General features: G+C 44.2%; 2 protein-coding genes across 7 annotated transcripts; both read right to left on the minus strand.

The window, feature by feature from the left end:
- Positions 1–36323: 36323 nt before the first annotated feature.
- On the minus strand, positions 36324–48731 carry LOC135254656 (cytochrome P450 4V2). Its single transcript, XM_064335010.1, has 11 exons — positions 48176–48731; positions 46807–46919; positions 45710–45795; positions 44847–45037; positions 44361–44430; positions 43130–43256; positions 42445–42618; positions 40085–40187; positions 39508–39642; positions 39018–39197; positions 36324–37865 (listed from the first exon to the last, which is right to left on the minus strand). Exons 1-11 carry the CDS (start codon positions 48366–48368, stop codon positions 37702–37704), a joined length of 1536 nt encoding a protein of 511 aa, XP_064191080.1. The 5' UTR covers positions 48369–48731; the 3' UTR covers positions 36324–37701.
- Positions 48732–50957: 2226 nt separating this feature from the next.
- Positions 50958–60066, minus strand: tlr3 (toll-like receptor 3). Of its 6 annotated transcripts, none has more exons than XM_064335009.1 (5): positions 59878–60066; positions 56300–56770; positions 54579–54770; positions 52328–54171; positions 50958–51677 (listed from the first exon to the last, which is right to left on the minus strand). In XM_064335009.1, exons 2-5 carry the CDS (start codon positions 56741–56743, stop codon positions 51449–51451), a joined length of 2709 nt encoding a protein of 902 aa, XP_064191079.1. In that variant the 5' UTR covers positions 56744–56770; positions 59878–60066; the 3' UTR covers positions 50958–51448. The 6 variants fall into 6 exon arrangements, with proteins under 6 accessions (XP_064191079.1, XP_064191078.1, XP_064191077.1 ...); XM_064335008.1 differs by lacking the exon at positions 59878–60066 and adding an exon at positions 59025–59164; XM_064335007.1 differs by lacking the exon at positions 59878–60066 and adding an exon at positions 58071–58208.
- Positions 60067–60948: the final 882 nt, after the last annotated feature.

Here is a 60948-nt window from a genome sequence, read left to right on the forward strand (position 1 = left end):
ACACACTGAGAACAGCAGGAATAGAAAAATCGACGTATCGATCAATTGGTAGAACAACTGTTTGTTCAGTGACGCAAACGTTACTGTGACAGTTTGAGAATATTATTCAAAAAAAAGTCTTCTGTCTTCGCACATTTTTGCAAAAGTATGGCTCATATTGCTGGAGAATTGTTGTGTGTTTGTACGGTGTGCCAGACATGCTCTTCTGACGTTAGTGTTCAGCCAAACACCCTAACGTTCAGTCATGTTAACTTGTGTCCAAGTGGGGAAAGCTGGAAACATGCAGATTAATTTCAAGAGTAGCTTTAATTTAACTTCACAATTCAAGTTAATTAAGAATTCTCCCTGGATAATGAGAGCTCTACTGTATGTAGGCCTACATTTTAAATAGCCTGTAGCAACTGTTGAATGTGTAACAATGGTAAGGTTTGTGGTCATTGTGCATACTCACAGAAACCACTACAATGATAAAGTTCACTTTTGCAAAACAATGTAGCAGATCATTCAGAACATTTTGTCCTAGTCCTGCTCACTTCATTGATCAATGTCAAATAATAACTCCTGAGAAGAACTCCTGCTGGGGATGTAAGGTATTTTACCGACCTTACAGTTAGAAACAGGGTGAGCTTTTTCTGTTTTTGCTGTTGTCATTGTTTTTTTTTGTGTTTTAAAAAAAAGGAAGGCTGGCAATCAGGGGTAAGGCTTTTTTGCAGAATGCACAGTGCTCGTGGAATTATAGAGGATGTCATTCGAGGAGACGAGACGGTGCCTGAGAACTTGCGAGCGGGCAATCCTGGAGCCACCCCTTCCCCACGTCGCTACGACCGAGACGCTAGCCATGGCTAATGAGTCCCTAATGATGGCTGGGAGAGAGGGAGATCTGTATCGATATGGACAGCATGCAATGGGGGTCTTATTAGATTGGCAGGTCTCCAAGACACTCAAGGGTGTGCTCCCCCCCCCCCCCCCCCCCCCAAAAAAAAATAAAATAGAACTGCCCATTCCTCACAGAAGCCAGCATTCTGCAGCAGGATCAAGGTGTCCATCTTTGTGGGGATGTACCTGGAAGCTGGTTGATTGGACAGACTGGTATGAAGATACCCACCCCCCCACCCCCCCCACACACACATACCCACATCCCCCCTTGTGAGACAACTGTGATCATCAATTTGAGATTTTTTCAAGCACCACTTCAGCACTTCAGTTAGTGGCACATCTGAACAGAGGATTACCAAGGGTCATGTGACAATTTCAAAGAAAGAAGAGCAGTTCTACACCCCACCCCTACCCAACCCCCTTGAATTCCCTTCATCCCTACCACCACCCCTTAAAACAGCTTGAGAACTGAATGTTTGTGAACCCTGAGATGGACGAACCCCCTCCCCCCCCCGGGTTTAATGGGCACTCCTCCTCTGTGTGTTTGACAGCGGGCGGAACTAGACCGTGACAAGGCCTCAAGGAGCCCCACTAATAATTGCTTTAATCGTTGAGCTCCAGCTGCACCTTCTGAGCAGTCATCTGACAGGTATTTCCTCCTCACTTTCCAGCTGCATACCTTGTGTGAATGCAGTGGAATGTTATTGGGAGTGCAGGACCAGGGGTGGCAGTTATGTTTTATGAACCCGAGCTCAGTGGCGTTATGTTGTGGTGCAGTAATTAGGCAATGACTCGAGCCTGCTCCAAAACTCCAACAACCCCCCACCTCTCCTCAAGCCCCTGGTCCCTCACTCAAACCACCCCCCCCCCTCCCCACTCCCGCCTGCTCCAACACTCCTGCCTTGCAGGGTGCAGTGACTTCTTTTGGTTCAAAGGTCATAGAGAAAAGGGGGCGGAGTCAGAGATACCATAAGAGGCTCACGTAAAGGATCGGAACAGGAACAAGGCATGCCTGGTGCCTTTGGCTGAACTCCCATCCCAGGGCATTTAGTTCAGGGCATATGACACCTCCACGCTTCAGCCAAAGAACTGAAAAAAGGGACAGGGTTTGCACTTTCGGTAATTAGAGCTCCATATTCCTCTGTTGTGAAAGGAGGTGATTGTTTAATCTCTATACTCCTGGGATACTGTTCTGTTCAATGAAAATCGTTTTTTGTAAGACCTTCATGGCTTCAGTTAGGTGCTGCAGTACAGCTTGCTCATGAAATCTGCCCAAGAGGAAGGTCTTTCTCCACCACAACAGAAAATACAGAAGATGACAATGATGCCGTTCACAGATAATGACAGATGTTGATGACAGATAATGATTGAATAACTGAAAATGAATTATGGCGATGATGATAGATGATAAGGAAGGATGACTGGGAGAGATAATTGATGGTAATATGGGATACTAATGATTTTAACCAACATTGATAATAGAAGGTGATGAATGGTGATGAGTCATAATTATGGATTAGGATTGATGATGGATGATAGTGGATAGCATATGGAAAATAATCATAGTTATAAAATGAGCACTAAAGAAGCAAATGTTTACATTTTAAAATATGACAGCAAACAATTCCGCATGTCCTATGGCAAAACAATAATTATTTGAAGTTTCTTAATTGACATGGAAAAGGGTAGTCTGTTCTGTAAGACTTCAGCCTCAAATCAGATTCCCTATCTAAAACAACATTAATCTGCATTCACTGATTATGTACCATCCACATTAAAATATTTGGCAGGCATCACAATAAAGTGGAAGGAATTAGCAACATTCGTTTTGAAAATATTAGAAAAGGGGTTTTGGTACTTCTGCAACAGGAGGGATTCGTCATGGCAACAGTCGCACTGGCAACAGCATCATCCTGAAGGGGCCTCAGTGACACTCCTGTCCCAGGGGTTGTCATGCCACCCGGCGTAGTGATGACATCACGCACGGCTTGCTCTGATGCCCCCTCAGCGCGTGCCCTTCGACGGGGCACGTGCCAGCCTTCTCCCTTCCTTGTCGGTCCTTTGAACCAAGAAATCGTTTTTCGTGACAGCCCCCCAAGGTCCCCATTCCTAACGCCGGAAGGGACAAGCGCTGTGCGCTCGAGCACTGTCGCCGACGGCTTTGCGCTGTTCTGTAAGGCAACACGTCTAGGGCAGTGGAGGGCGGGAACACGCCAGGGCTCTGAACCCACTTTGCAAGTACCCGTCACACATGACAGCTCCCACGCAAGGTGCGCCATTCTGGATGGCACGTTCAGTTCGGCTGCAAATGCAGGAGAGAAAATCCATTTTATTTCTGATTCGTCCCTCATTGTTCTCCAGTGGAAACATCGCACAATAGCACTGCGCACTGACAACACAGGTTCCGCTTTTGAGATTCCGGTACGTCCTTGTTTTCGCGAAACAATTCTAAAGTGGCGCAGTACAGTATCTCAGTTCATTTTAGCATTCAGAGGATCTGGTCCACTGCATGTGAAAAGAGTTAAAGGAGGAATGCTTGAGGAAGTACCTTTATTCAAGTCAGAGTAGATGAAGCTGAACTCTCCCTGCAGGTTTGGATATGTATACATCTGAAGGTCTCTGTGAACAGTTGAATAAATCAACAAATGCGTTTCTTGCCCAGGGGGAACTTATTAGTTATTAATCTGCTGTCCTTGGAGCCAATTCTTTGCGTTGGTGAGCTTAACTGAAGCTTAAGACCACAGAAACAGGAAATAATCAGCAATAATGAGGAAAAAGTAAAAAATAGAGGAAATGAAAAATTTAAAAACTGCTGAAGAAGACACACATTAATGATGAATCTGATGTTCTTGTCCCGAGCAACTTAGCTGAAGATTAGCATAAGTGACTGACAGTGACTGAACAGCAAGCACAGACACAGGAATTATTGAACAAAAACAACAATATCAAATATAAAAAAATCAGTATGAACGTATGTGAAAACAGTGCTATGATGGACATGTGGTCAAGTGCACAGATACAGCAGCAGCAGTAGCAGAATGTAAATGGCAGACGGAAGGGTATACAAGAAACCAAGAAGCCGAGGCGGGGGAGCAGGGGGGTGGGCTGGCCTCATTTCAATCAATGGCATCGCTTGTCGGTGGGTAGAAGGCCAGAGACAGTCCTATTGAAACAAACCATGGAAATAGACATAGAAAAAGAAAATTAATAAAAACTAAATTTGCTAGGCATAAATATGTGGCCTGAATAGACTGCCGCTATCCGACCTATCCCAAATTTTTGTTGTAAGTTTAGCCGCTGTGCACAAGAAAACATTCACTCTCATACACGTCATATAATTAAAGAACACTGATGATTGACATGAGAGCAAGACAGAGATAGAGAGAGAGAGAGCGAGAGCGAGCGAGGGAGAGAGAGCGAGCGAGGGAGAGACTTTTTTTCGCCAAGCTTGTCATGCAGTACTTACAGCAATTTGAAAAATGGTCTTAAAATGTTTATGAAACAATAATGTTGTTTCTTCATGCAACCTCATATCTGTGAGGCTTAGTGAGGAACCCGTACACCGTTTGTTTTTTGTGCATGTGCGTGCGTGTGTGTGTGTGTGTGTGTGTGTACTTGCACACATGCACATGTTTGCTAAAAAAAAAAAGAATTCCCATCCTCAGAATTCTGGAAGCAGACACCGTACGTGGACATTTATTTTACCTTTCTCAAATAAGGGCAGGGGCATTTATAGCTGAGCGCGTAACTGAAGAACATGGAGAGGGGTGCCAGGTATCCTTGTGAGGCAGATGATCCCAGTGTAGTCTTCATGAGAGCTTATCTGGCGGAGAGAGGGAGCCACGTGGGCTGCAATGCTGGGGAACATTGTGCTCTGCAGAGAAAGCAGAGGTGTTGCATGACCACTGTAAACAGGAAGACAATGTTCACAGGCCAACTTGGCAGACTGTGTCTTTAAAAAATGCTACACTTGGATTTAATGTGGGTGCAACCATGCAAGGTTATTGATATATTCAGGGTTCCAATACTTAAAAAAAAAAAAATGTCAATAGGTTTTTTCCCCACTCAACTCGGTCTTCAATGTGCTGATGTAATGGACCTTTCAAAATCCTATCAATTTCAATGTGAGCTATACAAATATTGGTTACGGACCCTGTCTGTAAGCATTTTCTTTGGAATATTACTCCACCGTATGAGAAATTGCATTGGATCTGAGGTTTTCAATTTCATAACAACTTAAAAGTGCGGTGTGCAAGTTTGGAGAAACAAGCAGAAGAGAAAAAAAATATTCCATCACCTCCCCTTAGCTCTCCCCACAAATCCCTGCCCTCCAAACACATGCATGTGCGCTGCCTGTCGTCTGAGTACTGTAGAGAGGACAAGAGCGTTGAAAAGTAAAAAGTAGGGAGAGTTAAGCACATCGTTCCTAGCTATGTTGGCTGCACAGTCCGCTAAAACCCAAAGCACACCTGGATTAATTAGCATCTGACTAGCAGGAGCACTTAATGTGACAACAAAGTGCCGGCTAATGGCACAACAGTAGCGCTAAGCAGCGCTAACTGCCAGTCCTGGGTTTTATCACCAGGGTTCTAAACTGGCTGATCCGTCACAGGGCATTGCTTGGCAGAGCAGGAAATGGCGAATGGCCACACTCCTGCGCAAGGGGTCATATTTGCGTTTTCTAAAATGACCAATTTGTTGCAAGCAGCCAGGTGGTAGTTTGCCTTTTTTTTTTTTCCTTTGCCTCTTTTTCAAAAACAGGTGTTGTTGTGGCAACAGAAGTGAGGTCACGTTGCCGTGTGTTGTCCAGCTCGTTAGCCCGTCCGAGCCGTTGCTTTCACAGCAGTCGTTTTACTTGGGTACCCCAACACTTTTCCTGAAGGTGGATTTACTCTGCAGGTATCCAAAGGCGACAATTACAGATTAAAGATTCAAAATGTACATCAAACGAACACTTGGTCGCTCATGATAATAGGGTAAGCATTTAAAAAGCACCTATCAATGACAAGCATGCCGAGTGAGGCCATTCCAACAGTCTTTTGTCATTTCTTTCTGTGGTCTGTGTAAATCTTGGTCATCATCATATTTACACAATGATTTGAATTTAGAAATTTAGGTGAATGGTAGATTTGATCTTCAGGAATTCATTTCTGGTATTGATTCTGTTTTGAACGACTTTTGCATTTTTCTCCTCTCCGGCGAAATGGTCGAGTGCGAGATCTGTACCTCACTTTCCCAAAAGGAGAAATGATGTGTCCTGGAGGCTAATAACAATGCTATCAATGCTAATATAATTTCATATTGTGCTTTTCTTTTTTTAACAGGATGCCAGTAATAATGGCATTTGTAATGATGGATGGTTGCCTGAAGGTCTCTCTCTCTCTCTTTTCTCTCTCTCTCTCTTTCTCACTGACTATCTCAGACTGTCAAACTCTAACACTACCCAGAAAGTTTTCATCCATCACGTCCTTGCTGCTGTTGTTATCATTCTTGATGTTGGATGCAGTTATGATCGGGTTCAAGATAAGCACCCAAAATGCTGTGGCTCACGCCTTTTCAAGGCCTTGCCCGACCCAAAGGGGTATCCTTCACCCTTAATTTTTTAGAAAGCTACATTCAGTTATACTTGTCATTCTCAGCCCTTTCCCCAGAAGTGCGTCAAAGACCACGCGACGAAGAATCGACCGGCCCAAGTTGCGCGGTATGACCGCGCGATTTTAATTTCACACGCAGGAACTGTGGCTCTCGGTTGCGCCGTTTCCGCGGCCTGTGTGAAAATGCCATCATCGCCTCTGTTTCGCTCGCGCAGGTCAGGGACGACGCATTACAGCCCGAAGGCGTGGCGGTTACACTCACGTTTTAGACTCACGCCAGTGACCTTGCAGTCACAATGACCCGTCGTTTCCATGGCTAATTGACATCAATTAGCCACACTAATATGTCTGACGGCGGTAGAGAACGGGCCCTCAGGGAGGCAATCAGTGATCTTTAGGAGTCACTCCCCCCCTCACTCCCCTGTGGAGGTGGTCCCCCTTTGTGGTCCCCAATCACTTCTGACCCCCAGAAATATAATTACAACACACAGGATAATTCCATCAGGGAGGGATTAAGGAAGAGCAGGTATGGAAGTTGAAAATGTCAGGCTCTGCAGACTTTTGGGAATTTAACCCCTTCAGGGATAAGTCTATGGAAAGGGTTGAGGGATTGTTTCAGAATGAAATGGGGGAGAGCTTGCAAAGGCTTTGAGTTTTTTTTTTTTTTTTGTCCAAATAAGCTAATACACATAGCTCCAGGCAACCTGGGGGCTTGTCCCACCTCCCCCCCCCCCCCCCCGGCCCCCCAGGATTCCCAAGCCACAGAGAACCTCATAAACACGCCGCGCTGTCACCACAGCAACGCTCCAAAACACCGCACCGCCAGGAAGAAATTGGTCTGCATTGGGCGTCCCTTCTCTTTTGTTTATTTTGTTAAAAAAACTGATTTCATTTGTTTTTAGCAGGTTGTTCCATTCCCTAGTGTGCACTGCCGCTACAAAAAATAATAATCTAATCCTTTTGGTGGGAGAACGTCATGTTTTTTTTAGGAGCTGATATTCTTTTGGGATGAAATGGATAAAGGTGGGGTCACTGTAGGTCTTTAGCCAAATTGAACCCCTTTGCTCTACAGCCTTACAAAAGGACCACATGTTTTTGTGGTGTAATATTGTGGTAATCTATCCCTAATATTACACATGTGTGAAGTTAGGGATAGATTACTCCGAGGTAACGGACTGTTAACGGAGTTAATAAATTATGATGCACTTAAAAAAAAAAGGTTTAATCATAATTTTGAAAAGAACTGCTGATTTGTTTATTTTAAAAAAGGTATATGAAGACCCCAAGGCCAGTTAGAATGATCAATTCCAAATATTTACTTCAGATTTCTAACAGAACATAAGTTATGGTAATGAATGTAACTACGCATATATTAATTAAGCTCAAGAGTTTGTGGGAAAGGTATGTGTGTGCATCACTAATTAGTCTCTGGGACTCAATTTGGAGACTTGAAAAGGCTGTGTGTGCATGCATGCGTGCGTGCGTGCGTGTGTGTGTGCGCGTGTGTGTGTGCTCTTAGCAAAATCGTATAATTTTTGATGGAATGTCAACTGATATCTATACATTTTAGCCTATATAATGTTTGAGTTTTGAATTTCAGATCTGGCCTGAATCACAGATGAGTGTTTTGGGTTCAAAGCTGGGTCAAAACACAAATGACACATATTGGTCACTGTTATGTAATCTGAAAAGAATCTCTTCCCAGCCTGTAGGCAGTTCCCAGACATCTATTAGCTATCTCTCGGACCACTTTAGGCAGTGTTCAGAGCTGGTTTTGGCAGTGTGTAGGCAGTTCTGTGGAGGGGCAGGCTATTCTGCACAGATTTTCTCTTAAGTGTTTGTGTGCAGAACAGTTTTTGTGTGCACTGAGAAGCTTGTGTGTGCGTGTAGAGCAGTTTTTGTGTGCGTGGAGAAGTTTGTGTACACATAGGCAGTTTTGAGAGAACGAGGATTGCCCTTCAGGGCCACCATAGTTACCTAATCATATTTTTGCAAGCTAATTAATGTGACATCAAGAATAACCTGTGGTAATTAGAGAATGAAAAGTTTGCTGGAAGAGACATAGAAGCGTATACATGCCAGTGGAAAAATCCAACCCTAATTATGTTGTGTGTTACTGTTTGACTTGTTTGGCAGGAGGCTCCAAAGGCCTGCCAGCAAGCCCGTTTTCATTTTATTTCATTTTATTGTATTTTTTAATTTATCTTATTTTGTTTTGGCGGGGGGAGGGGGGGGTGGCTATGTGTGAAGTGTGTGCTAATTATTTTTGAAATACTGTGCTAAGCTCCCACCTCAGCTTGACGACCTTGCGATGTGACGGTGCAATGTTGCTGTAGATGGTAGAGGTCAGTGTCTTTCATGCATGTGTGAGTTACAACTGGATAATGAAGCAACACCATATGTCATGGCAGTGAAAATAAATTGATCTGGGTGGTGGGGTGCTGGGAGAGGCGGAGGTGGGGGGCATTATTTGTGCCATGTATTGCTTCTTTGGCTGATTCTTTCATTCAGAGCAACTTCTGGCTACCTTAACCTCCTTCATGGTGGCCATTGCAGTGCCTATATAACTGCCATTGGAGGTGCATGACCATTGCATTATTGTTCATAATGCAGTTTGCCCGCTTGTTCAGTCAAAATTGATGTTTATACTCATAAAGAGGGCAAAATATGCAAAGAGAACATAGAAGAATGAGGCTATTGTTTGTATTCCTATCTGGAAAGATGTCTGAACGGCTCTTTTTCTTGCAACAGCCATCACCGACATGGCAATTTCCTGTAGAATGAGGTTGCTCGGTTCGCCTCGAATGAAGGCGTTCGGTTCTCCGTGTGGATTGAGTTCTTTGATGTTTCACGAACAGGGTGAGTAAGGGGTTTCTTAAGCTTAATTGCTTTCTACTTTCAATCAGGGTGTATGTAAGCAAATTAGATTTGATTTGTGCTTTTTAATCCCCCCACCGATACGTATATATCTTTATATATCATACATATCTTTATATATCATACATATCATATCATACCCGGTGTGGGTAAGGGTTGGTTATGTGTATGTTCATTGTGCATCCACAAAGTACAACAGTGATTGGCTGTGAGATTTCTGAGCACAAAAACAACAGACACATCACTTTTTACAGCTAATTAAATGAAGTAAATGAAGTGTACAGCATTATTAACTTAATTGTGCACCAGTGCTTTAGGCATGTGAAAAGAAACCCACTATAATTACGGATAAGTGCAGGAGATATTTTTTTGGGGAGAAGAGCGAGATGCCTGGAACAATTCCAATTTTAGAGGGATTTGCATGCCACCATCTACAGATATACAGCATTTCTGTATTCATAAGGCTATCATGGGCAGCATAGAGAAGATTTAAAGATCTTGTGTTGACTGCCCCATAAACCTGAATGATGTCTTGCTAGTGTTCATTACACTATAAGGGCCAATCCACTACAAGCCAGTGCTGTGAGGAGCAATGTTACACCGAAAAGCTTGTAAATTCTCCAAACAGCTCATGAACTATGCATGTGCACGTGCACTTTTGCGTGTGTGTGCGTGTGTGTGTTTCTGTATGAAGCATAATACGAAATTGATCAAGCAAACCTCAACTTTTCATGATGCCCTGTGTAGACATATTAGGTATTCTATTTCACATTGGAATACACTTTAAATAATTTCTAAAAACAAAACAAGAAAGATTGGCCAAGTTAATTCTTACACAACACTGTCAAAGTTGGCAATTACTTGCGGTGTTGAGAAGGGATATTACCTTCACCGTCAGTACCTGAGACCCCCAGACACCCGAAGAGCCACACTTATCCATTTCATTTCTTTAGCAGTGTACTTGTGTTGTGTGTATTTTCATTATCAATGAGAGAACATTATAACCATGAGAGCAGCCACAGTGTCAAATAGGAAATTGACCTTGTGGTAGAAAAAGAAAATATTTTGCAGCCGTGAATGAGATGAAGCTCGAGAGCAGACTCAGAGGGTATGCACCCATTTTAACACGTCTCCCCCTCTCAACTGACAAAAAAACACAGGCTCCTCAACGGTCACCCCAAGGTCCTTGACAGAATTTCACATCACTAAAGTTTTTATCTGGGGAGCTAATCTCTATGAACGTAGATATAGAATTATAATTCTATATTTATTTTTGGAAAATATTTTTTTCTGCTGGAATCAGCCACAAAAAAAAAATAATGATACCACGCTGATTCAATCCAGTTTTATCAGCGTCTCCATGCAATTATTGTAATGATGTGACTGTGGAGGCAGCATACTGCCGAGGCTGCTTAATTGTAACTGTGTCTTATCAAGCCTCTATCTGAATAATTTTCACTGATTTTTTTTTTTTTTTTTTCACAGTCGTATGCAATCAAAATGTCCATGAAATTAAACTTTTAATCATCCGTTCCTTTCAAGCAACTTGTGGTTTAATCTACCACCAGTTGTCGGAAAGGTTTAAGAGCCTTTTTGTTTCGTAACAGGACATGTTGAAGCTTTATTAATTCATTGCAAAACTGATGAAAAAAAAGAAAAAAAAAATGTCTGCTCGGTTAACAAAATAAACAGCCTGCCAAGCATAAAATCCCAGTAAGACTAGCACTCCCCAGATTTCAGCCTATATTGCATGTCAGACAGCATTATCATTCTCTCAGCAGGATAACAGCCAATAGCTTACAACTGAACCGAGGAGGGAGGAAGATCTATTAATAGAATTGATTGAAAGATGTATTCCTTAGATAGTATGTGTTATGTGGGCTTACAAGCTAACCTTTCCCATCGCCTCTGTGGAGGAGCTCCAGTTAGCCGTGCACGTGAGTCTGAATCTTAGTGTTGCTCAAGACACTGATGTGTTCCTTCGGCAGTAAAAAAAGAGAAGGTATTTAAACTGGTAGAAATGCCCACATACCAGTGTTGGAGGGCTCATAAAAAGACCTCTTTCTTGAGGGACAGTGCATGTATGCCTGCCTGTGTGCATATGTGTGTGCATGTTTTTTGTTTGTGTAAGTTTGTGTGTGTGTGTGTAAGAGAGAGAGAGAGAGTACCTGTGTGTGTGTGTGTGCGTGTGTGCGTGTGTGTGTGTGCATGCTTTCCTGTGCTGGTTTGTATCAGCCCTGTCCAATACCTTAACTGGAGCTGTGCTACACAGGTGAGTTGTGGGTAGAGTTGGCAAACTTTGACTCCACTGACATTGGCTCTCAACCCTGAAGACTTTTGACACAGGAAGGGGGGAAAGAGCAAGCCATCATCACAGATTATAGCAAATAAGATATGACGATGAAACAGGTCTATCCACAGCAAGTTCTAAGCCATTCTCACTGTGCATAAAATGTGATGCCAGTGTTTGGTATGGTGTTATATGCAACCGCTGTAGTTCCTGGTTATGCTTATTTGGCAGAAAAACAGAGGTCTTGCTGTACAAGGTCAGCAGACGCTGGCAATAGCTCCAGCGCGGCGCTAGAAAAGATGTGGTCGGCTGTTTGCATGATGAATTCGTTGCATGTCCAGGTAGGATCAGTTCCATTTTTATCTGTGTCATAAATGCAGCCCAGGGAGGTGGAGCTTGGTCAGCATCTCTCATCGCTCACCGCCAAGCCCCCTCCCACCCCCCCGCACGATCTGCTTGCTCAGGCTGCACATGAAGCGCTCTCTCCCGGCCCACGCCTGTGAAATTTAAACCTGCGGGGCTGGCTGCAGTGCAGGTAGAGCAGGTGGCAGGTGTCTCCTGTCCCGGAGGAGTGCCCGCGTCTGTCCTTTTCAACAGAGGGTGCCGTGATGTGCATATCTCGTGAAAACAACGGGGTATTCAAAATTTGGAAAAGAAAAAAAGGGGGGGACAACCATAAAAATAAATTCCGTTCAGGAATGGGAAACAGACCAATGACGCACCCTGAAAGGGGTCCTGAGGGGCGAGTGTATTTGCTGAAGTTTGTTCCAAATGCTTAGTTGCATACAAAAGAATGCTGAATATAAAACCACAGTAAGCTCTTTTCACTGAATGTGCGTGCACAGTCTAAAAAAAGTCAATTCGAGTAAACGACCGAGCTAACGAAAATAATGAGAAAAGAAGGTGGCACAAAAACCCCGAAATGGACCCACCCCTCATCGCATGCTCCTGATCTATGGGGAATTTTTCAGTTAGTTTATTGAATTTCAGTTGATTTGCCTAATTTGGTTTTGAATTTAAATGGATTCGATCCTAAAGGCCCTGGTGCCCACAACGGTCGTTCATTACCATGGGAAAGATGCAGCGTCGCAGGGGCCACGTCTTCTGTGTCTCGCTGCCGAACAGAATGCTGTTTTCTACTCTTCACAACACCCATCTTGTTCGCTAAAAAAAAAATCTGGATCTTTTTGTGATGCAGGTGACGAATAGCAAGCCCACGGGAAATAAATCTCACTCATCTCAGCTGTTTTTGAGCTGTCGTAAGCTTTTATTGTTTTTTTTTGTTTTTTTTTTGTGAGCACATTTGTCTTTTCCCTTTTGTATTTTCAAAATGCATACATGTATACTGCAAATGCAGTACACGTATATAATAACAACCATGTAACATTAATTCAAACAGTAACAAACAGAAAATTCATGAATATAGATGAAACATATTCAATGGGAGTAGAGCTCTTAACATTGTGGTTATAGGGCTGGTAGATAATAATAATAATAATAATAATAATAATACCAACAACAGCAAATAAAATATAATAAATAAAAAACCCTTCGGCTCTCTGGGGAAGGGCAAGGCCAAAATGGCCGAGGACCTTGGCGCTTGTCAATATCCATCACGGGCGCCCATCTCACCACGTGTCACCCTGGCGCAATGTCATCCGCGCGCGACCTTCCCGGTATCAATAATGGATGAGGGGGACGGAGGAGGCGGGAACGCGCATGCGTGTGCGTTCGTTACTGTACGCGGAAGGCCCCCGCCCGCCGTTCCCCTGAGAAGAGCCTGAAGTGTGGGGGCGGAGCCACAGGCCACGCCCCACATCTTAGCTATCTACAGGCGTAAAAATAATTATGAGCTCCCTAAAATTAAATTTAAAACGTTCCCAAAAAATGTAGCGAAGGAAATACTTTTATATAAACTTTATGACATATGAGAGATTCACTGTGATTGCTAACCTAACTTCGATAGTAGCTGTCAATTAATAAAAAGTACCTAATCCATTTCACCACTGGAACGCGAAGGGAAGCCCCACTGACCTACAGGCAGTGCAAAGGGGAGTGTGAAAGAGTAACTTTCTCATATATGCTGGGGGAAATTTGTTGGTGAGGGGTCATAGGTCCATGACCTATTGGCATTCCACCGTGCTTACTTATTGATTATTGATAAGATACTCGCTATTTGTCATTCCTTAATTGCAATTCTCCTGGTGTATAGTAAGCTGACATAAAATAAAATGACAGTTTTCATATCTAGCTTTACCACCTTTGACTTCTCAGTCCAAGTCTTCTAGTCTTGAAGCAGTGCTCCAGAAACTAAATGACAAGCCGAAATGGACCATTACCCTGTTCTCATTATCTATTCATTAGCTATTCTTATAATGTTAGTTTCCAGCTTCATTTAACCATAATGCAGTTAGTATCCCTCCAATGAAAGGAAACAACTCTAACTACAGCACCAGCTGAGGAGCTAACTGCAAAATGATTTGCTTTTTTAAAAGTGTGTGCATTGAGTGAATTATAATACAGCAGAATGACCCATAATTTGCACATTAGTGCATTGATATCCTGCTTTCTTGTGTGTTTTGTTCACTGACATGCCTGGGGAGAAGTTACTGTGGAACAATGTCCTCTGCTTGACTGGGCCCTCCAGGACAGGTGCCAGTGTTTGGACCTCTGAAATCCGCTTCTGTTCTGCGGCTTGCGGTCACGTGCGATTCCATGCGAAATCGCGGATGTGAGTTCGCCGTAGAAAAAAAAAATCCCGTTAGGTCGGCTGAGCAGGCTGCGGTTCGCCCCATGCGGGACGCAGCTGCTGTTTACCGTAAACACGCACGCCTCCCGCGCCGAGCGCAAACGCTGGCCGCGAGATAACTGGATGCCTGCTGAACTGGAACCGAGAACGTAGCCGCGGAGCGCGAGCGGCGGCGGCGGCTTCGGCTGAGAGGACTGATGAGCGCGGACCGCGTCAAAGTCGCCCCCCCCCCGCCCCTCCCCCACCCCCCTTCCCGGGTTTGGGAACGTAGGCCGTCGAGCAAGGCCACCGTCGATGGCGTAACGTTTGCGCCGCTCGCCGACTGCACGCTTAGGCGCACACACGCGGACTACCCGGACAAATGTCGCTCGCCTCCCGGTAGTAGATGCTAACGTGCTCCAGCGCGCTCAACTTCCCCCGGTTCTCCTCGGAAGCCTGGGAACTCGCCCATAAACAAGGAGCATCGATCGCGCTCGGAGGCGGAGGCGTCTTAGGAAGCTTTGGCTTCGTATCGCGGACCCAATTCCCCCGCCCACCCGATCCCCCCCTGCCCCCCACACTCCCTCCCTCTTCTACTTTCCCCCCATTCAGAACAGATGATTGGTGCTCTCTGGCAAGACCACTCAAATAGCATGTTGCCAAGTGGCTTTCTGAGCACTTAATCCATACACATGTGAGGCACGAGTCAATATAAAGGCCTTCCGTGTGCGTGATTTGTTGGCTTTGTTTATCAAAATTCCCCCTCCCTGGTTCCCAGTCAGACATTAATTTGATTTGAGTCGATTTGAGACATTGAATGGCTCTGATGTGCAAAGACGGATTTCCATTTAGAATTTGGCGAATTATATTGATGTTCTTTTAAGCATGCAACGTCTTGGCCTCACCGCTTTCGCGTTATTTTTGAAGGGGTCAAACTATTTACCAGCTCCTGTCAAGTGGTCTTTACATAACCCGCCGTTTCCACACCACAGGACCCTCCAGCCCCATCCTCATCGTCACTTTCTTCCTCGCCTTCCTCTCGCCTGTTCTTCCACAACCTCCTCCTCTCAGGGCCCTGGTGAGTTCCAGACGTTGGGTCTTGGGAAGCTTGAGATGGCCTCCGAGTAAACTGTGACTCGGTGACCTCGAGAGAGAGAGAGAGAGAGAGAGAGAGAGAGAGAGCGTGTGTGGGAGGGGCCGGGTCGATTGTTCAGTCGAGGGAGAAAAGAAAATCCCGCTCAAAAATGACAGCCCTGGTCAGGTCAGGTGACAAAGCCGGGTTAGTGAGCAACAGGCGTCGCAGTGGGAGTTCGAACAGTTTCCCTCATTTAGTGCTTTTGTTCTTCATGTGTAAATAAATAACAAGTTTAATTGGGATATAACAATTCGCAATCAATGCAATGAAGGCATTGGGCGCGGGGGGGGGGGGGGGGGGGGTGGAGAAAAGACTGTTCCTTAATAGTCCATTCTCCGAAGTCCTCGGTTTTTGTGTCTTACAATCCTCTTTATCATCTTTATACCCGTTATTTTCTGGTTTTGTAACGTGCACCTGAAATATATCTAGAAATGTAAATCTGTCCCTCTCCACATTAGTATGAACAGACTGAAGGGTCTTCACATGTATTTTTACATGTATTTTGCTTTTCAGTCTTGAAAATATTGTTGCATCTTACAAAATAATGAAAAATTTATGAAATAAGACACATATGCTTTACATTAAGAGCCATATCAATATCTTCGCCGAGCAAAACTGTGGTACCTGCCATTTTCTGGAACTGTTATTTTCAGTCATAACACAGCTGTTGTACTCAAAAGAATATTTGGCGCTCTCTCACTGACGTTTCTGAAACATGCTTCTTTTATTGTTGTTTAGAGCTATTTATATATTGTATGTAGTTCACTTCTGATTCCGAGTTGACGTATACATTCACAATGAAACATAAAATTGTAGTTTCTCACATTTGATAAAGAAAAATTGCAGCCTTTACCTAGAAATGAAGGTTTTAGCAAGAACTTAAGAGTATACTCCAGTTTTTTTTTTTTTTATGTACCTGCTTCCAGTAGTATTTATAGTAGATTTTAGCAGCATAATGATGCTAGATTTAACATTAAATTGTTCCCTTGCCCATAAAATGCATGAGATCAGCGCCACCAGATTCCCTCGCCTACATATAGCTTGTAAAAAATAAAACATGACAAATTCTCACCAAGGCATTGATTTGTGCGGCACTATTTTCACACCAGAACTACTGGAATTAGATTGTTCTTTTAAAATCCCAAGCAAACTGAATCTTGTAGTGTAAACATACTGATTGTTATGTACAAGTGCAAAATTATATGTTTATGTGGTGAAGATCCCTCAATAGCTCAGAAAACTGCAACATGCTGTGTTTCCTTATGTAGTTATTCCTGTCTTGTTACTGCTTTCTTGCACCTTTAATTAGCCTCATGGGTAAATGTAAAAACAAAAATCTCAGGCCGCTAGTGCAGATTATCACATGAAACGCTAACTAAAGCAAATCTCCTAAATGAAAATATGGGGTGCTTGATATCAAGTAATTGTCTTCTTGCGCTTGGTGAAATGTATTAGCTTATTAGCTCATGCGTTAGGCAGAATGTGTGAGCCGGTTAGCATTATGGAACAAGGCCAGCTGGCTGAACATGATGTAAACTTATTATTCTTCATTATGTCATCCTATGCCATATTATGTCACCTGTGCTATAAGAGCTTACACAGTTTCTCTCCCTTTGCTGATCCACATGAAGGGTCAGCACCACATAACCACACCCCCCAGAGATATTAGACCAATTATTTTTCGTCTGGAGGTTTTTCATGAAATTACGCTGAAACTGCTGTTTGTACGGAAACACTCGAAATCACACCGGAAAATTACTGCTCAGATGCGTGATGTAATGGGCTGAACACAAGCAGCTCTGCTATTATACCTTTAGATCACTGAAAATGGACAGTGTTTACTCTGACTCTGATGAGCCTGTGGAAGACATAATTGCTGTTCCTGGTACTGAAATACAGTGGTTCAGGTTTGAGCCGGAGGTGATCGGCATTGGAGGGTTCTTCTCAAAGCCAATAACCAGAGCAAAAAATTTGCTTTTTACTTATCTTGCTCAGATTCATACCAGAACACTGATACTAAATGTGTGCACCACTGTGTGTCCAGTACAAGGATATTAGACAATAAAAATGCGTAATACTGAATCTGTGAAAGAGTTCAGGATTAGTCTCTGATCATTAAAAAATGTCCAAACGTGATAATTTCACTGTCAGGCAGTTGACGACAAATAAAAATGTTTTAAAATGATTTGGTTGGCTCTCTCGTGCAGAGGAACGCCTGACATTCTGTAACGCAAGCAAGAATCTACTGTGTGCTGAAACGTAAAACTGACAGATCAGACACGTACTTTAACACGTTTTGTCACGTTCTCTCTCCTTCCCCGCGAAGGCAGACGTGGGTCCGAGGCTAACCTCCTGGTCTGGGCGAGCTTGTCCCCCCCCCCCCCCCCCTCCCCGGGGTCACGTGGGCAGCCTCTCGCAGTGTCCGAGGCCTCCCTCCCACTGCTCTGACCTGCCGTCCCGCATGCGCCCCCCCCCCCCCCCTTCCCTCACGCCCCTGCCCGTCGCACATCGCCGGGTCTCTTTAAATAGAAACGTAAAAGCACTCGTGACGGGAAGTGAGCGCCCGGTGCCTGCGGTCCCCTCCGTTATCTGGGGGCCACTGACACTGTACTCGCTGTGCGGTACAGCACGAGACGCATACCAGCAGGGGGGGGGGGGGTATGACCCCCGGCCTTTTACCGTTCACCTTTCACCCCTGGGCCCTTTTCCCATGCATTCACTGATCTCACCCAACCATGAAATCTTGTTGAGTTAATGTTTTGATTTTCATTAGGGGAAAAAAAGGAGAGGAAATTGCCTGAAAAGGTACCTAAAACTGTACCTTTCTTGCCTGGAAATGTAATTCATTTGTACCTTTTTTGCTTGTTAAAGGCACTCACTAGAACCCAAATAGAACATTATTGTACATTCAGGGTACATTTGGGAAAATTTTTCCTGAAAAAATACAAATGTAAGTGGAAAGAGTGTGTGGGAAACTGATGTCCTTTTATAAGCCTTTTTTATTATTTTGTTACTTTTTGTGTCAATATTGGTGATTTGTGGTTATCATTTTTTAATTATTGTTAATAAAGGAAAGTTAAAAGTCTGTTGTGAGCAGTACATCTTTCTGCTCAGTGGACCCCTTACCTTATCCGTTTTCTAAATGAGCTTGTATTAATCTTGTAATTAATCTCTCTCTCTCTCTCTCTCCCCCCATCCTCCTCCTCTTTATTTACTCCTTTAACCTCCTCTCCTCCTCTTTCTCTTTTCCTCAGAGGGTCCTCCTGACACCCAGCTTGCCCACCCACTCTATCGCCCCTCCTGCCAGCACCTCCGCCATCACCCCCTGTCAGCTTCAATCACTCCCCCCCCAACCTTCACTCCTCTACCCTCTATCTGCTCGCTCCGTCAACTAATCTCTGCGCCACAAAGACAGCAGGGTTCTTCATTTCCTTTCATCCTCCCTTTCTCGCTAGCTCTCTCTCGTTCTCTCTCTCTCTCTCTCTCATTCGCTTTCTCTCTCTCTCTTTCTCACTCGCTCTCTCTCTCTTCTTTCACCAGTGTAATTAGCGCATGCCCTCATCGCCTCCGCCTCTCTGTTCTCCACTAAATTCACCTGAATAAACTGCTGTTCGTTTTTTTGCCAACCCTCCATTTTTATCCCCCATCCTTCTTCCATCGCTCTTCATGACAAACCTCCAAATTTCTGTCTTCACCTAACTCCGACTGCCTCCCTTCTCTCATACTCTCTCTCTCTCTCTCTTTCTCTCTCTCTCACACACACACACACACACACACATTCTCCCCGCTGCACAGCTGCTGCTCTTCTTTGTCCATTACCTCTCCCCTGTTCGCCGTTATCACTGAGCAGACCTCTGCGTAGACTCCTTCGTCCGTTCCCTTATCTCCTCCTGCCCCCTCCCACCCCTCCATGGATCTCTGTGCCCCCCTTCCCCCACCCCAAAAAAAGCCACTTTTTTTTTCTCTGTCTCTGTGACCGTCCCCCAGGGGGGCCAAACGGGCCTGTTCTACAGCTGGAGCCGTGAGGGGTTCATAGTCACAGCTTAGCGCTCATCTATTCACAGTAGCTGCCAGACATCCTCTGGTCTCTCCTCTGACTCCATTTGTCTGCCAAGCATAGGCTTTAACACAGTAAACTGGGGCCGGACGGCTACCATGGATACACAAACAGACAGACAGAACCCTGTTGCCATTGAGCGCAGGTTACAATGTAATATGATAACTACATCATAATCTTTTTTTTTTTTTTTTTTTGGAGGGGACGGGGTTGATGAAGGATAGGTAGTGGTTCTCGTACTCTGTATTCAGGAGAAAAAAAATTAACAGGTGTTAATTTCCTTTCTACCCCTCTCCCTCCACCTCTCTCCTCTTATCTGTCTATCCCCCTCTCATTTCTCTGCTTCCCTCTCTACACAGCCCCTTCATGGGGCTGCCTGTCTACACATCTCCAGCAACAAGCCTTGTTTATACCCATACCCTGCTGGATCTGCCCTGGGGAGATCAATTTTCCACAAGTATTGTGCAGTAAATCAAAATATTCTGTTCAATGTTCTAAATTATCTAAAAGGCCTTATGCTAAATATCCTAGATTTCCACTTTAAACTGGAACTCATTCTGCCTGACCAGAGATCTTTCTTACTTAGTCACAGCACTTCAAAAAGCCTTGGCGGTTCTATTAGAGTATGAGTGTCTACACATCTCTAAACCTTTTCCTTCAACTCTCCATCAAACCCCCCCACACCCCCAAAACCACCTTTCTCCAAAGCTATTTGTAGAACCGGTTTCAATTATTTACGCCGAATCTTGTTTACCTTTAGAAAGAAAAGTTATTTCAGGAGGAGGCGAGAAAAAAAAAAAAATAGGCCATCTCGGCTGAGATGCACTCGAGAATGCCCGTAAGCTCATGGGTTCAATGTCACCTGACAATCAACGCCAGCCGCACGCTTGCTTTTCAAAGCTATTGTGTCTGCCACCGGGGGCTGGATGCAGCCCCGTCTCCCTGAAATGGTAAATGAGTGTGAATTGGCTCCACATGAATAGCCTATTGATTACACCGCGAGCTGTCCCCCTGCGTTAAGCTGAAATGATTTGTTTGGAGCCGGGAACGACGGGTTCGGCCGCCGGGGGGGCGACGGGTCCGGTGGCTTGTAATGGCCGCCGGTGGCGAGCGGCGGGCGGGACGGCGCTGAGCTGGCGCGCGGGGACGTCGGATCCGTAAATCGTCGCCGAGGACGATCGCTGTCTCGCTCTCAGCTCAGCAACAACCCACGTAGGCTATGTTTTGCATTGCTCTCCATTTGTAAAAAGGCTTTGTTAAAACCCCCCAAAAATGTTCTTATGCCACTCACGTGTTTTAATTTAAGCCCTTTATGGTTTTGTTTTGTTTTTTCCCCTCCCTTTTTGGAGGTTTAGTTTACGTTCAAGAAAAAAGACAGCAAATAAATAAATAAATAAATAAATAAATAAATAAATACATAAATAAGTGATCCATTCAAAGATTGCTGAAACAAGGAACGCCATCTTTAAAAAAAACAGAGCAAGAATGATCCGTTTCTCAGTGGGTGGAGAACCTTTGCCCCGAATGCCACCGCGTAAAAATGAGGCTCGATGTAGACGACGTGATTTAAGTACCTCGGGAGCGTTTCCCTGAGGCCTCGTGAGACTCTATTCCGTGGCGACGGCCATTCCGTTCCCAGGGCAGAGCCTGATTTAGGGCGATTTGGGTGGCGCGGTCTCCCTCGTACCCCCTGGGCCCTGGAGCGACTCGCCGCTCTGCGAAATCAGAGGACGCGACGAAGTGAGAGTCCTTGCAGGGGACCTGGAGTGCTTTAAATGGGGGGGTAGGGCAGGAATGCTGCAGTCTACAAAGACCACAGGGGGCTACGAGCAAACAGCTTCATGCGTCATTGCTGACCGAATTAAAAAACCAAGGGCGGCTGTTTCCACTCGTGGGCCAAAAAACACATACCCTTCAGCATCCGTGTTCGAGGGCAAGGCACTCATTTTTCTGCCAACGCAGCCTACGGAAACGGAAAAATCCCAAAAGCGTGCACTTTTTGATTTTTTTTGAGGGCAGCGACGTTCTCACCTGCTCACGGACTGTGAAGGAGTGGCCCTTCACTTGTTTAATTGATTTCGTTTGTTAAACAATTGAATCATTTGTTAATTTAATTGACACCCAGGTGTTGGGGTACTGATTGTAACCCAGGTGTAATTGATTGGCTCAGCCTATTAAGTGTCTGTCAGTAAGGACAGGGAGAGGGGAAGGTGAGCCACTACCATCATTTGTACTGCTGGTGCTTTTAAAATAAATTATTAGTCTTTTCAAGCCTTGTTTTCGCAGTTGTTTTTTATGCCTTTTTACATTTGGTGTCAGAAGTGGGATTTAGCCTCTATCCCTGAGGGGTGACTCACTTTTAAAAGGCTTTTAAAAAGGTTTTTATACTGAGTGTCCAATAGACTTGGAAGGTGTTCTGTGGACAAGCACGTGCCGAGAAGCAAAGCGCAGCATTTCGGGTCGAAGACGGCCAAAGGAAGATCCAGGTGGGGCTGAAGATGGACCATGGGAGAACCCAGACAGACCAGCGGGGCCCAGGAATGGGAGCAGCGGGTGTGCCCCTTGATTGACTGGGGAGCTGTAGCTGGCTCTGTTGGAAGGGGTAATGGTCCGGAACCCATGGGATTGCAACTCTGATAGCCAGTATGAGGAGCCTAGCCCATTGGGAGGTGGTGTCCTGGCCCTGCGGGGCTGTTGATGCCAGAGGGAGGAGCTACCTGGTGTCCCTAATTGGGGGGCTGGCCTTGACAATCTGGGAGACGAGCTACCCAGTGTGATTGTCCCTATCATGGACTGTTCCCGGTTGAATGCACTGCTTTGGAAGCCCTGCCCCTCGTCTTGCAATCCGGGGTATGCAAGACTGGAGAAGGGGGAGGAAATGTGAAGGAGTGGCCCTTCACTCGTTTAATTGATTTCATTTGTTAATCAATTGAATCATTTATTAATTTAATTGATATCCAGGTGCTGGGGGTACTGATTGTAACCCAGGTGCAATTGATTGGCTCAGCCTATTAAGTGTCTGTCAGTAGGGACAGGGAGAGGGGAAGGTGAGCCACTACCATCATTTGTACAGCTGGTGCTTTTAAAATAAGTTATTAGTCTTTTCAAGCCTTGTTTTCTCAGTTGTTTTTTAAGCCTTTTTACAAGGACGTAACGCGTGATCTCGTGTCGTTACGCCGCGGCCCGTGGGAGTGGGGCGTCTCACGCATTGGGCTGGGGGCTGGGGGCTGGGGGCTGGGGGCTGGGGGGGGGGGGTGTTCCGGGAAGTGTTTTCATCGCGTCTCCGCGGGATACCGCTGCAGGCGACTGAAAGCGCTGCTAATCGGGTCAACGTGCGCTGCGGCACGCAGTGCCGTGCGACCGCGAGCGGAACGAGCGCGTTCGCGGTCCTGTCCCTGCCAGGCGGTGATTGCTCGACCCATCGCTGCCTTTGCCTGGTCACGTGAGGCCGAACGTCATCCAGCCGACGTCATCCAGCCGACGGGGCAGGAGAGGAGGTGGCATTCTCCAGTTTCAAAGATGTTCACAAACTGTACTAACCCCCGCCCCTCCCCACCAAAAAAATGGAATAAAATAATACAAAATAAAAAATCTATGAAATTCCAGATACAGAAAAAAATGTATCTGTAAAGGTCAGCTTTCACGCATAATGGTCACTTTTGAAATGTAATGGTCAGGTGTATTATTACTGTAAATGTATAAGGACAGTTGGTGTCGAAACATTGATGGCTAACCATACTGATGTACAGTGATGGGACCAGGTTGGATGCTTAGCTCCAACAGAAAAAAAAAAAAGCCAACGGTTAGCCAAATGGTTCTGCCTTTGCTAACACCAAAGATATTATTATGCTATGCTTATTTTTTTTAGTATTCATACATTTCTGTCAGTATTTATAACTGGATCAAATCCTGTTTAGAAGTTCTTCAGTAGAATTTATATGAGTTAGATGAGCTCCATGAAGTCTAATTTCTGCTTTATGTTCAAATAAGGAAAGATATCCCAACATGCTTACAACGTAGCAAGTGGAGCTATTGAACGAGCCCTTGCTGTGCCTCAGAACAGCTGTAAATCACATGGTCCTTCCCCCAGGGTTAAATTGGCCCTCAGCAGAGGGCTCGTTTACATATATATTGACTAGAACCTGCATAACAGTAAAACCATCACTTTGATTTGCATGAAAGTCTTCTTCCAATGTTTTTTTTTTTTTTTATCTCCCAAAACCACAGGTTTCCAGATATGCTGCGAATAGTCCCAGATCACTTTTTTTTTCAGGAAATGCTGCAAAATTGTGGTTTAAGGAGAGATTTTTTTTTAAAAACCCACAGCATCTTTATTTACGACAGCCTTGCACAACCTTACTGCAGCAATGTAAGTGTTGTTGAACTGAACATGCAATTTTGAAGTGAGCAACTTTTGTTGAAGAGCAAGACACCATTCCTACTGCAGCTTTTGTTTGGTAATATAACAATTGTATCTACTTTCAATTTACAATTACTATATGTTAAATTCAGCACGTGAGACGCTGAACAAAACAGCACTGGGAAGCTAGCTAATGCACAGCTGTTCATGAAACGCCAAATATTGCAAATTTACAGGTGAACAGTAATGTAGCCACCCAGGGAACAATGGCTCGGGGATGGCCTTGCAAGCTATCTTGAAAACGTTACATGATTCATTATAAATGAATGACAGACTTTGGCTATGGAAGACACATAGTCATCCCGTTGGTCACTGCTCATGAAGCAAGCCCGACATGTTTAATAAGAGGGTTATCGGCTTGGTAGTGTAAGTGAATACTGATGATGAAGTGGGCTCTCTCGCAGCATTTAAATGGGTTTTAATGTAACACGCAAGGTCAATAGGCCATTTCCTACGGAAGGATACTTTATAGAGGGGCTTAAATCAGCAGCATTTATTTATATTAGCCACTATATGATTATCCATCAAACCAGCAGACACAAAATCTGTACTCTCTTTTTTATTTTTTCTGCCAGTAATTGGATCTGGACACCGCTTGCAGTGATGAACGGCTTTGGGGGCTGCGACGCACTACAGGAGAGGGAGCCCGGAAGAAGCATTCCTCTTAAACGGAATTAACCCCTTAATGGTGCCGGGAGGGCCAGGCTGAGGTCTTTGCCACCTTGAATTACAAGCAGCATTTCGGAGAAAGGGCTGACCTTTCGTCGTGACAGAACCAATGACAAAATGCATACATATACGTGCAGCTGTATATGACCTTCTAAATGCCAGCCAGGAGGCTGCTTTGCTTCTGTGACTCGTGACATCAGCACGGCAGCGGCAGCAGAAGCCTCCTGTGCCCATCCGTATGTGCGGGTCATTTACCACTCTGCGCACACGGCATATGGCATTAAAGCTGCCTCTGTGACATTGAGACACACAGTGCGCGTGTGTGTGTGTGGGTGAGTGTGTGCGTGCGTGTGTGTGTGTGTGTGTGTGTGTGTGCGTGTGTGTGGGTGACTGTGTGCAAGTGTGTGTGTGCGTGTGTGAGTGTGCGTGCGTGCGTGCGTGTGTGTGTGTGAAAATGTGAGTGTTTGTGTGCGTACTGTTCAGTATGTGTACTTTAGAGTGAGTGGTGTTGCTTTGAGCAAGATCCATACATTTTATTTGTGTTACCAGTTTGAGAGAGAGAGAGAGAGAGAGAGAGAGACCTTTCTTCAGAGCGCTGCTTTATTATGCTCCTGAAGGATTTAGGTATTCAGTGGAATTTATTCATTCTGAGGAGTTTGTTGGCAGAAATTCATGTCACATCATCTCACACAAACGATCAATGTCCATCAGGGGACTTGCTAACAGCTATGCTAGCCCTCTCTTTGCATCATTAATATTTCTTCACATTTACAGATTCACAGCAAGAAGGTTGAGGGTTCGAATCCCAACTGGGGCCTTTCTGTGTGGAGTTTGCATGTTCTCCCTATGACCACTTGGGTTTCCTCTGGGTACTCCAGTTTCTCCCACAGTCCAAAGACATGCAGGTTAGGTTAATTGGAGAGTCTAAAATTGCCCCTAGGTATGAGTGTGTGAGTGAATGGTGTGTGTGCCCTGCGATAGATTGGCAACCTGTCGAGGGTGTATTCCTGCCTCTTAGCCAATGCATGCTGGGATAGGCTACAGCACCCCCCCACGACCCTGACCGGGAATCAGCAGGTATAGATAGTGGATGGATGGATGGATGGAAGTTGGTGAGGGTTTAGAGCCAACCAGTGACCCTCAACAGACTGTGGATGTGTCATCCCGGAAGAGACCCGCTGGAGCCAGTGGAGCGATCGGAGGGAACGCCTCAGACGCCCTTCACGGTGTCCTCCTGCGGGCCACGCAACCTTGCTACCGAGGCGAGCAACGAGCGCCCTCCCTCATTGGCTCACGTGACCGCTGTGGGCAGCGGAGGGTTGTGACTTTAATTAAAAGAAGTAGAAAGAGTGAGAAGAAAGAAAAAAAACCGTGCTAGTGGACCGTCAGAATGGCTTTTGATGTGGGGGTAATTGAGAACTACGGCAGTCAGATGCCATATGCCATTACTCCCAGAAAACAAGGTTTGTGAACTACAAAGGGGGCCGCCACTGTGACAAATTGCAACTGTCCGTGACCGTTACGGGACGGGTCGCCCAACAGGGCGCACGTAATATATCTATGGAACCGCCCCATCAGCCGCCGGACCGCAATCGCTCTGTCGATTTACATCGTAGCGTTTTTATACGACCGTGAGATCAGTCAGCATGAAACACACGCTCATTTATTTCTCGCTTTGCGTGTTTCTTTTCTATTAAATGGTGTGATAAATGAATGAAAATGTAAATAAACCTTTAGAAGAAATTATGTCATGCCCATTCAGCACAATCAGTATTTTGGTGGAGTACTTTTAACTGAATTTAATATTTGTGTTACATAAGTACTTTTGTTTGGACTCTGTGTTCTAATTCCATTTTGGATTATAGTAATTCATTATAGTAATTTTGGATTATTGTCATTTTGGCTGCATTTCAACTATATTTTCTGTGTAGCCACCAGGAATTCAGTGTAACCACCTTGATTTTTGTTTTGTTTTTTTACATCACCACACTGTACTGCATTGTCTTTCTGAATATTGTCTCTTTTTACCTCAGGCTTGAGTTTCCATGAGTGACTTGGATTAGGGCATAGTACCAGACAAATCACCATAACATGAATGAACATTGCATGTGAAATGTGACAAGGTGAATGTGGTAGTAACATAATTGGTTCAGCACATCGTTATGAGGGAGGTGGAAGGGCATAAGGGTGTCAGGCACGCAAGATTCCCAACCTTGTCCCCTGGGGGGAGATCGTTTCCCCAGCTCGTATAGGAACTGCTTTATAGTGTTAATCATAAGAACGTGCGCTTTATGAAAGTGGAAGTAGTGTGCTGGGCTGTTTACAGATAGAGAGTGGAGTCTGCAGGGAATGGGAGAGTACTATACAATTAAGAGAACAGGATGTGTAAGTTAGCGGTTACATACGGCAGCGTAAACAGAGTTTTTTCAGACACATCCAGCCTCCACAATTCGATGGCAAATAAAAAGTCACTCAAGAAAAACATCACCGCTGAACTAATATACAACATGGGCCTACATGAAATAATTCATGGTTTAGGGTGACATGTCACTTATTCAAATGAGTGCAGAAATGTCTTATTGTCACTCAGTGTTTATTTAAAAATGGTATTGCATAAAATGTGTCTTATGGAAGCCACCCACAGAGGAAGCATTAACAGTTCTTATGAAAGTGACATACCCTAAGTGTGTGGCACCTGCAACTTCTTATACTTTATAGGCACTTTGTAAATTGAAAGCATGATTTTATCCAGACCAAACCAGCATGACTGTGATTAAAATGTTATTAACTGAACATCCTAACGCTGATGTAACAATCACTTCTGGTAACAGAAAGCAATGGAGTCAGAATTGTGTAGAAAAAAGAAACATTCCAAAAAAAAAAACCTACTCTTCAAAAGATTAAATGTATCTAACTCCTATCAAAGTTCCACAGGCATGTGTGATATCATAGTGGGAGGTCTGCTTGACCTCAAACGACACAACGTTCTCCTTGACGCTAAGGGTTGCTATGGCACCTGCAATACAGAAAGCATTAGGGTGACTGAAGGCCCGGCCAGCAGGTCATCAGTACTTGTCACCATTCTCTCGTCCCCTGTTTGGGGGGTCGTTTGTCATGATTCATCGGGAACGAAGATTTAAAGACGGCAATGAAAACCGTTCAACCACTGGCTTCAAAAGGGAAACGGGGAACTAAATTAAAACTGGGCCTTGTGCGCCCTTTGCAAGGATAACAGGAGCGCGTGAGAAGCCTCGCATTTGTCAGAGATTAATTTTATTCATTGATTCCTCCTCTTCCGGTGACTATTTCGGCAATCAATCTTTTCCATTCAGCGAGACAGAGCTTCATCTTCATTTGAAGCTAAGAAATATGCTGCTAGAATCCAATAGCAAGTCTGTTCCCCATAAGTACATGCCTTTGCATGTCTTCAGTGTGTAAAATGCAAAAGCTAGCCTACGCAGCAAATAACAAGCCACTTAACTCGACAGTAGTTCACCTGGAGCATTGTACCATGATCAAGAGAGCACTCTTTTGAAGTTTTCTCTTCTTTAAAGGGTGAGTACAGTGAGTTCGGCTTTACCGCAAGAAGAAATATATTGCTTTATTTACATATTTTCTGGTTAAATGGCATTTAACGTCTTTATAAGTGCAAGATGGTAATTGTTCATTTAATATGACTTTGGAAAATGCCTGCAACTACCACCTATGGCGGTCTGTTCAAAACAGTGCTAGTTTTTTGTTGACACCCCCCTCCCCCCTAAACCCCAGGATCGGGATTAACATAGCTGTGAAAGTTTGCTGTCTGAAACAGATACATGTTGTCAGTGAAATAGATAAGAGTTCTGTTTCCCAGGGGAATATATTTTCAGTCAGCCGGGCATCAGGTTACATTGGGAAGCAATTACATAAATGTTTCATGGGAAATTTTTTGCACCATGCCATATTTCCAGAAGCTGCTATGCCCGTCTGTGTGTGAGGTCTTATTTCTTCTTTCCTCCCTGCTTGGTCCGGTTTTGCAGGTGACATGGGACAATACTGATGCAGCTCAATTTAGATTTGCACAATGATATAGATTGTGTTTACATCAGTGCTGCTGAGAATGCACACCTGAATAGGATGTTGCAGGTTCCAATCCTAGGTGGGAAAGTGCATGTCCCAGCAAGGTGCTTTACCCCAATCACAGCTAAACAATGTTTTGAAAAGTTAAAAAAAACTATACTGAAATTGTATTTCCCACTCCACATTTACTTTCATTCAGTGTCTTGAGAAAGGTATAACACAGTGATACTCTGTTATATTTTCCAAGATATACAAATAGAAGCATGTTTATTAGTCCATATTTCAGACCTGCCTGACCTGCTGCTGAAGCAGACGTCACACTGGGTGTCTCTTTTCACACAGAAAGAATGCAATAAATAAAACCAGGACAAATTTTCTCTTCGACACCACAATCATGGTCCTGAATCCATTGCTATTCTTATCATCTCCGCTTGCAAATCTGTCGGGTATCACTGGTGAAGAGAGGATGGGGGAACAGGAAATAAGGGGTTTATTGTGAATCGCTTTGTTGAAATCCATGACAACAAATCCTGCATACCATGTGAAAATACATATGTAGATTAATATTACAATAAATGCATACAAAGTAATATTTTAAGCTGCTTCAAATGCTGTACATGTCCATTTGCGTTTACAATTCTGTGTGTGATGTCATTAGTCCATCGGTATGGTCTGCCTCAAGCGACACTGTGCCCATCACTCTGATGTCACCACAAAATGGTAGCGGATGCATATTGCTGCAGGGTGCCAGGGGTGTGGAGTAAAGACTATGTATCAAGGCTACAGAGAGCACAGTGATCACCAGGACTGAGGTACTCTGGTAGATTACCGTTTCATTACCTACTGACCTACTGGCCTGCGAGTAAGAACACTGACCCATGAACATTCTTAATAACCCATGTGATTGTTTTAAAAGGAATTTAAGAAATTATTTTGCCAGTGATTGTCATAACTGGTTGCCCTGCACAGTGCCCCCCTTTTTTTTTTTTTTTTTGAATGATGTCATTACCGTGAGAATCAAATGAAAAACGGTTTTCTGTTTTTTTTTGTTGTTTTTTTTTTTTTAAATCACTGCCTCCGCACTTCCTTTTCGTGCTATTATTTGGACATTTTGTGAAGCTCCGTGCCTCCGAGTGGTTTCCTGCTGTCAGGTCATTTTGTTAGCGGGCTGCTGTCAAATGTTTTTATCACCGCGCATCTAATGTGAGTGTCAGGCAGAGGAGCGCGGTGCATTTTCCAGACCAGGGGTTTTCAAATGATTTCGCCCCAGAGGCCCCACCTTAAATATGATTACGTTCACCAGCCTGTGGCGCAGGACCCCAAACCTCAGTAAAAACGGTTAAGGTTTGACTTGATGATCTTCAGCCATCGCCCACTGCAAGTGGAAAGGCAGTGGGTATTTAACACACTAGAACACATTTTTCAGTCATTATGCCATAATTATACTGCATACAAGATGTGTCGCTTTTTAGTATTACATACTGTACACATTTTTTTGGATTACCAAGAATGAGATGAGATTAAGTATTTTATAAGAATTAATGTATGATACAGAGAATTTAAACATAATATGTAAAGAGGAAAGAATTCTTTCTTTCCATTTTGACGAGGAGCCCCTGGTATTCCATCATGGAGCCCGGTTCTGGAACCTCTGTCCTGTGTCTTGTGTTCTACTCACCTTGGTCCATTCCTTGCACTGGTAGCCATCATAGATAGTTCAAGAACTTTTGCAGATGTTGCAGGAGAGCTGGGCTTACCCTAAACTCTCTTTCGAAGGCTAACATGTTCCCTTTAATGATGACAGCTTCCAGTGTGCTTTGCAGAGTTCTGTCTCATTCTTCACATAAATATGTGTGCACAGAAATAGAAAGACACACACACACACACACACACACACACACACCCACACACGCACACGCACACACACAGACAAACAACAGGGCAAATTGTGAAGGCATGCTGGCGCCTGTACCTGTGTTCAGATTTATAGGGCTCCTCTTGAGCATCTCCTGTGGGTAAACACACTGATGTATGAGCCGGGCAACTTCCACAGGCAGTGAGTCACACTGCCGCTCACGGACCTCTAGTTCCACACTCCAACCTCTGCGGTCACTTTGCCCAAACTTTTTATTTTTCGTCGGATTTTGCTGAAGGGGGGGGCCTTGACTTAGCAGCAAGAGGGCGCACATTATGTCCTTATACATACGGCGCATGGCGTTACCCCAGCCTGTTTGGTCCTTTGCCTTTTTTTGGGAAGCTTGAACTCTCTCTCGCTCTCTTGTGATTTTATATACTCCAGGTTTATGATTCATCCACAGTTTTTTAAAAAACATGTTCAGGTGAGCAATGCACATTTGTGAGACTGACGGTAGCTTTGGTCTAAAAACATTCGTTGCTTACAGTTTTTAATATGCAGTCTTTCTATGTGCACCATCGACAGCATATTGTGAAGCTGGTAGGCTGCTAGTGTTCATATTTCTACATATATTGGCCCAGAAACCTCTAGAAGGCTGGGGTTGAGAATTCTATCGGCCGATTCAATCAGACTCAACCGATTCAATCAGATTCAACGAAATTACTGAATAAAATACATGCTCTGCAGTCCCGTTTTAGTACTGCGGGTCTGATAAAATCGTATGAACAGTAAACACCATTTGACACATCATGTGTGATATGTGCGTGAAATGGTTTGGAAAATGCATGTGTTCAATTGAGTTGAGATGAATGTGCCAGCCAGCTGTGCCTCACACCTATAATCGAGAGCATACATCAAAAGCTTGAAGGCACTGTGTCTTATTTACAAAACCGAATGCATTTCTGGAGTTTTTCTCCGACACACTGAATTTGAAATGAAACAATGAGTGCGAGGTTAAATTGCAGACAGTCAGATTTAATGACAGGGTATTTGCATCCATATCGAGTGATCCATGTTGTAATTACAGTAATTACTATGCGCGTAGGCTGACATGGCATATGTATATCATGTGTGGACCAAGAACCGATCCCTTTAGTGAGGGTCAGTGAGTCTGCTGGCTTTCAGTTTTATGTCCCACCAATTCCACAGCTCAATTAAATACTAAGCTGGCTTAACAAACGATTCAAAGAGGAACAGAAGCACTGTCACTCATAAGAAATTTAGCTGGAATGACAGTCAAGAAATTATTAGGGCAATTAAATAATTCCCTGCTTCCCCAAAGTTCATGCAACATAAACAAATGCTGCATTAAGCATTCAAGATGCAACTACATAAAGGGAGAGTGCGTTTCTTAATTCAGATTGTTGATTGACAGCAGTGACCTGTCTAATGACAGAAATGCAGGTGATACCGCAGGTTTAATCCACATGCTAATGGTTCCAAAGCATGGATTGGTGACTCATGCACAAAGAGAGCGCCCTTCAGGTGACCGTTGGTGGTGGAAGTGCAACCTGGTGTCCTGGAAAACCAATCTCTGTGTTTTATTGGATCCATTTAGCTGACAAATGTTTCTTATCTGCCGCAGTCAGGAAAATTTCTGCAACCTTGGGAGGGAGGGGACAGAGAAAGGGAGAGAGAGAGAGAGAGAGAGAGAGAGAGAGAGAGAGAGGAGGAGGGGGTTCACACCCTTTTGAATTTATATGCATAATCAATGATTTTTTAAATTCACTTTCAGCTTGCACAAGGGAATCCCTTGACTCAGCCACCACAAGTCAATACCATCCTGAGGAGAGCCAGACTTTAATGCTTTTTTCTTTTGGGGAGGGGGGGGGGGTGGTCAGTTATCAGCAAGAAAAGACCTATAAAGGAGATGCTTGGAACTGATTTTATGGATGGAACTTGAGCTGGCTACATTAGCATGAAGCTCCCCCATGGTGAAAGACATGTCCCACATCCCAGAGCACAGCACGGGTGGAGCTAGATCAGAGTGGCACTCAGTGAGCCACAGCAGTCCAGTGTGGCCAGCGCTATAAAAGACAATATCTTACACATTCGCCAGCTCATCTCCGCGGTCAGGCACGGGTGTGTGGCGGCTGTGGCTGGGGGCAGCCTGCAGGAGCAATGGCTTCATGTGCACCGTGGCCGCCCGTAGGCCTCCGCCCCGTTTTTCATCATTTTCAGCCTTGCCTTGCCCCCTCCCCCCCCCCTCCCCAGGGTGGAGATGTCGTTGTTTCCTTCTTCCTCTTCCTCGCAAGCCGCGGGCCGTTAGTATTGTTTTGGGAGGCTTGTCTTTTTTTTTTTTTTCATATCATCCATGCTGTTCCTACATGTGAAATGCTGGTCCCTGTAGAGAGCAAGACGGTGAGAGAGAGCGGAGATGGGGGGGCGGGGGGGGGGGGGGGTTGGGGGTGAGCGCTTGGCCCTTGCATTCCCAAGCTGGTTATCACGTACGGCCGACTGTTCCGCACACTCCGTTATCGCTGTGCTAGCTTGCGGGTTAACCGGCGCAAAATGTTTTTTCCTTGTAAAAAAATGTTTTTTTAATTTTTTTAAACTGCGATTTTCAACACAGGTCACAGTGGAGAGTGTTGCCAAAAAAAGGCGGTTAAGCGAGTGGGTTTAAATTCCCCTTCCTCTCCGCGCACGGCTGCCGCTGTAAGGCCGTAGGTGGGGGAGCGTCTTCTCGTCGCTGTGATTCTGTAGTACAAAGGAACCAGCCAGGCACAAAGAGCCAGGCTTTCACCACATTTATTCCTTTCAAATTACACAGACCGGTCTTCACACACACGAGCATCGAGTGCTGCTCGAGGCACTGATGACTATCAAGATAAAATAACCAGTGAGACTCTCCCACTAACACTCAAAACTCACACTCAAACTCAGAAATCTCACACACTATCCTCTCTAGTCTAGTTTCTAGGGGCGGTCTGTAAGTTTGTTTTGGAACACGTTTGTTCATGTTTGGTTAAATTTCCTCAGATATCAATAAATGAAAAGCTCTCTGCGGTTAAGGAACCGATCCTCTCTCTCATTGCCTCTTCACAGTTGCAAGTTCTTTGTTTCGGTCATATCTATAGAGCAGGTTTCCAGAACACGTGCAGCGCAATGGAAGACTCTCTCACTCTTTATCTCTGTCTCTCACCCTTCAGCCTTCATCAATCTATGGCACCACTGGACATAAATCTTGCAAAAAAAACTTGCAAAGGTATTTTCTAATCCAACCAGTGGCCCATGTTCTTCCCATGGACGCTCTTAAAAAAATTTTCTAGTGTCGTGTTGCTCCTAAAAACTTTAAATACTAATACTAAATACTAAAAACTTTATTTCTTTGTTTATATATTTCCTTTTTTATATTAAGTTATTTATTTGTATATTTGTATATTCAGAAGAGATTTTGTTGCATAATTACATGCTTAAATGACCTGCTATCGAACTATTCCTGTTCAGAGTTTATTATTATTATTATTATTTATTATTATTATTATTCCTCATCCCATTAGTTGTAGATCCTGAATGTTCATCCTTTGTTTGCCTGGGATCACAGGATGCTAATGAGGTACAAGGCTGCCTCTCTGTGGTTGATGAAAGGTAATTCAGCTTTCCAAATCTCTGAATCCCTTCATAGAGTTTTTAAGGCACTCCTAATGCACCTGCACAGGGCGTGATGCCGAGGAAGAGCATTTATTGTCAAGCCTTTCATCTCCCCTGCTGGGAAAGGCAGTAAAGATCAGTGAAGGTGGTTATGCTGAGCAAAATGAGCAAATAAACACCAGTGCACCAGAAGTACAGTCTTGATATGTCCAATACACATCAGTGCTCAGATGCACAGTTCAGACATGTGTATCAACATCACAAATCAATATTTTCATCCAGTGTGAAGAGCTCCAACATGTGACCATGCATGTTGTTATGTGCGTGGGCGTGTGTGTGTGTGTATGTGCGTGTCTGTGTGTGTGCATATACATGTGTGTTTGTGTGCATGTGATATGAATTCACCAATACCTTTTTTTGAGATTATACAAGCATGCCATCATGCCTCACACAACATGAGGTTATGCCTCCACTTTTCTACCTGTATCGGAGAACACGTGTGTCACTATTCCAAAGCTGACCATCAGCCTATCCCCATGCGACCACTGTTATTAGGAAAGGGACATTTTCCCTCCCTCTTGTAAGGCTGTCTTTTGAGGACAGCAGTCCTAGACACCCACTCATGTTCCAAGCACACCGGAGCAGTTTTACTAGAGCAAACACACGCTGCTGAACAAGAGCTCTTCCAAAGTCAGAAGCTGCGTAAGAGACTCTGTTAGGCTAGCAAGCACACAGCACACGAAAACGGAAGTTTGACAGGATAGTTTCACTGCATCTTTATTTCCATAATATAGTTGCGGTTATTGAGTTGTCAAAACAATCCTTTGATCATCATCCAAAAGCTACAATGACAAAATACTCAGGAGGGTTTTCCCTACGTTGAGCCATCGATCAATTTGACACAGTACGATAATTCAGAGCAGCGAAGTCAGTCACAACACTCATAATCATGCCTGTCTAATTAACCGTATCTTACTTTACATCGAAATTACTCTAGTTTAATTATGTTTTTTTAGACACCATTACACCCCATATCTAGAATTATAGGAAATTAGTCATCTATCCAGTCTGACCTGATGTATCTTGAAAATGCAGCTTATTTAGCATTACCATTTAGTCAACATTTGTCATGTGGTTATGAGGAGCTCCATCGGTCTGACGCATCTACATTTTTCCTGTTCTGCATTTTCAAGACGTGATTCAGATGTGCAACAGAAAAGCTAAGACGTTTAAAAATGTCCGGTTGGCCCTCCGGGCATTAAATGTGTATGGTGTCAAACACCAGATACAAAAAATGTTACGAATTGATTATCGCATTTGTTCAGTTACAACAGTAATACAGTAATCAGAAAGAATGACACGCTCTAAGCCATAAATCAGGGGGCAGCAAATAAAAGGTAAAAGACCAAACAGAGGAACAGATAACGTACGGGAGATGAATCTCTCAGGCTATTAGCTACAAATGTCCTAAAGAAAGCTGAACAGCAGAAATTATGACAGCAGAGAGAATTTATGAACATATGAATGCATAGTGTTAGAGAAAGTGATGAGATGGCATTTACAGTAAAATATGACACAGTAAAATGTCCTGTGTTAATTCAACTCTTAACAGAGTGCATTTGAGCCCAACGGGATATTTTACTGTCCAGGATGGTCTAAGCACAGGAAGAAAAAACGGAAGATTGTAAAAAGAGGCGAGAGATGTAGATGTCTGTAGGTCAATAATGCTTTCAGAGTACAGGTTTCATGAATAGGGAGAGAAATGGGAGAAACAGTGCTGAAGAAATAACAGAGAGGTCAGCTGGATCTAGAGTTCTGACGTGCGTACGAGTGTGTCAACAGACGATCCGAGCTGCGAAAGTTACAACTACATTTCTCCTGCCTCTCTTTTGTCTGTTGGAGTTTTCTTTTCTTTTCCACAGGAAAACGTATCGAGCGCTTCGGGCTGTTCGCTGGCTGCCTGTGTCAAGCAGGACTGAGGGACTTGGGGCTGCGACTTTGAGCCGTTCAGCCATTTCCTCTCTGTTACATTCCCTCGCTCCTCATCAATCATTGAAAATGACAGAGGGAGCTTACAACAGGAAAGAATATAAAAGAAACAGGAAAAGAACAGGCCATGCCAGACTATCTTTATTTGTCATTAGCCTGTAATCTACGGTGAATCTATCACATGTCCATCATCACCAGACACAAGGGGTTATGACACCAAGACTTCATGTAATAATGTGACACATGTATGCTGCCACTAACACTATATTTGGTGTCAGTTACATTTGTTACATACGGTGTCAGTTACATATGTACTTACCAACCCAAACAGTAATAAATGTGTAATAGAGAACAAATTTCTACAATTAGACATGTAATAACTGTTAAATGCCCCCAAGCAAACCATTAATGGGACCACAACCCTCAATCTAACCACACACCAAACATACCTGTTCATACCACACAACTCATGTTATATTGGGAAACTGCACTGTGGCTACATGGAGCAATTACACAGAACTTTCATATTTAACTACAATGTAATAACACAAGTTCCTCTTACAAGGAAACGAAACCCATATTCCTTTTACTTTATTTTTTGAGTGAACATAGTATGATGCTTGGAGCTATTTGGGGAAAATGTACTATAACTAACATAAACCAATAACTATTTAAGTAATTGTAAGTCAAATAAATATTTTACCAATTAAGGGCTTGATCTACAGATGATTGCGTGGGAGGTGTGGGTTTGTCCAGTTTCCACCTCAGTCTGTTCAGTCCCCAGATAACATTTTTCATTTTCATGCTCTCCAGCCAGGAGCCCAGCCAAGGATCAGTTAAGCCGCACGGAACGAATGGATTTTTTTAAAGAGAGTGACACGGTGGTACAAACTGTGATATACGAGGGGGTTTGAGGGGAAACTTCATTGTCACACTCTGAGCACTGCACCGGCAGGAAAAAGGAAGGAAATGAAGAAAGTAATGACTGAGAGAATGGGCTTATGGGAAATACTCCCACAGTCTGACTGCAAGGAGTGATGGGTACAGGGAAGCTGGGTGTGTGTGTGTGTGTGTGTGTGTGCGTGTGAGTCTGTGTGTGTGTGTGTGTCTGTGTGTGTGCGTGAGTGTGTGTGTGTGTGTACGTACGTGTGCGTGTGTGTGTGTGTGTGAGAGAGAGGGGAGGCATCGGTGCGTGTGTAACATGGATATTTTCCCTGTCAGCAGGGTCATGCACAGACTTTCAGTGGGGCATATGCAATACTGTAATGTTGTTGTCTGTGCATGCATGAGATAGCGTGTGTGTTTGTGCGTGTGTGTGTCTCTGTGTGTGTGTGTTTGTGTGCGCGTCTGTGTGTGTGTACGTGTGTGCGCGTCTGTGTGTGTGTGTACGTGTGTGCATGCAATTGTAGGCGTGGGCGGAGGTGGGTGGGGGCGGGTGTAGGTGGATTGAGGAGACTGGATGTGGTTAGAAATGAGTGGAGGGCGGCGGGTGGAGGGGGTATCACTGCGCTCTCTTCTCTATCTTGATCCAGATTCCCTGTTCGGGCCGGAGAATGAGCTCCCCCAGGGGGTGCAGATCCTCCCGCTTCTGGGTCGCCTCAATGTTGAAGTTGCGCAGAATTGAAGCCAAAACAACCTTCTCCTCCATTATCGCAAAGCGCTGACCTGCAGAACAAAAAACACACAAACATTCAAATACACACAAATGTACACAGACACAGATAAACACACAGTGCGACACAGATACAAATGTACATACTGCACAAATAAGATAAAGCAAAACAATAAGCAAGAAACATATGTACCTACAGATAGAAACACACACACAAACACAGCGAGAGAGAGAGAGAGAGAGAGAGAGAGAGAGAGGTAAATGCATGTAGCCTATGTAAAGGCTACATACATAAATATGACTCTCTCTCCCTGGGGGTGCATTCTGTGAGAAGGGAAGTTATTGTTTTTCTTGTTCCTTCATGAATGATTGATTGCAGAGGTAGGACAGAAGCAGTGGGACAGAGTGCGGGCGTACATACGCTGTGCATCGTGACAAATGCACTGTGACCTGTCAGAAGCACAGGCCGAGCTGCCTCTTGTCAATTATTACCGATTTTTAAACATTTTTAATCCTGCCCATTTTTTTTGTCCTTTCTCCCAGTTTCTATTAGTTTTGGCAGTTGGCCATCGCTGCTGCATGCTCCATGCGCCCGGGAGAGCGCATGCACAACGCATTACACGCAGCCAGCGGGTCTGCTTATGTTAACCCTGCGATCCAGGTGCTGAGCTGCACAACCAATGCAGAAAATACTGCTCCCGCCCTGGTTGGTACACTGACCAATTAGGTGCTAGCCACGCTGGGTACTGGCTCGGGTCAGAATTAGATTTTGGGCCTCTGAACGCATTACTGCCCCCCAGGGTTTAGACCAGGGGGGGCTCAGATCCGGTCTGGAAGCCAGTAGTACTGCTGCTGTTTGTTCTTCCCTTGTAATCGCGACTGATTTATACTTGGGACACCCACTGAGATAAATCTCTGGCCAATCAGCGGCGTTAATAGATCAACCAGGTAGAAAAGAAGAGCAGCAGCACTACTGACCCCAAGGCTTCAACCACAATTCTTTCTTTGAACTTAAGTGGTTTTGTACCAAATTCAAGGTTAGACCAGTCAGGTGAGCTGAGAGACGTCAATCATGTTAAAAGTTCGCAAGCTTCTCAGGCGTAAATTAAAAAAAACGAAAGTCGTGTGGGCGGAGAACAGAGGCAGGGGGGCGACCTCAGAGCGGGACAGCAGCAGGGAGGGGTCGACGGAGAACGGGCACGCACCTATGCAGTTCCTCAGTCCCGCAGAGAAGGGGACGAACGCGTACGCGGGCCTCCCCACCGAATTCTCGGGCAGGAAGCGTTCGGGGCGGAACTCCTCCGGGTCGGGGAAGTACCGCGGGTCGCGGTGCAGGGCGTACGGTATGATGACGGCGTTGGCGCCTTTGGGGACCTTGAAGCCGCCTGTCAGAGGAGCGGTGGAGCGTGAGTCAGCGGCATAAAGGGGTGACGACCGCATGAAGAAGTGCAATGATGGGGAACGGTTAGTAATAAGAACTATACGCCAATTAACTCTCACCTAAAACATCAAAGATATTTCCAGATACTACAAGGAGCGCATTATGAGAGATCCCAAAATGCACTCATGACAGCATTAAATTTAGCACTCAATATAGATTCTATTAGCCAAGATAAAAGTGTCTGCCTAATAATAATAATAATAATAATAATAATAATAATAATAATAATAATAGTAATAATACTGCAGCCGTACTGATGTGGCAGTCCTCACAAATGCTGCGGGCGAAGAACGGGACGGCGGGAAACAGGCGCAGGGACTCTTTGATGACGCACTCCAGGTAGCGCAGCCTCTTCAGGTCGTCCGTGTTAACAGGGCGGTCCGACTCGCCTGGGAGGAACAGGGAGAGGATGAGGGTGCAAAAACCAGGCGGGGAGCTACTCTGCCATTTTCCAAACAGCAAAGTAAACCCGCTAACACAGAACAGCAAAGCAAACCCGCTAACACAGAACAGCAAAGCAAACCTGCTAACACAAACAGCTAAGCTAATCCCCCAATGCATAACAGCAAAGCAAACCAGCTAACACAGAACAGCAAAGCAAACCTGCTAACAAAAACAGCTAAACTAATCCCCCAATGCATAACAGCAAAGCAAACCAGCTAACACAGAACAGCAAAGCAAACCGGCTAACACAAAACTAAACATTCTCCTTAAGACATTGGACTTCAGATAACGCTATGAGAATAACGTCCTCGGCCCCAGCCGAGGGTACTGACCCATCAATCAAATGGCACAATTGGAAAGCAGCCAATAGGGAGAGCGGAGATTTACCAAACACTTCCCGGAGTTCCTGCTGAACCTTCCTCTGGACTTCCGGGTGAGAGCCAATCAGGTGGACAGCCCAGTTCATTGAGGCTGCTGTCGTGTCATGGCCCTATCAGAGGCAGGAGGCAAAAACACACTGTTAGCAACCCTCAAAATGATTGGACGATACTAAAGTTATCTTTACATGCCCCCAAATTGCCTTCATAGCATTTAAACACATTTTGCATACATTTGTATATACTTATTTATACACGATTAACCTACATTCTCAAATAGTCACAAAACACAGTGAACACATTAGGTCGTGTTTATGGGTTCAAATTAACCAAAGAGCATGAAATCATATTAATTAATCTGGCTGCGCCGAACAAAAGTAGGGCATGACAGCTTTTCCCGCATGACAGCTTTTCAAAAGTGTGGAAAGAGAGGGTCCTCTGAGGATCTCTCCGAGGGACCGTGCTGTCTGTCTGAAGCGAAATTGCTGTTCAGTCATCCGCTATCTAAACTCTGTAATCATAGAAACTTACAGTATAGCTTCCGTGGCAACACTCCATCTGTAAATCCAAGCCAACAACATAAAGACTCCAGCAGAGTGGTGTCCACAAAGTAGAACTATACTGTTCGGTAAGGAAACTGATACGTATGGTCATAATCTGCTAAAGTACTCAATGCAATGCATTTCTTTCATTAACCAACAAAAACAATGTGTTTTCAACATAAGCAAGATAAAAAGGTCTGTTTGGTTGAAGAGGATGACCTTGGCATTTCCATGTCATGATACAAATATCAAAAAGTACAAATCGACCTTAATCCCGAAACATTTTATCTGTGTGTTTGTCACTTCCAGGAAACAAAAAACATTCATTTTCATCTGTAATTAAATTATCTTTCAGTTCAGAAGAGAAGTTCTGAACCACGCATACCAACAAAAGCCTGTGCTAACATAGTTTTCTGAGCCACAGGCAAACACTGTTGTTGTGCCACAGGGCGGCTGACAGTAAATAACTGTTTCTAGGGTTCAGGAAACAGGAGTCAGCCTTTCCACCTCTAAATCCAGTCGCAGTACTTCAGTGTGTTCTGCTCGCCCTGGTAAAGAGAAACATTCCGGTGTTCCAGGATCAGTCTGTGCCCTGCACCTCACTGATAAGAGAGAGCGAAGGTGATCCTGGAACATGATACATTGTTGTCTGAAACACAGCATATTAACCCTTTGAAGAGCAGGTATTTTGGAATGCAAGTCAGTGTTCTAGAACTCAATTGCTTTCAGTGACCAGTAGTGACTATGACATCAGTAGTCCAGTTCAGTCAAGAATATTCAAATCACATACTGTATTCTTTAAGAGTTAAAGTATATATTTTATCAGTTTGGGATTTTACATCTAGGAATTATAGTCCTAAATGAAAATGTAAGATGTTTTATGAGATGTGACAAGCACATAGGTGCAGCTTTCATCGCAGTCCAAAAACAACATGTTCCCTTTCACAGGGGGAAACGTATTCTATATGGTTCTGGGAGTCTTTAAGTGATCAGAGATCTGCCAGAAGAAAAACACTCTTCTGCACTTTCTACTCACTCTAACTGAATACTGCATGTGAGTACTTCATACACATCAGACATATCAAATTTTCATTCCTGACCGGAGTTCTTCTTTAACGTCTTTTTTTTTTCAGAAGGGTATGGAAGCGCGTTTCCCCACGGTGGTGCCAATCCCCTCTGCTTCTTATTTTATATTTTAAAACATACCAGCAAATACATGACTTTTTTTTTTTTTCATAAAAGTTCACATTTCAGAGAATACACTCCGTGTTGTTTGGCAAACACAAGATGACACTACACCCCAGTGGAGCCCAGAGAATAGGCATGATACGCAAAGCCAAACTCAGTCTTCCCACACATTATGGCGCATTCTGTAAAACATCCTCTTCTAAGAAGTTCTGTGGTCTGCACACAAACTGTTTTTATGCTCCTTTTTTTTGGAATGCCCAACCAAATGTTGCATACCCGTCCCATCGCTGCCACATGCTCCGTCAGTTCTGGAGGGTGAGGGTTTGTCTACCAAGGCATGTGTTGGTGCCAGGCCTTCCTTTTCAATACCAGAGCCAGCCTGCTGAGCACAGTCATCACACAGGAGGACCGCCCTACTATCACAGCTGGTGTCAAAAGGATTCCACCACAGGACTCAGTGTTGAGGGAATAAAGCGGGAAAACCCCCCACGGAGAAAACCCCGCCCTCTCAGCGTGACGTCACAGCCAATCACACGCCACCTGCAGGCAGCTGCCGGCCACAGTTGGTGCGGGCACCGTCAGGAATCCACGCCGAACTGCGAACCACGTGACCTCCCCCAAATGCTCCAGCGCGCCTTACCCTGAACATGAAGGTGTCCACCTCCTCCTGGATGTCCTTGTGGGTCAGCCTGTTGCCGTCCTCGTCCACGGTCTTCAGGAGCATGTCCAGGAAGGCCCTGCGCTTCTTGGTGCCCTGGTCCGACTCGCTGTCCGACTCAATACTGGAGACGTACTCGGCTCTCTCGGAGATCACCTGCAGGGTGCCAAACATCTCATTTCTGAAATCGCACACATATTTTAAAAAGGTTCAAAGGTTCTTTGTTGCGAAAAACGGCCCAATCAGGAAGCTTTCACACTTAGCATAGAGGGTTCTACAAAGAACTATAAAGGGTTCCCCTATGGAGACAAGTCAAAGAAGTCATTTTACGGAGAGTATATATGCCTCTCTTCTGAGTGGGGCTCTCTCTCTCTCGTAGCGCTATGCGGCCTGTTGGGGGTAAGAGCCAGAGCAGGGAAACTCAGCTGAGTGCACACGCTTCAGCTGTGGAGCTTCTGTGCAAAAGGTCTCAATGGTGCATCCGTTCTTTAAGACACACTGTTTCCATTTCCATTTTAATAAAGAAAAGGGGAAGAATGTAAAAAAAAAAAGAATTGTGTAGGGACAGTGTCTATCCGTCCTGCGTTGATCGGATCCAGCTGAAGGACTTTCATTTCCCTAACCACACCCCCCCCCCACCCCCCACCCCCCACCCTCGTTCACTCACATTCTCTGTGAAGGAGTGGAGAACTTTCAGGCTTCTGTTGTGCTCCCTCCCCTCCCCCAGGAAGTAGTAGATCAAGTCCGGCCAATACCACGGCATCCTTTGCCTGCGGGTGATGATGTCACTCATCCTGTGAGAGAATGGCATGACAGACAATGACCTTCTGCTTCCTGTGGACGGACAGTGACCTTCTGCTTCCAGCTCAGACAACAAGTGTCCCTGAGAGCTGCTACAGATTACAGATTAACTACTCTACCATCAGGGGAACAGTCAACTACCAGGTCACTAATTACAAGCATCAGTGTAAGTGCGAGACTTCACCAAAATACCCAAAATTGTGCATACAAGGCTAATAATTGCCATGAAGTATTTATCAAACAATGTGTGAATAGGATGCATTATTGGCTTCATTAAGGCTCTAATTCATTGTAATTGAGTGATGAAGAACTGGTTTTGGGGGGGTGGGGCTGGTGGCTATGCAGGTGACTTCAGTCTAATTTCAGCGACTTTTCAAATAAACTACATTAAAAAACCGTATGCATTAAATATATTTGGGCCTTCATGCAAAATCTTATTCATTTCAGCAATCAGCAAGCTCAGTATTTTGCAAAGAAACTGAAGAAATGTAGCACACAACACCCTTGAATTCTTTACTCAGCGTTTAGTAACTCTAAGTAATACTCACACAGGTTAGACAGACGCTCCATGCACTGTCATTTACTCTGCATCATTTATACGTTATGCTCACTAAAGACGAAAGTTCAGGCCTGCCATTTAACCTGATTGGGGATTCAGCCTGTATGTGTGTCAGAGGGTCCTCATAACACACGAAGCATGATGTAAGCGTTGCATAACACACTTTACCCCACATAACTTTGACTTTGTATTACCTGCCCTCAAAACATCCAATGTTTGCTGTGGCTCAGTAAAAATCTGAATATGTCAGCAGTCAAAAAAGTGAAGGTTATCAGTGTTAAACAGATATCCGGGATATACTCTCAAAATGTTTCCCAAAAACCCCCCATCCTCTGTTGCCTCCCATAGACATTCTTAAGACATATTACTATATTGCTTCAAATTATCAACACTCTCAAATAAATGGTCCCACTTTTTTAAAAAACACCACAAAATAATAGCAGCATTTTGAAGTCAACGTGTCGTACAAGTGAAGTCATTCAAAGTAATATATTATTTCATAAGCATTATTGCATATAATTCTGAATGCAGCACCTACCTGTACACACAACGGACATACTCAGAGTCATAGTTACTCTGCGCATAGATTTTCTTGCCCATTGCAGTCTCTGAAACAAATACATGTGGAGGTTGAATTCAAAGCCAAACAACAGGGAACCAACAATGCACTGATGCACTCTGTCAATACTGCATCAACAACTATTGGGAAACCCAGACTTGTAATGAACATATGCATTTGTATATTTGCCCTAATCAATCTGCCACCTTCAACAAACAGAGACACCAATGATTTCAATTTAGTATTAATTAGTACTTTTAATGTCTCATTTATTTCTTATTGACTGCAAAGCCATTTTGTTTCATTTCAAGCACTATGCAAATACAAGTAACACTGTGTACTGTGAAGCACTGTGTTACAAACCATAGCTAAGTGATATGTAAATCAACCAATCAATTAATCAAAAAATTAATTAATCAATTAATTAATTAAAAGATGGGAGGAGGGGGCAGGAAGTCAGCTGACCACAGATGATGTCCAGGGCACAGAGGGTGATGTGGTTGAAGCAGTTGAACGCCCCTTTGCCTGCCTGCTTCCCCAGCTTCTCGATCAGCACCTCCGCCTGCTCGTTCATCACCTCCAGGAACTCCGTCAGGATGGAGAAATGGAAGGTGGGGGTGAGCATCTTCCGCCGCCTGCGCCACTTGTCCCCAGTGCTGCAGCAGACAGGGACGGGAGTGGGGGGGGGGGGGGAGGCGGGGGGGTTAACAGTGCACTCAGCCTGAAAGTGCAAATACGCTTAAGGTGGAGGGATGGGAAGGGGAGGGGTTAACAATGCACTCTTCCCAAAAGTTCAAATGCAGCAGGAGGTGAAGGGATGGGAAGGGGAGGGGTTAACCATACACTCAGCCCAAAAGTTCAATTGCAGCAAAAGGTGGAGTAAACTAAATCCCGTACCGATAAAGAGACCAAACCGATGATTGTAACACAATCACAAAAGGTATGCAGTCTCAGGAGGGGCAAACATTGCGAAATATTCAATATTCAACAGACACAAAGATGGCGTCCTTTTGTTTACGGTGAATAATGTACATTTTACCAGAGGCAGTGATCCCTGTACAAATCAGATGCATCCACATTCAGCCAGACTCAGCTCCAGCCACCAAGGATGGCAAAACACAGCCAACATCGTCTTTGGGTTCTCCTGCCAAATGCTGCGTTTCTTATATACGCTGAAGAATAGCGTTCTTTACAAGGTGCTTCAAGTTAACTCTCTCGCTCAAGGGTGGTTCCAGAACCACAGGCATGGAACCTGAAACCTTCCAGAACCCAAGCCTAGCTCTGCGGCCCGCTGCCCCAAAACGGGTGCCAGTGTTCGGAAGGCTCACCTGGTCAACAGGCCGGTGCCCAGCCATGGGTGGAGAAACTTGTAGGCGTAGGCTTTATCCATGTGCTTCGGGTTATTGAGCACCATCTGGAGAAGCGGACATGCACGGGAACATCCAATCACGGTCAAGCGCCCGCACTGGCATAAATCACCCCACCATATCCGTCCTGAAGCTCCTCATGAAGGGGGAGATACTAAAAGGTTAACGGTTATACTTTATTGACCCCGTGGGGTAATTTGGGGTGATCTGTCCACCTAACTACTTAGGCAGTGGGCAGCCCCAGTGCACCACCCAGGGACCAACTCCAGTTCTGAGGCCAGTGCCTTAGGAGTGTCTAATCTAACATACACACCTTTTCTATCACACTATTTCCGTAACCGCCTCTGTGAATTTGTTACAAATGGGAAAAACTCATTATTTCACTTTTCGTGACATTTCTGCTACCTGATCTTTTGCTGCTGTTCATCTGTTCCATTGATTATGAGGCCTGTGAAGTTGACCAAGTAACGGAAAACAAGCCACAGATATATCTGTCATTTCTCATGGTTTAGGGGGCTGACCATGGCAATGCCAGGAAAAGAATGTCATGTTCCTCAATCAAAAAATGAGGGTTTTTAACATAAAACAAATAACACTGTGTCAGTTAACTGATAAGTGTTATCTCGAACTTAGGACTGTATTTCCTGGACAGGTAAACATGTAGTTGTGTGAGTGCCACTAATGTTGTTTTCAAGGTCTTAATAATTCAGAAAATGCTTGCACCAGTTCTGTCACCCATATTTGTACTGCCTCCACACTGAACATTAAAACGATTTACTCTCTATACATATTAATCATACATAATATTAATACTTAAACATTTTCTTGAAAATCTTCGAATTTAAGTATTTTTCAAATAAAATGATTGTTCATGTTCTCATATATTCATTCAACATGTTCTTATAGTAACCAAAAATGTGAGAGAATTCTATTCATAGTATTTGAAATACTTTATTTTGTCTTTGCTTGCTTTGCGAACAGGTCTTTCAAATAGCCCTTATACATCTCCAAGAAGACTTTAATAACAAGGAGCCTGACTCAAGTTGAACCTTGGTTACCTCAATGGTTTCAGCGTGAAATAAAACAAGAAAAGGCACAGGACCGATCCAGATCTTCATCAGCGGCTCATTCCGGAATGCATTTGTGTACTCAATCAGTTGACAGAAGAAATCTACAGAAAAGACAACATCAATCAACATTCTCTATACAGAAGTTCTCTGTATACCCCATCATGTTTAACAGAAAAGGATAAGGGCCTAATCGTGAATGCTGCACTTCACATATTCACACAAACAGACAGTCAGACTTACAGATATGTTTTACATGTAATAAATGTGCAAACTGAAATATATCGTGATTATTTTGCACAGTGGAGAAAAGCTGTAGCATGATGTAAGGAAAAAAGGACGTCTCTCGAACGTGATGAAAAAGTACAAAGTTTATTTCCAATACCGGCAGTGACAAAGCGCACGAATGACACCTTGGATTCAGCAGAGTCAGACTGAACCACGAACCTTTCCAGAGGCTGCTTCTTATTTGTTTTCGAAGCTTTGATCAGTAGTGTTGAATATACATACCAAGACGGATGTAGTCAGTCCTTGTAACACCTATCAATTAGGCCATAGTGTATTGGCCGTCCTGTTGTGATTGAATTAGCACGTCTGTTGACTTGAATGGTTCCCAATCTCTCACTCCTGGTCGCTATTCTACCATTGTACCAACTGTATTGTGATAATGATAAGATCAAGGGAATGTGTGGCCAGCAGACATATTGGCATCAGAGACGGACTTCTTACAATGACTATATCCAAAGACATAAGAAAGTTAAGCTATATTAACTGGGCCACTATCATAACACCCCCAAAAACCCAAAACAGTTGGCAATCAATTAAGGAGGCCCAAGTTCATTGTACAACAAAACAAAAAAGGATCGGCAATGTGCCACCGTCGCTAAGCAACAGATGCTCTGGAGCGCAGTGGCGATTCAGGCCGCAGTACTACATTATTATGTTAATGACATAAGGGTGTTTTTTCGCTAAATTCTATTGAATAGGCTTGACCCACATGATTCGCAGTGTAAAACAAAATCAAATTCCTGTAATTTGCATATATTGCAACGTGTTATAATTTGCGTTTACTTTTTGCTCCTCCTGCTTATTTGTTTAATTATTTACTTACTTACTTACTTACTTACTTATTTACTTACTTACTTATTTATTTGCATTATGCGCCATCCTCAGTTAGGCCTTCGCAACTTCATATATTGTCTGCACATTTAGATGTGCGCAGTATTACGCATCCAAAGTCACGTTTATGATGAAGTGTTAAATACAGTTTAAAAATCTATGAAGTGTATTTTAAACATAATAAACCACACATCCAAGATGACTATTTGTCACACTAAAAATAAATGTACGCATGTCTTACCTCGTCCATTGGACTTGAAGGCAAGCGCATTGCCCAGTAAAGGGTAGGTCGGGCTTATACCTGGAATAGGCTTCATCTGTCTCCATTTGCTCACATAGCTGCTGAGCAACAGGTGAGTGAAAATCGCCAATAGAGTTAAAAGTAAAACGAAAACTACTGACGCTCCCAACAATTCTCCGACGTCCTGAGCCATGGTCGTATGGAGGCGAAGGGATCTCCAAGATCAATGTGTCTTCTCTTGCTGACGTGAGCTGGGACTGTAAATTGCCGAAACTACAACTATTGTGGTTCTCGTTCGGTTAAATAATTAAACCTGCCGCTAAAATAAGCTTGCCTCTTCGATCAACCCTTGTCATCATCATTTCGATCAGCCCTTTTATCGTTCACTGACCTCGCAACAGCAAAGCGCTGTGCCAATGACACCAAAAGAACCGTCTCTTACGTGCTCGTTTTCGCTTTGGATGTTGAGCATCTCCGTCTTTTTTCTGTTACCCACGGTTAAACCAATTGCCGTTTGCGTAATTAACGAGGCGCTGTTTCATTATTTTATGGATGTTTCATTATTAGCTAATTTAAAAACATTTTTGTTAAAAAGAAATGTTCTGCTTTTTTTTTTCATTTTGGCTGTGGTTACCCATGTAAACAGAAAATGCAAATAGCACAGCCCCCTTTTGTGGCAGGCTTGATGTGTGGGTGAACGTATGATTATAACTGCCTCTTTAACTGGATTGACGTATCCAGAAAATAATTTTGTATTTTATTTTGGGACAGGGAACGCAAATGTAAACAAATACTTCTCATGTTGTGGTGACTGCTTATTCTCCTTGTACACATTGTTGCTGGTGCTGTAAGGTTTCAGTTACAAAAGAGCACTGTAACTAGGGTGATTTCTTGTTGCTTGACCAGTCCGAAACAATCTCCATTATTAAAATAAGCACTCTTCTCAGAACGCCTTTCTCTTCTGTCCTGGTAATTTACCTGGCCCCAGAACATAACTTCAGGATTAAGGACGGTAGGTTTAAATAGAATGCTGTGGTAAAACCCAGAGCTGTTATAATCGCATATTAGATTTCCTTCTCACAGCAGACACACCATGCTCATGAAAACATTATTGTGTGCAACATGAACACTGAATGGGCTTTAGCTAACTAATGCCCTGGGCATGTCGAAGTGTCCTTGAGCAAGACACCTAACCCCTAACTGCTCTGGCGAATGAGAGGCATCAATTGTAAAGCGCTTTGGATAAAAGCGCTATATAAATGCAGTCCATTTACCAATATGCACCTGATTTCCCATAAGCCTCTGCAAGTCAGTGAGAGCACTGCGACCGGGCAAACAATTTTAGGTTTGTACCTTGCCCCTGCAGGTGTCAATGCGGTGTTTTATCAATGGTTTCCTGATGCTGCCATGGCCTGCCTGGCTCCACAGTTCATAAATGGCAGTTTGCACACACCTGGGTGTCCTCTGCACAAATGTTCCAGGTCACACTGGAATTGGGTGTGACACAGAGGGTTTGTGTGGGTAGAATGTTCTTGTGCACTTTTAAACTTTCGTTGATGTAATTGTGATGGAGTTGGAGTTTTGGGAGACCAACCGCAACTGAACAGGGGGTTCTTTAAGCTATTAACCAGAGGTAAAATAGCCACAAAGTCTCAAGAGACAAGGGAAAGGAAAACAATACTCCTTAGGGAGAGTATCCCAAAGAAAAGCTCTACACAACCCACGTACTGGGTAAAAAAGAACTAAGGGTTAAGGAGTATGAAAATAAAACAAAACTGCCGGAGCAGAAAACGGGGCAACTCAAAGAAAACAGACCTCGAACCGAGGCTGAAAAAGTAAAACCCTAAAGAAAGAATACTGAGCTTAGATTGTGGCACTAACTTGTTGCCAACAATCTAAAAAAGCTAAAGACTGTTGTGCTAATTTTATAGCCACAACAAGCCAATGTCGCAGCTCAATCCTTTACCTTTACCTTTACCTTTACCTTTACCTTTACCTTTACCTTTACCTTTACCTTTACCTTTACCTTTACCTTTACCTTTACCTTTACCTCGCTTGACAGAATACCGGCTCTCGTGCAACATAAGTGACACTGAAGCAAAGCTTATCGGCTTGCTCAGGGTTTAAATAGAACACCAACAGGTGCAAATTGTAAAAGGAAATTTGCACGTGTATAATTCAATCAACTCAATGGCCGTAATAACTGAAGAAAAGGTGCATAAAAAAACCAATGGCCGTAATAACTGAAGAAAAGGCGCAGGAAAGGAAAAGAAATGGTGGCATCAGCCAAAACCATGACAGTAATTTCTTGTTAGCCCGGTCTGCTTCCTCTTATTTCTGTTCTGCTTTCTGGCAGCTGCTTGACTATCGATTTCAGTGCCATTTGATTCAATATGATCTTAAATTGAAGGACACACATATATGTGTTCTGCTTCTGTTTTGGTTAGATTACTCACCTTTTCATAATTTTAAAGCAAGGATGTTCTATAAATGGTTTGCTTGTGCAGAGCTATCAAACATTTTTTTGCCCTAAGGAATAAATATATGAGGAATAAATATGTACCTTTGAATTAATGGAAAAAAATGTAATTAGTTGAAAATGTTGGAAATGGAACACAAAACTCCAATCCATCCATAGATGAAAACAGGACATTTAAAATGTAACTCAAATGAAAACTACACCCTGTCTTACCAGAATACAGCCACTAGAGGTCAATAAAACACAAGAGAATGGGGTTCTCTATAAAAATGACTCATTGACTGAGTGAAAATACACTGAGAGCTTTGGCAAGTCAGTTTTATCCACAAAGATTCTCTGTAAAGTCATGGCAATAAAAATCATAATCTCAAATACACAGATGGCATAAAGCCAACAGCACAATCCATTTTATCAATATATAGTAATATCCACAAAACTATATAATGGTAAAAAAAACCTGTATGTGGTTCAAATTACACTAGTTTGTAATAAATGTTTTTTTTATTACATAATAAATTATGTCTTTAAAGTGAACACTCTCCTGACATTGCAAAAGTAAGCTAAAGTACAGTAAACTGGTTTAAACTGGCTGCACAAATGAAGGCCTACTCTAGTGAAAAAAGTTGAGAACGTGATTAAACAATAGTTCATCAGGAAGGCACATACAGCAGATTGGTACAGGTGTCACCACACTGCCCACCCAGCCCCCTTCAAGCCATGCGGAAGGACAACAGGTAAGAACCACCCCCCCCCCACACACACACACACAGACACACACACAAATACACACACGACTACTGTACAGCGTTGCTGGAGCCTAGCGCCACCTGCAGCTTGTGGCGGAAGGCGGGAATGCGCTCCCTCTGCAGGGGCCAGTGCAGAATGCAGCGGGACTTCAGCATGCCCTTGCGAATCAGAAGGGCGCGGCTCAGCCTGTGGTCCGGGACGTCCTCCAGCAGGACCAGCACCACGGAGTCCCGGCTGTCCTCGATCACCTGGTGCATGGCCTGATGCGCCTTGTACCTGGAGCGACCAGAGTGGGGCGCTGTTACACAAACACACACAACGTGCTGCAAAGCTCTAGACGTTAATGTACAATTCCTTCCTTAAATTCGAAATATTTCGCAAATATCATGCATCGAGGAAGCCGATTGAAAACCAGAAGTGGTTTTCACAAGCTGTGTAAGGGCTCTTTGCAGATGGAGAGAGGTGGATTCCCAGGTCGATCATTTATAATCACACAGTCCAAAAAGAATTTCCACAAAGGACGCCCTCATATTTCTGCGTTTTTTCCGATTTCTGGGCCAGTTGAGGACCGAGGACACGAGGACGGATAAAATATACCTAAGACTAATAACCACATCCTTCCTGTTTTCAAATATATCCACTTCCCCTCATACAGTACTTGCATTAATAACAATGCATTTGCAGAGCCCTTAAGGAAAATAATCCCAAATGAATAATAATTTTTCCTATTCATTTTACAGAAAAACTGCTGGCTGTGCCCAATAAAACATCAATTTTGTACATGACTGAGATTTTATAAATGCAGAGGTAAACTTTCATTACAAGTCTATACTAAGATAACACTATATTACTTCAAAGTTAAAACAATAAATACACCATTTAAAAATGATGACTGGATAATAATAATAATAATAATAATAGCTTACATTCGGCACCACGGGTCACTCAGTAGCTTTTCTGTGACGACAAACACAATCTTTCTGGAGCTTCTCATGGCCTCAACAATGGCCTCAAACTGGGATCTGCCCGGCTCAGCGTCACGGTCCTCCATGAAGAAGCTATACTGCTTGTCCTCCTCTAGGGGAAGCAAGTGTCTCTCCACCCATTTACTGTCTCCCGGTGCATATATCAAGTAGGCGTCATATTCGAACCTGGCCTCGCCCAGGTCCGGCTCTGCAAAGCCCAAGGTGCGGTTGACCAGGACGTTCCAGTGGAACTTAATCCTCCACCCCTGGAAATGGGATATGAGGGCGGTTGTCATGAAGATCAGCACCAGGATGCAGTTTGCGACATAGAGGGCGAAGAAGGGGACCATGTCCTTGCAGGACAGGGGGTTGAAGCGGTCCACGGACTTGTTGAAATAAGCTTGCGGCGTGTTGCAGATGTACTCGGAGCCCCGCTGGGGCACGCTGGCGTTGGTGGCGTTGAGCCAGTTGACGAACCACAGGATGCTCTCGCAGGTGCAGTCGAAGGGGTTGCGCTCCAGGCGGAGCACGCTGAGGTTGCGGAAGGCGGGTTGGAACACGCCTCGCGGCACCGAGGTGATCAGGTTCCTCTGCATCCGCAGCACCCGCAGGGAGTCCAGGTCGTCGAAGATGGAGTCCCGCAGGTGGTCCAGGACGTTCCCGGCAAGGCCGAGCTCGCGAAGCTGGGATAGCCCGCTCAGCCCCGTGACAGGGATCTCGTCCAGCCCGTTGCTGTCCAGGTCCAGCGTCTCCAGGCTGCGCAGGCCCTGCAGGAAGGAGACGGGTCCGCCCGGGTTGGCGCTCTTCCACACTCGCTGCAGGTTGTTGTGCTGCAGCCTGAGGACCCGAAGGTTCTCCAGCCCGGCCAGAAGGCCCTCCATCACGTTGGCAATGTTGTTGTTGCTGAGGTCCAGCGTGGACAGGTTGCGAAGCTGCTGGAACGGGGAGGGGTCGAAGTCCTGATTTTGGGCCAGAGCGAGCCCCAGTATCAGCGTCCTCAGGGAGGGCACGGAGACGAAGGACAAAGGGGAGAGGGAGATCTTCCTATTGCGGTACAGGTTGAGCTCCTCCAGGCTGGCCAGACCCCGGAACTCCTCCCCCGTCAGGGTCTGGGAGATGAAGTTGGAGCCCAGGAGCAGCTTGGTAAGGTTCCCCAGGTCCGAGAAGGCCCCCGGTTCCAGGCGCGAGATGTCCGCGCCCGTCAGGTCCAGCGTGCGGAGCGGCGAGCGGGACAGTGAGGCGAACGTCTTGCCGCTCACAGTCTGAAGGCCGACGCTGCTCCAGCTCAGGCTCAGGTGACCGAGGCTCTCCAGTCCTGAAAAGAGGTCGGCCGTGATCCCTTGGAAGGCCGTGTAGTCCATTAGCAGGGTTTCCAGTCTGGCCAGCGGACCGAAAGAGAAGTCGTCGATGATAGGGTAGGGCGATTTGTGGCTCTTCACCAACGCCCTGGTGAGGTTCATGACCCTGAGGTTCCCCAGCCCTGTGAATGAGGAACTGGTGAGGTGCTTGAGGTGGTTCTCGTTGAGGCATAGCCTCTCCAAAGTGCCCAGCCACTGGAAAGGACTGTTGTGCAGTGACACCATGCTGTTGCTGGACAGGTCCAGAGAGGTCAGGTTAGTGTCCTGCAGGCCTTTGAAGGTGGTATTGGTGAGGGACACCAGCTTGATATTCCGGAGGGAAAGGCTGGCGATCCTCGTCCCCGACAGCTCCTCGCTCAATTTGACAATTAACTGGGGGCTGAGCGGAGAACTGTCCATCACCAGATCTCGCAGTCCTCTGATTTGCTGGAAGCATCCAGGCTCAAGCTGCAAACAGGAAGAGCTACAGTTTGATTTTCGAATCCTTCAATCACGTCGACTTGGATATTTTCAAACTCAGGCCATGAATTATCCTACAAACTGACATTTTGGGCAACTGGAGACAAGAATATTAATCATTATGAACTGTTTGGTAGCAATAGACAAATACAGTAATGGGAATTTCTCATTATAAAATTTCTCAGGACCATCCATCCTGATTGGTGCATTATCTTTAACTTAAGAAGTGTAAGCACCTTCTATAAATTTCACTAACTTAATTTAATTGAATTAGTTAATCAATTTTTAATAATCTTACGAAAAATAAATGGGCTGCAAGGTGCTAAATCCTTCCAGTGCATGAGGTTACTGAAGCACTGAGGAACTGTGGAGTCTCTGTGTCCCACTGCGAGTACCGTTTTCAGTGGCAGAGAAGAGAGGATCAGTGTCTGGATGGAGGAGTTGCTGAGGTAGGAGAGGTCATTGCTCTTGATGCTCTTTATGGCATTCCCAGACAGGGACAACGTCTTCAGGCTCCACAGCTGCGGCACGGACCCCAAACGGGCCGAGGTGAGACCGCTAGCCGACACGTCCAGCCGGGTCAGCCTCTGCCGAGGAGAGCGCCGCGTTTAAGCAAATGACCCTACATGGCACAAGTCCTGCCTCTATGCCTAGCACTGCATTTGGTTTTACTGATGGAAGCTTCACACAGCTCCGCCGCAAGGTTAGGTTAGGGACGGAGTGTGGCACAGTGGGTAAGGAACTGCGCTTGTAACCGAAAGGTCGCAGGTTCGATTCCCGGGTAAGAACACTGCCGTTGTACCCTTGAGCAAGGTACTTAACCTGCATTGCTTCAGTATATATCCAGCTGTATAAATGGATACAATGTAAAGTGCTATGTACAAAAGTTGTGTAAGTCGCTCTGGATAAGAGCGTCTGCTAAATGCCTGTAATGTAATGTAATGTTAGCTTACCAGGCTTACCAGTACTCAAAGACCAGGCATGAGAAAGCGCTGGGTAACTCAACTTAATGGTTAAAAAAAAAATACGCCCAGGTGGTCTGAGTCACTTATTGTCATCATCAAACAAGTGCGTTCTTATGTTCTATTCCACTGTCAGTGTTCTTATGTTCTACAATATAACTGTGGCTATTGTATTGCAGTTTGTGGCTGCTAGGTTTGCAGAAACTATCTATGTGAACACATTGATGCATACTCAAAATGCTGGGTCCTGTCAAGTGTGGAAGAGCAAATTTCCAACAGCTTAAGCAGACTGGAATATGCACTGATCAGTACTGAGCTCTGATGGCTGCTAGCTAGCTGACTCATCTAGTGATATCCAAATAATTATTTGTGTTGATGCAAATACCTGCATGCACCATCCCACATACTGGATGTATACTGCTCTGAGTTTTTTTATAAACCCTGTTGGTGAAACAGTGCGTGCTTGGAAAGTCTGAAAACCAGGAACTGGAGAAAGGACCATGGGGAACTGAAATGAGCTGCATGGGACAGTGTGTCTGCTGAGTTTTCACACCACAGAAGCCATGACGCCTACTTGCATCCTCTTTGCTACAGTGCAGACACAGAATGTGCTGTCATATTCATTATTGCCTTGCTGTACAAATGCATAATATGTAACAACAATGCAAGTGTTGGGGGTGATGAGGTCATCTACCAAGCAAGTAAAAATATGACATAACTCATTAATCCATCTTTTTATTTTCCCTAGGTTTTGTTTTCTCACAGCTTGACCACAGAGCTTCAATGTGAATATTCTACACTGGCAGCTTAATTCCAGAAATTCCAGCAAGTTAGCAATGTAGCTTTGCTGTGTATCTGGCCTAATCGGAGAAAGACCTCTACCATATGAAGGGCACTGATAGGAATATGTGCACAGTAAAATGTCCAGTGTTAATTCAACTCCAACAGAGAACATAAGAGTCCCGTTTAACAGTGAACATTCTACTGTGTAGCATTGACTTTGCTTGGGTTAATTTTCATCGGACCCACCTAAGCTGGTGTTGCCCAACACAGGGCATCACGCAACCAGCACAGGGCATCACACAACCAGCACAGAGCACCTTTATGGGCCAGTTCCTAACGGGGACATCGCGCAGGGGTCCACAGTACGTTACCTGCAGGGGCCGAAAAGGCTCCCCCAGTAGCTTGAGCCGGTTGGAGGACAGGTCCAGGTGAGTGAGGTTGGCGCAGTGGAGCACGTCCTTCTCGGTCAGGAGGTGGACCTCATTGCGGTGGAGCACGAGGTGCCTCAGGAGGGGCAGGGCGAGGCACATGTCGGGATCCAGGCCTTTGATGTCGTTGAAGCTGGCATCCAGGCGGACCAGCTGAGGGTACCACGCCAGGGACAGTCCGGGCAGCGCCGGGAGCATGTTGTGGGACACGTCCAGCCCGGTGATGTCGGCGGGCAGATCGGGGGGCACCTCTTTGAGACTCAGGTGCGTGCAGTCTGCCGTCCGACCTTTAACCTCGCAGGCGGTCGCCTTTTGCGCCAGGAGGCAGGGGCTCTGGACAAGCAGGCCCAAGAGGCAAGTCAGGAGGAAGAGAGGCGCTACCTTCATGGCTCCTACCGTCCGAAGGCATGAAACCTAGGGAGAACGGAAGGCCGTCAGGGAAACAAAACTAAAGCAATATGTCTGTCAGAGAAACCAACGCTATGATCATACAGTGCCAAAATCATTGTGCATAAAAATATATACAAATTGGTGCCATGTTATTTTAGATGCTTAACAATATTGTTACACTTAAATGTAGAATATAGGTAAACGGTTTCAAATAAATAAATAAATAAATAAATAAATAAATAAATAAATAAATAAATAAAAATTCGTTTCTACCGCATTCCTCATTCTAAAACATTCTGCAAGACGTAGAATCGAAGGAAGTCGATTCGATTCAAACCTAAACGTTTACGATAGAAACTATGAGCAATTCAACTGAGTTAGCCATAACCCTTGTGTATCATATAGGCTAGTGTACAGCACGAAATAAAACAATCAAGCCACGTAATTTTCTAGTATATTCAGCCAATGCTATATTTAGAGAGCACCGAACCATTTCTCTACTATGTATATAAACATTTGATTAATTACATGTTTTGACATGTCCTTTGATCGAGGTAACAAAATGTTTGTTTGGTTTTTTTTTGCCTTGCCTCGATTTCTCTGTATTCCTCCTTTTTTACAAAAACCAGACTAGTCTTGCCTCCGTCGCTCAAATTCTTATCAAACCAGGAAATATGACTGTCAAACAAACAAAAACAGTCTTGGTTTTGGAAATAGGTGGCGGAACTAGCAACTGCTGCAAGCTTCATGAGGCGAGAAACGAAACTGAACGGCGAAGTCTGGCACCGTCTCCGGTACTTGGACTTGTGCCATCCAATCCAATGTCGCCGTTGCTGTGATATGATAAAACGACGTCATCTGCATAGACCTATTCGAATTTGTTCACCTAATGAAAGTGACAGATATGTTGAGCGATTTACTTCAGGCAGTTACAACAGAATGTACATCCAGTGGAATGATGTTAGTTTCTGTCCTCGGGATACAATTTCTTAAGTAAATCGAAATTATATTTCACGACAGACAGAACCACCAAGAGAATAACCAAATCGTATACAAATAAACTATCATAATAGCCTACTCACTGTGAGAACTACTTTAAAGACAATAAATGTGGTTTGAAATGTATAAATAAACAACATACGTATGCTAATTCGGATGTATGCGCAACGTTGCAGAACAGTCTCCATGAGGACTGGTTATTTTGCGACTATAGAGCAATGTTGTCACAACGTCACATGTTGGTAATGTTGCGACTTACTAAATTACGACCAAAGTGCAACGTTGTCATTACGTTGTGTGTTTGTAGGGATAGTACGCTTTAAACATTTGCGTTTTATTTTCTCTGTTTATTCGATTGCTTCTGCGGCGGTTATATGCTGTCCTGGAAAATAGAAGAATGAAGTGCAACCGTCTTCTTTGTTCAACTCCGCCAAGGAGGCACCACGCCGGTTCCGGATATTTGTACTTATAGGTGTGTACTATTAACTACTTATCTGACCGTTGAACTTATTTATCTTTTGAGTTCAACGTTATCGTTTTCTTTTTTGTTTGTTATGGCCGAAAAGTATTCCAAGTTTTCTGATAGCTACCTCGTGGTGTTCAGTGACTTTTAAACGACTTGCACGGTATATTTGGATAAAGACCTGCTTTTCTAAAGCTCTTCCATCATTTGTGGCGAGTTGTTATTCAAGCTCAAAGGACTTGAAAGATTGGCATGTGTCAAATTGACTGACCATGTAGGCCTACTAAAAAACATCTTGGTCTTTTGCAAGTCATTGCTTCATATATTTGCAAAGCTGTGTGATAAGAGGGCAAGTATTATTTTTAACCTGTTATATGCGTAGGCTACCCTGTAATAGGTGTCATATAATGTTATATGGACTATTTTTGTTTTCTTCGTTGTTCTTGTTACTGTGTAACTGTCTGTACTGTTTTACTAACAATACTAAATCTCATGTACAAACGTGTTACTTAACATGCTAATGTCATGTGTTTAAATGTTTATATGTTCAAAACTTTATTCTGATGCCCATCTTTGCAGTAGATGTTAATACTGTCATATCAGTCGTTGCTTACGCAAGTCAAATTGACCGAACCGTTATTGTGGCGGTTCTGGTCAACTCTACCACAAAAGTCAAATAATCATGCATGTGTTCTGATTGAAGAAATATGCCATTTTGCACTCTAAGGAATGGACGGAAGCTAGCATAGCCAATATTACATTTCATAGCTGATGATGAAATACGTTTTGCAGAGGTGTGACCATAATATCACTTACATTATCCCCAGGTCCCAGTTCAACGCTCAGTTCTTGTCTTCTGTGCTGCAGTATAAAGTTATAGCCTGACTTAAATGCTAATTCCACTTCCCATTTTCACACACTTGAAAAACCAGATGTTAAGGCTGTAAAAAATAAAATTAAAATAAAATCTTCTTCACCGCAATCAGTGAAGGGGAAGGGAAAATCTCAACCCTGTTTTAACCGTGAGTGACACGTGATGCCCCCCCTGACTTGAGTGACTTGAAGGTGATTTTAAGGAAGTGTCACTTTCTCACTTTCTGTCACAAATAACATCAGAGATAAGCCCACTGCATATCTATGTGGGTAGCTTTTCAGAGTGGAATAGGATGCCAAACTCGTCTATCTACCCTTTCTTATATCTATGGTCATATAACCCATTTTATAAAAAGGGACACTTGCTAAAATGTGAACTGCATTGATATATAGTGAATTTTTCGATATGTGTCCATAAAAACTTATGTAATAACATATCCTCTGGGGTCATGTAATAATGGCATTTTGCACTTTTGAAATAATAATTGTTTTAATAATTAATTACTTTTCCTTTTCCTAATGGGCAACTTAGTAGGAATATCTAAGATGAGAGTATTCGTATTGCAGATGTCACAAACATCGTGACACTGTGATTTACAAAAAGGGCAAATGCACAGTGTAAAAAAAAAAAAACAACTAGGAGGCAGGCATGTAGTTCAGCACTTAAACCTTGTTGAATGTCTAATGAAGAAGGTTGCTAACATGTGTTGAGCTATCGGGAACAACATGGCTGCCATGCATCAACTAGGCTGATGCTACATTGGTTGAGGTAGGTTTTATGAAAATGGCTACTTACATTGGATAGTCCACGCCAAGGATCTGCGCTTCAGTCTTTTCTTTTCTTTTTTTCTAAAAAGAGGAGGGATTAAAGTGTCTTACATGTCTATCAGAGTTGTGAAATTGTGTGTAATGCTATGTAAAAGTTGTGTAAGTCGCTCTGGATAAGAGCGTCTGCTAAATGCCTGTAATGTAATGTAATGTAATGTGTCTTTGGTCTGGAGTCTAGTCTGATAATGTGTTGAAACACACATCTTATTCCCCAGCACACGACAGACTGAGGAACCAGAAAGGAGGAAATGAGAAGGGGGTGGGATTCACTTTTCAACTCTGAAATGCGCTGAAACACAAGGGATAGATACGGTACTGTAGTTCCATCGATGAACTGAGTATAATCAGGAATAGGCTTTATTCCCAAACCCTTGCTTTGTGTTCTCCTATGATTGATACGTTTTGTAGCACAGCCACTAAGGGGAGCCCATGCTGTCTGTTTCAGAGGGAGATCCATACAGTGATGTCATGAGGTAGAAACTGAGCTTAGGCTATTGTGTGGTGTGTCCATCTGAAGAACTTTGCTCTCAGTGCCGCACCCCCCGCCCCCCCTCACATTCTGAAATGAAATCATGACCTTGGCTGTGCGGATTCTGGCCAGCGACCCTACAGGGCAGTGCATAATTAATTCTGGAAAATAAGTTATTGCCCACTTGGTAGGTGGAGAATCATCATTCCAGATGAAACTGGACTTGGAATAGGAGCTGGATGCACTGAGCACCCGCTTAGCTTGAAGAAGATGAAAGGGGAAAAACAGTCATTTTGTGTGTGTTTGTGTGTGTGTGTCTGCATATGTGTGTGTGTGTTTCTTTGTGAGATCAAAAAAGAGCAGACTGCAAGGGGCAGTTTACTGGCGTGTCATTTGGATTTAAGGCAAGTGTGAGTTCACCAAAAGATGGGAACAGAGGATGACTACAAACCAGAAAGGTCAGATTTCCTGAAGGAGAGCCATATTATGTCTGTTTAATAATGTACCAGTCAGATACAAGCCTTGCTCTCAGTGTAAATAAATAATGAGACATTGGGAGCCTTGTAGTGT

The sequence above is a fragment of the Anguilla rostrata genome, chromosome 5 (genome assembly GCF_018555375.3).
Source record: "Anguilla rostrata isolate EN2019 chromosome 5, ASM1855537v3, whole genome shotgun sequence".
Lineage (NCBI taxonomy): Eukaryota > Metazoa > Chordata > Actinopteri > Anguilliformes > Anguillidae > Anguilla > Anguilla rostrata.

Excerpts from the sequence above, each read along its gene's own strand:
- tlr3 (XM_064335003.1), bottom strand. The coding sequence starts at position 57,495 with ATGAAGCTTGCAGCAGTTGCTAGTTCCGCCACCTATTTCCAAAACCAA. Across the intron at positions 54,172-54,578 it reads CTTCTCTGCCACTGAAAACG|CTTGAGCCTGGATGCTTCCA; the intron begins GTACTCGCAGTG and ends TCCTGTTTGCAG. Across the intron at positions 51,678-52,327 it reads AGTGACCCGTGGTGCCGAAT|GTACAAGGCGCATCAGGCCA; the intron begins GTAAGCTATTAT and ends TGGTCGCTCCAG.
- LOC135254656 (XM_064335010.1), bottom strand. The coding sequence starts at position 48,368 with ATGGCTCAGGACGTCGGAGAATTGTTGGGAGCGTCAGTAGTTTTCGTT. Across the intron at positions 46,920-48,175 it reads CTTCAAGTCCAATGGACGAG|ATTTCTTCTGTCAACTGATT; the intron begins GTAAGACATGCG and ends TCTTTTCTGTAG. Across the intron at positions 44,431-44,846 it reads TGCCCTGGACATCATCTGTG|AGACTGCAATGGGCAAGAAA; the intron begins GTCAGCTGACTT and ends TATTTGTTTCAG.